A 60,948-nucleotide genomic window follows, 5' to 3' on the forward strand; every position below is an offset into this window, starting at 1 on the left:
ATTGCCAATTAAGCTCCTTTGAAAGAGATTCCCATTGTCTGGAAAGGCTTTCTGCTGAGTCTCTGAAGCGCACGGTTATCACCACACGTCAGAGGGGCTGACCGAATGGGGCAGGAGTGACATATGGCTGGTGAACGAGGCTGGTGAGCTCTGCATAAGCCCTGCTGTCCGTGCCGTGGGAAGCGTTCCACAGGGAAGCTGTGATTTACGGCTGTTCCTTTAGCCTTTGTGCCCTCAAGCCTTCAACATAGTTTATGCCCCTAAATTTAGATGTATAGGACTATATTATGGCCTTCAGATGTGTCATACGTATCCTATATACTGTATGTACATGTATATTCTTGGCCACTGAAATAGAATCATAGATATCAGCAGGCTACATGGTATGTCAATATTTCTTAAATTATGTTCAAAAATGTGTTATTTGGTCAGGAATAATTGAGGAGATGAATCCGCTCAACCTTTCCATGTATGACTTATGCACCAAATGCAGCTCACAAAGACTGAGGTCTGGGACCTGTGGTAGCAGACCTTCCTCAGTCACAGCCTGGCCTGGAATGGACATTTTAAGGTTCACTGAGGCTGACAGGGATGTAAAACTAAACCACAATAGCCCCCATTCTCTCATTGTGTATCCATACCAAATATCACACCTGAAAGCAATTTTGTGTTAGATCCATGGGCTGAATTAATTATGTATTTTATCCAATAGGGTTGGGTATCAGTATAGCCTATCAGCACAAGGTATAAACTGCTTAAGGATTCAACAGAAATCGAGTGGTGACCAGATGGGATGGAGACACACAGTAGTGGTTTAGGTTGTGTGGAAAATATTTTTCGGTGTAATGAAATACAATTCTGCAACCCAGTAGCAAAAGTAAGCCCTGTTATTTACCATCTGTCCTGAGACAGTTAGCTTTTCCATTTTCAGCTCTTGAGTTATTATGTTCTGATGCCTCTCTTAGCACAGAGAATACCTCAGAATTTTCTGAATGCCCCTGATGTCCTTTTGGCCCTACTCCACTCATTCTTTCTCTTTCTTTCTCTTTTAATTGTATTTAATCTTATATAGACAAAATGGTATTATTATATTATTAATATGCCAAAGTAGTAAAAACCAATGGTAATTAATTTTGCCATTGTGAAAGGGTATGTCAAAAGATATGATGTACAAACTGACAGAAAATTTAATGTTAAATGGCATCCAAAAACACTAAAAGAGAAATATGCATCCATAAACCTCTCCTATAAGAACGCCAAGTCTGAGCCTCGGTGTTCTGTTGAATGAAATAGGCTGTGATGAAAGGTGAGAAGTAATTGGAAGAGTAAGAGGGAGGGTTCAATACAGGTGACAGCAGAATAAGTCTTCTCAAACCCCTCGTTTACAGGAATTCTCCACAGCTGTACGGTGATTAGTTTAAATTGGTGAGCTGCTGAATATACATGACAGCTTTACCTATTGTGGGATTCGTGAAGCCGCGGTCTCTCGTCACTAGCCAATACGAATCCCCGCATCGTTTGCTCAGGCTTCGCGGCGGCACCGCCTCCTAATGACAGGTAATAAAGTCGGCCGCCGTGAAGCTCGGCGGCGGCGTCCGAGCCGTTAAAGAGACATCGAGGCGGGGGAACGACGCCATCAGCAGCCCGGCTCGCAGCCATAAACCAATGCATCCAATTTCACAGACTAAGTATCTTATAATGAACACATGTGCACAGCTGACAAATGAGAAAAATTTAAATGGCGAAACAGAAAATGCGCGTGCCCAGGTAGCGCTGCAGAAGGCTGATCCGTGAAATCCAGGGAGAGCCAGGTAGGACGAATTCCACTGTAAACAAAATCACCGATGCAACAGGAGCAGGAGTTCAATTTGCACGTTTTCTTAATCATAAAATGATTTTTAAAATTGCCTTATTTCAGAAACACGTGTCGGGGAGTTTTGCCAAGTGGTCGGCCAGTACTGAGAAAATTCAATTAAATCTTTACTGCCCAACTGTGTGCAGAATCCAAGGTGGGTACAATGCTATTGCAAATCAAATCACAATCATACTGCATTCTCAACACCTGTGATTAAACTCTGGAGATTAGTGTGGAAAGTGTCATGTGTGCCAATGTCAAGGAATGTCAACATACTGTAGGGTTCAGCAGGTATTTTGTATCACATCTTTTAACATGACAATATCTGTTTTGTTCAGTATATGGTTTGTATATAAACATATACATGTGGTCACCATTACAAGAATTGTTATATTAGAAGCTTATGATGGATGTTTTCTTCACAGTTTCAATATGCAAAGCATGCAGTTACTAATAATGTGCATCAATGGTTAACTGAAAGAAAGCAATTGATATCAGCAAACCTCTTCCCCAACCATGCAGCAAGATCTAGTTCTAGGAAAAAAGGGGGGCAGGCAAGTAACAGGAAATTAATGAAGGGAAGAGAGAGAACAGACTTGAGACTGCACAGCGAGAACTGACTGTAAAAAGAAAAGGAAACAGAGAGCAATCAAATCCAAGACTTCAAGGGCTTGTATTTATCAGACATCTTAGAAATACCCCTAAGAACCCTGCTATGGCTCTTTTAGAACTAAAAGAATTCTTAACTCAAAGTGGGCTGTGGAAGTTATTTATGAAGCTTCTTATACCTACTTTCAGCAGGGAGTAAGACCATTACCTACAAGTAATCTCTTGTAGCACTATTCAAAATAGTGTGCTATTCACTGTTGAATTTAGCCTAAATAAAATTATGACCACCATAAATTATGATTGCACAGCAATTACATTTCATTTGTATTATTGTTTATAATTATAAATGTGTTTCTTTTTTTGTTTGTTTGTTTTTTTTTTGCCCTTGGTTAATAGACAGTTCTGCACAAGATCATTACTTCTACATGCAATTGCCTATTTCCATTGCAGGGAAACATGATTTGGGGGTAAAACCTTGGAGGTCTACTCAGCACAACAAACAGTCAGGTCTGTGTTTGTTTTCAATTCAGCATTTATTTGATTATACAGGAAGACACTGACTTGATGCAGGCTTAAAGGGATTCAGGATATGAAGAGACAGTTACTCCAGTCATGTTCTACACCATTCTCAGACGGTTTTAAACATACTTATAATTAGTCTGTGACAAATGGTAAATCATAGCTTTAGATAAGACAGGGAGAGATTGCACTTTTGTCTCCAGCGTGGTGCCTAACAACTTAGCTGTGACCTTGGCCACTACCAGCACATAGGCAGCATCAAATAGTGCCTGGTTCATCCAAACATTTGCTGAAGGTTAATTTATAATAAACAGAAAGGACTATGTGCTGGAAGAATTAAAAATCAATAAATGGATTGTGTGTCTGGTTTTTTTTTAAATCCTTATGGAAGTTGAATGTGTGTAATATGTTCTGTTTCAACTCTATCTCACAACAAGGAATTCTAATTAAAATGCCGTTCTGAGGCTGCTGGGTGGCTCATCCTGTTATGGCATGGTTCTAGTGCAAGGATGGGCCATACAATCTGGTATCACACTGGAACTGTGTCAGTGCCGACTGTAGGCAACAGGCCTGCAGGCAATGCTCAGTTGCCTCTAGCTTCCTCACGGTTGGGTGGGCTTCATTCGGCTGGGATTATAGCGCCTCAATGCTCATTAGCGACCACTACTGGACAATGGGGTACCCCCAAGTCTGCCTGTTGAGCTGCATGTGAAGTGTCTTTCTGCAACTTATGTCTGTGTAAGCCTTCAATTGTGGAGGTTGCTGCAATGTCTATACAATCAGTAATTCCAAATTGGGGAGAAAATGGGGGGAATGCATAAATAAGCAATTCTATCCAAGCTTATTATCATAAATGAATTTTTTTTAATTAAAATTTTTGGAAACGAACACAATTGAAATTAAAATTATTGTCTTTGAAACTAAATCGAAATAGTATTAAAATTGAAGAAAAATTATCCAGACTTTTTTACTCTAAAAAGTGTGAACTTCTAGCCATAACCATAGAACGCCTTTCCCACTGTGCTAGCAGTTGATCACAGTGACCAATAGTTGGCAATATGTGGATTATTTCAGATTAGGTGGCTAAGGAAGATGTTCATTCTGGGCACGTTTCTGCAAAGATACAAACACTTCTCGAGCTCTCGAGCGTCTGGTGGTCATAAAAGAGAAAGTAGCTTTTGGGAACATTTGGGAACACAACAATGCAGTGATAAAAGTTCTGACAAAAGCAAGTGCATAGTCATTACTGCAAACAAAATGTGTGGCACTGAGCTGTTGAGAGGATCTTCTCAGTATGTGGTGAACATAAATGCTTTTTTCAACACAAATTATTATTATTATTTCCACTGTTCAGAAGAGAATAGTCCAAATATCCATCTGTCCATCCATTATCTATACCCGCTTATCCTGTGCAAGGTAACAGGGAGTAGTGGAGCCTATCCCAGTGTGCATTGGGCACGAGGCAGGAATACACCCTGGACAGGTCGCCACTCTATCGCAGGGTACACACACCATTCACTCACATACTCATACCTATGGCCAATTTAGAGTCTCCATTTTGCCCATTTAGCCTTTGGACTGTGGGAAGAAGCCGGAGTACCCGAAGGAAACCCAGTAAGAAATAAAATGACAACAAAACAGGTGTTCAGACTGGAGACAGGACGTGTGTGATGGTTCAAGCTGAGTAACGATGATGAATATATGCTCATCCAACCAGGTGCCAGGCTGAGCGAGCTACATGAACAATCCAGTAAAGCCCAAATACTGAAACTCAATATACACCTTTATTCAACAGCAACGTTTCGACCCTGCGTGGATCTTTGTCAGGTAAAAAGCTGCACATCAAACTGCACATCACTTCTTTTTTTATAATATATACATATTCAGAACTTATGTGATTTTTTTTTTTTTAAAAACATGGTTTTTGCTTGCCATTGCAAATCGAGTTATTTTCATAAATATTTTCCAAAGTAAGGTGAAATATAAACATTCATTTTAGAAAAGCATTTATTTAATTCCAATAAGGCTTCATTACAAATCTGTGGTAAAACTGTTAAGTACTTCAAGTTGTTGTTAAATTCAAAAAATATTTGTTCTGTTCCAGATGTTCAATATCTCTGTCTTGCCAACACGTCTATATGTGGCTGTAAAGCTCATGAGGAGCCCTCAGATATGTGGTCTAAAATATATACTTTTCACTCTTATTGGTTTTATGCATACTGGCAGCGTAGTGCTATCTATCCTTTCACTTCCTCCTCCTTCTTATCCTACACACCCCATAAAACACTCTAAATGAGGGAAATAAATCATATATTTATGTCTGCTAATATAAATTTTTATCTTTGCATAGAACTCTAAATATGCTTTATCACTACCATATTCTGTGGTTCCACCTGATGATGTGCCCCCTCACATTAAACTGAGATTTAGGTATCTGTAGAATCATTGAATTGCTTCAAACAAAAGACAGTTGTTCAAATTTGAAAACATTTTGTTTGTGAAGAAAATCTCTGAAGCAGGTTCAGACAGACATGAACATTCCTTCCAAGCACCTTAATCTATCATCACTCATTTGATATTTTCTTCGTTCAAATTTTGAATTGTTTTGAAAACTGCAGTTTCTTGAATAGGTCAAGAAAGCTTTCTGCACCAAATGTTATCTGTGGGTATGCACGTTTAGATAATACTGCCTGTGCATTTCCAGTCTCCTTTCTGAGATCACATGCAAATTTGGTTGCCTATTTGTTATTTTATTTGTGATGACCTCACAAATGATGACTTATCTGTCAGGGTAGAATTTTCTAGTTATCTACAATTTCTAAGTTAGTACCATGCCATTCTGCCATATTGGTTCCTAGTTGCATTGGCTAAGCAGCCTTGAAGTAATTAAACAGTTGATCACACAATTCTGGTATCTCATGATATGAATTATGCAGTAGCAGATTGGTTCTACCTTTTGGTTCTAACATTTTATTTTTTGGGCAAACCAAATAAAATAGAATTCCCCACATATATTTTTTTCATGGTAAGCATTAAAATATAACATAAGTAGTATGCAAGTGCTGTTGTCATCTGTTTTCTTTTCTGTACAAGCCTGCCGCCCTCCCCGGCCCCAATAAGAGATCCTAAAATGATACCTGGGTTATATTTTGTGTGGGTTAAATTTGATGAGCTGCTATTTTCATTTTCTTTTTTCTTTTTTTTGGTGCAGTCTGGTCCTGCGTCTTCCCTTTGGTGAGGAAAAAGCAAGAAGAATTTCTAGCTGATTCATCAGCTCTCTCACACCCACAAAAACAGGGCACCGGAGTCAAGCACCCATGACAATGTCATTTTCCACACCTCACTCTGCCCAGCCAGCTGAAGGCGCTGCCCCAAGACTTACCTCGTCCATGCCCCGGCATCCGTAATGTAACCTACAAACTGAGACCAGCGGAGTGGAGGCCCTCTCCACCTCTGCACCGAATCAATGTAGCGTTGCTCCAACATCTGCTGTGTGGACTATTAATAAACTCTGTCGTCCCTGGAGCAGAGAGGTCAGACACTCGGGCGTAGCGAAGCCACACACCCGGCCTCCGGTCACAAACTGCACCAGCCCACCGATCCCACGCAGCAACCTTGACCGGCGAAAACCAAGCTATGCTCCAGACTTTTTTTTTTAAGCCTGGAGTACAGCTTGGTTTTCATTGTTTTCATCTGCTTCTTACCTTTTAGTTTTCGTCAGGGGAGGCTAATGCTGTTTTAAGCTGAAAAAAATATTATTGTATATCACATTACACAGAAAAAAAAATCCACATGAAACATTTTAGCATTCAAGAAACATAAAAGGGTTCAGTGATGTAAATTGTGCAATATAAGAATGTAATGCCTCACTGCACAAGTTGGAGGTACCTGACAAGCGCGGGATCATCTGTGATTAGTTTCTCTTCTTTGAGTTGGCTCCCAAGCCACATCTCCTGCTCTATATTTGCATATGTATTTCCTTTCTCAGCACTTGCTAATTGGTAAATGATGCTGCATTCTATTTTGTAAAATAACAAATAACTAATGTACCTGTGCAGTTTAATTACATCAACTCCAGTGGTAAATCATTATCAATTTATATTAAATTTATACCTAAAATTAGTCTAATTTAAAGTGAATTAAGCCAGCTCACAGCCTGACTAAGGCTTATTTATTTAAGGGCAATCCTTGCTTTCTGGGAAACCTGCTTCCACCAAGGGAAACTGCTTCTGCCCTGGGAAATAGTCTGAGGAAATGTACCAAAATATGTGTGCCATGGGATTAAATAAAAATTAAAATATATTTTTCATGACTTTCATGATTTCATGACTTTCACAAATCTTGCTCAGCCTTATTGAACAAAAAAAAATGCAGGTATCTGTTGGCCTGTATTTAAAACCAAAAATGATACATATTAATATGCAATATAAATATGAACTCTTCCCAGCGAGAGCAGACAGTCTCTCAGGGTGGAGGCAGATTTCAGAGTGAGCTGGGAGTGGCCACAGCAGGCAGGCTGTGTTCACAGCACATTGCCAGTGTTCACGGAGAGCAGGCAGTGTTCAAAAAGTGCGGGCAGTTTCCCAGGGCAGTACATTTATTTATTATTAAACGTATTTTCTTGCTGGAAACGTCAACATGCTTTCAGTCCTACCAGAACTTTATCAATTTCAGACACGTTTGGAATGGCTGCTTTTCAGATTCTACCAAAGAGATTTTCCATCTTATGAGCCTCTTATGTGATTCCTCCAAAGTACCTGCAGAGTTAAGTATTATGGAGACATCCCACCAGCATGATGGTAAAAATACCCCGTTATGTCATTTTTCTTCAACAAGGAACAAAGAACTGATGGCAGCAATGGCAGGAAAGAGCTGCAGTGAAGCTGGACTAGTTGGAAAGGGGTGCCGAAGGAACTGGACCAGACTCAAAGGAGGGATGAAAGAGTGAAAGAATGGGAGAACGGGGAGGACAAATCGGTGGCATCGAGCAGTCTCTGATCCTAGTCACTGGCGCTGGAGTAGGTGCTAAGGGATTGCCAAAGTGTCAGATGTGAAACAATCATTCCTGGAAGCTAAAGCTGGTTTCTCCACTCAGGGTCTGCCACAAACAGAGCTCAGGAAAGAGAGGCCCTCTTGAGGCTTCTAGTGATTCTAGACTGAGCTCCATGAACCCTGTTATGGGTGGAGCTACCACATGCTGTCGAAAGGTCACTTGTACTGTCCAATTGAAAGACATGAACAATTGAGAACTTGTGGAGAAAGTATTAAGACATTTACCAAAATTCTCAGTGTAGAGGATTTAAAGTCAATACCTGGCACTGTCTAGCTGTAATAAGGTATAATAGCAAATTGATAATTGAACCAATTGTAGTGTTTTTCTGAAAACAAAAAAGGTTATTGATTAGTTTATAGGAGTCAGTGACAGCACATGGTAGTTTTATCCATAATGGGGTTTATTGTCTGTTGGATTTGATTTGTAGTATATTGTAATTCATTATGGTATATGTATATTGTATATTATTCACTAATATTTTGAAAAGGAATGTCAAGGGCATGTCTACAATAGACCTTCCTTAATCCAGTCATATATTTCAGCATGCATGCATAGCACATCGCTTACAGTATTTTTGTCACATAGCGGCACTGAGAAGTATGATATCATGATGGAGCTCTTTATGTGCTTCAACATTTATTTCAGCTGCTAAATTTTGTCATTCCGTGAAGACTCCTGAAATCGACTTTAAAAAGTTATGATGACATTCACAACTCAATCATGGATTGGAATGATCTATCATTCATTCACCCACATTATCGGACTGATTAATGAATCAAATTATATAAGGTGATCCTGAACACAGAAGAAGCATCCATCACTCACTATCTGTTATCCGTTATAAGTGTGGCTTTGACAGAATAATATGGACACCACTTTGGGTCTACATATCTTTACTTTCAGCTATTATTTTTCATTATACCATTTTATAAAGGCTCTGTTACACGAGCTTCTGGATTCAATCAACGTTTGATTTTAACGTTGACTTGAAATAAAGCACATTTCTGAGATTTTCTTCAAAAATACGCATTTAGCAGGAAGCGAATTAATGTTTTTTAATTAAAATGGTTGGGCATAGATATATTGCAAATTTTTGGCCTTCTCTAGAATTATTGCTGCTCCTGAATGGGACTTTGTTCTGCCATGTTCAAAGCATTGCTTTCTAAAGGCTCTTTACTGCTTTTTTGGATCCATTGCAGAGAAGGTTACTGCAAATGTCACCCATTCTTCCATTCTTAACATCATCCCATTCCTTCTCAATTTCTCTGGGCCCAAGGAACCCATTGTGCAGCCCAGACACGGCTTTACAAACTACTGCAAACAAGGGGTAGACCATTTTCTTTCAACTGAATTGGGGTCCAAATTTCTCCAGCTGTTCCCCCCATCCTCTCATCAAGAAGTTGATGAGTCTTTTTTGGGCTGCTCTTGATCCACCTGCTGCTGGCGATTTTCATGTTCAGTGCTAGTGAAAGCTGCAGCTGAACTAGCATTACCACTGGCACTGCTGTAATAAATTGAATCTTGCAACTGACTTCTCTCTTGTAGTACCCCGGGTAGTTTTGGGTCTCTTTTGCCCGCTTGCTTCAATCCAGAAAGCTTTTTGGCTGTAATTTACTTTCTTACAGTAATTGGAGCCAGCATTAGCTATAGTAATTGTTCAAACAGACAAACAATGTAAACACATCACTGAAACAGTTTTATTGGTTGCGTTGTACAACAATTGATTGTGTGACAATTGATTAGATTAAAATGTGACTAGTCTCTGTTTGCATGCTTTATTTTACCTAATGCCTTAGAGTGGACGGAAATGTATATACCATCTTTTTACCATAAGTATTTCAATTATAAGGGCATTAAGCAGGGATACAGGGATTGAAGAGGAGGTTAAGGGTAAAAGTGTGTGGGGAGGGGGGGTGGTCCTTTGTCCCCTCCCTTTACTGGACTTTCAAGCCTGTGCTCCGGGAAATAATTGTATAGATCCAGTGTCACCAGCGGTGGGAAGTGTTAATTAAGGTGCTACACAGGTTTTACATGGCAGACTGTCATACATATTAAACTAATGTGAAACAGTGTGCTGCGTAAAATGTGTAAGACCTTAATAAAGATTTCCCACCACTGGTCACACTGGATTTGTACAATTATTTCCCGGAACACAGGCTTGACAGTCCTGAGATTTACAGGATCATGTTCTGCAGGATTTGGCGCAAATTAAGCTCTGTGTAAATGCCAGTTTGTGTTCGACCTGGTCCTGCTTCCTTAGGCTACTGACAATGGTAACAGACCACTGATTCATTTGTTGAACATGTTGGGGAGATCATTCGAAAAAATATATATAAATCCCACAATAGTTAGCTTTCCTTTTTATTGCTAGTCAGGATTCCAGATCACTTGACAAATTCATTTGAACGAAGAGACTTAAAATTAATCAATGGAGTCCTAATGATTCATTATAAAAATGAATAAAAATGTCATGCTGAGTCATTCTTCTCACTGATCAAAGCAATCAAAGAAATGAACAGCTGATGGAAGCTAAAAGTTAACACAGCAGTATGAGGCTGAGGAGGCCCTGTCTTTGAATGTTTTCATAAAACAAATATGAGACCAAATGGCACCTTGAAAGCTAGCCTAAGACATTACATGTACTGGGAATTCCTATTTTTTATCTTGTCTGACTTTCACTTAAATCTGGAATCCCAGCTCTTAAATAACCACAGACAGCCTTCACATAAGGTTTATGCCTTTCAGATGCAATATTAAAGTGTGACAAGCCACTGATACTAATATCTGAGGACTTACGGCTCGCCGTGGAAACACGGTGATGACATTGTTTCTGCCGAGTGACTGCCAGCGACGGCAGGGAAATAAATCAGCAATTGCCAATGTCATTCCGCAAGATTAAAATATTCACCTTTTTTACGAGCGAGCGCCATTTCATTTACCGCCACGCTCGGATGGGCATTATGTTCTCATGATACCGCGAGGTTGGGGACTGTTAGCTCGTGCAGGTCTGAGAGGGGAGCGCTGATACTGCGCTTCCGTATGCCAGCTTCCACGCAACCTAGTCCCAGATGCATTATCGCATTTCATGTGCATTATATCTGAAAGCATTTTCTGTCTGCAGCGGGGAAATGCTTTTTTAAAAATTTGCAACCGGGGAAAACCTGGGGTTTGTTGCGTGTAAGAAAAATGTGCATTTCACAGTGTGTCTCAGTTCTGGAGAGTTCTCAGGGGCAGCCCAGTATAACGGTCACAAAGCAACCACGATTCCGTGGTGAGACCTATTAACACCTACATCTGTGTAGCTGTAGTGCAGCTCACAGGTGGAAGCTGACCAAAGCAGCAGGGGAAATTCTATTTATTTTCCTGTGTGAACAACTAGCTCACAGTGCTAAAATACAGAGTGTTTTACTTCACATTAAGCTATCTATGCCACCAGAATACATTGTTCCAGATTTCAATTTTTTCAACAGACTTATGACTTTACATTGTGAAAAATTTTTTACTGGCAGCTCTGCAATAAATACAGCAGATATTCTGAAAGGACAAAGGGGTCAAGTGAACTGGGAACTGGAGCCTGTACACAGATTGATACAAAAACATAATTCAAACCAAGTGATATGTTATCCCCTATGTTAGGAAATTTCAGGTAAATACAAAATACACATAAAAAGGTATTTCTAGATATTGTGGCATGTTTTGGTTAAAATATGCCAATTTAATGGGAATTCAGTTGAATTACGACCTTGCACTTTGCATTGTTACATTTCATGTGCAGTGCACTCTTCCATCACATGCACAGTTAATTGTCAGCATTCCATTTAAATGGAATTCAGTAGAAGTTCAACTCTCTGCATAATTTCCAACCCATCAGGGGGAATATATTTTTCAACATTCCTGTTATTTGTTTTGTTTTGTTTTTTTATTCAGTGAAATAATCCCATGTAAAAATTCAACGTATTTAATTATAGTTCAAGTCAAAACTAAATAGTCAATTTTTTATTTCTATTTTTTGTTTTGCAGTTATGTCTGCTAATGATAAGGTACAAGGTTCATGTTTTTATGTGCATATGACATGGTAAACGCAGCCTGTGCAAATAACCCCCACAATATCAAGGGAATTGTTGCATAAGCTATTTCGTGGACCCTATCCTATTGTATTTGCGTATTTGTATTTGTATTATAGCGTGAAAACTAGCAACCTCAGATACTCTTGGTGACTGTTGTCAGCATCGCCATTCCTTCCTGATTGTCAGGCCCCCAATTCACTCCCATTCATTTTTGTGACCTCGCCAAAATTGATAGTTAATAGCTGCGGGGGCGAGAATTGACAGCTGAAACTCCCAAAAGGTATGACAATTGCATATAGAATAGCTATGTTAACGGTTAATTGATTAAGTGTTAATCGTTAATAAGAACGTAATTTTATTAAATAAACGGCTAAATTCAATACATTTCAGTTAACCATTTCAGTGAATAACGTTGGCATTTAGATTTTACATTTGAGAGATATTTCTCCGTTGTTAGACACAAATCCTCTTGACTGGTGGAAGTTGACGAGTCATTAGCGAAACGTCATTTACCTGTTCTTAGAACATTGGTGCCATCTGGGCGCACCTTCTCGACTGCCAGTCTCACCTTCAGTGGATTGCTCAACAAACTGTCCCCACAACATGTAGACAGACTCATATTCCATAAATACTTAGGTATTAAGTTAGGTAATCACAAATGTGTTGTTCATGTTATAGCTATATGTTACAGCATTCAGGAACATAGCCTATTAGTGGTCTTTTGTTGGGGGGTTTTACAGCACTTCATTCTATTTCACCTTCACTTAGCTTTTTTGTTTGCTGCAGATCAAGAGGCATTTTTTACATAGTGGGGAACTTGCTACTATTTTCTTAAATAAATAACCTACCATTATAGGCTATACACTATAGAATACAATTTAACAATTATTGAATAAATCAACGTGTTCTTTTTATTATAAGACCGTTTTAGTGGCTACAAGTTGCCAGAAAGACAATAAAACAACTAAAGCGGTTAATTTATTACAAAGTTAAGCATTAATAAGCAGCATTAATAAGCAATATCTTTTGTAACCATCGCAGTGGCAGTCAGCCAGCCAGTAATAAAAATGTCAGTAGTCCCTCTTCTTGTGTGCAGATTTCTCAGTCTGTGAATTCATGTTTGTATGATTTAGTTTCTTGCGTTATGTCCTTAATACACAATGCAAATCCTGCATTAATGATTGTTTGATCATGTCTTAATAAAAACCTCTCTGATTTATACAGCTCATTAATTGGTAGGCCTACTTTGAGTCGTTCTTTTTATAGGTCATATGGTAGATTTTTAACGTATTAGTTAATCATTATTAATTGACTGATGGGGAGCCTGACGACCAGGAGGGAGGCGATGTTGATAACAATCAACAGGAGCATTTGATGATGATAGTATTCATGTTATGAAAACACAATGAGTTAGGCTCCAGAAAATTACTTATTTTATACAAGAGTGAAATATCCCTTTCATTTCCATATATTCACATTAATTCCTATATATTCCCATTAATTCTCAGGGAAAGTTTCCACCCCCGAATATTCCCAAATTTTGCATCCCGTGTGGACACATTGCTAGTTTATTTTAGCTAACTGTGTAAAATAGCAAGCAAGGGGATTTTTGCTTTATATAGTGCTGGGCAACCATGAAACCATGTTAGATGTTGTTGCTCATGAAAAATCTGTTGAGTTGTCAGGTCCCCCTGCTTTTTCAAAGTCACTGATGTCACCACTTACACCGATACCAGTCACCCTGTATAAGCAACTAATCCTGTCCAGCATTTCAATATATGGCACTATGCATGCTGGGAGGTCACAGGTTCCCTGGAACCCACATTCCCAGGAACTGACTTGAGACCCCATCTGAGGAGTGTAAGAAGTGATAGCACAATGTGTGAAGAGTAGTTTTAAAACATTAAAGTAGAAAAAAGTCACCGTAAATTTCAAAAAGCAATGCAGAGCCATTGACATGATGCCATGTGCGTGAAGCAACATCAGGATAACACAATACATCTCATTGCTTAGTAAATACAATTTTGATGGGAAACCTCTTGCTATTTAATTACCCACTCAGCCTAAGCACTTCTACTGAGGCAGATCAGCAGTGACCCAGATGAGATTTTGACACACAACATCTCTTTCAGTCACAAGTTAAGTGCCAATGTTCCACAAAGCATCTCCAATGTAATGAGAGCACTTAATTCAGCAGGTAGTGTAAGACTGGGTCACTCCAGCCATGACAAACTGACCTGTGCCCTTCATACTGAAATTTAATTTCCACATGATATCCTGTGGCAGCCATTAATGACAAAAAAAATTAAGATCGGTGCTAAGATTTTTTTTTTTTTTTTTTATGGCCATTGAGGACACTCTCTGTTCTCTTTTGTGTGGTTTATGAATGACCTCAGTGCTGATTCAGAATTAAATGTGAAGCCACGGTGCTAAAGATCATGATAGCGTCCAGAACATCAAGTGGATGGGAACAGTGGAACAGTAGAATAACTCGGACACAGCTAATCCTACGCATGGATCCTCATTGCTGTTGTTTTTTTTATACTGAGAAGAGGATTGCAGGCTTGTGTTTTATAGTGAGAAAAAGGCAAGATGACATTTCAATCCACCTGGGTCTCTCTCAGCTCGGCGAGAACAAAGACGGTTGGGTCTCTTCTTTGTTGTGCCTCTTAAAATGGTATATAATCCTTGTGATTTATTTGCTCAGCTCAAGACCTTCCAAGAAAAAGGAACGCAGTACACTTCTGAGTCCTATCAAACCATCCGTCTCCCAACTCATCTGCTTTCAAAGAGTTAGGATGAATCGCTGCAGGGAGGTGCCGTGAGGTGCTGGGAGGCACTATTACCACCCATGGCAAGCCTCTCTGCCTCCACACCTTGAAGAGCAAAAAAAACTGAGTTGCTCTGATTTGTGAAGCCCAACCTATCTGAGAATAACAGATTGCGCTGTTCTGTTTTCTCTCCTTATACTAGGGACCCTGAGCTGCATAGAAGCATGTAGCACTTGAAGGAAACTTAAGTAAAGCACATGGAGGTTGACAAGGATATTAAAAGACAAGCTTCATTCAACAGAATCCCTTGTGGACAACAGTACCAACATAACTTAATTGCATCAGTTAAGATCCACAAGTCTGACAGACCTGCCATCCTGTGAACTATTGAAATTATGTGCATCATAGATATAGAGAATTTGTCAAGCAACCTTTAAACCAAAGCTTTTATTGAATACAGTGATTGACGAGGGAGGTGGGAAACTTTCTGAAATAGCAATCACCCTAGTGAATCCCAGTACACTGATGACTGCCCCCCTGATTTAGAAAGCCCACACCACATTAGTTACCCAAAGAGGTTCTATAATGATAGCTGTAATATACAAATAAAGAAAGTTTTTCTGAGAGCAATAGAGCCAAATTTGTAGTATACATTCCTTTCAGTTAGTTAATGTGTTAATGTAATGTATTTTAGTCCAAAGCTGTTTTTCTTTATTTTTCATTCAAGGGTACAAGCACTTTTGATTTATGCATTGCTACGCTTGAGTGCAAATATTTAATTTACTGTGAACGTCAGTTTCATTTATTGTCTGGGGAAGTTATTCATCTGTACAACAAATTTACATCTTTCTTGCGTAAATTACATTTTAGTCTCTTCTTAAATAACCAACTCTCAATAATGGCACCGCAGGTAGCCTATTTCAATTTTAACTCCACTGAATGCCTGGAGTTTCTAAATTGACCACAAGGGCAGTCTGAATAATTCCTATTATGGTAAATGAGGGAGAGGTTGAATCAGAGCAGATCTGCTGGGAATAAAATTCTGATCTTCTGTGCCATAGGCAGGTATATTAGCATATAATTAAAAAGCTGTTATGTATTAACAATGTCTGTATTTACACTGCAGTTAGTTTGCTTTCCAGGGGCACAAACTACTGGTCTACAGAATTTTTATTTGTTATTATTCCAGTTATTCCACACTTGACTCGTCCTACAGTTTTACAGATATATGTCAGATTTCACATCAATAAACTTCCCAAAGCCGATTCCTTTTATTTTCTGAGCCACACTTTAAAACTGAAGTCATAGTTTTTGTACTATGAAGCATTAAAAAATGTAAAAGTGCCATTGACTCAGTAATAGTGGAAGATTCCAAGGCTTCAGACCTTGCAACAATAATCACAGTAACTGAGAACTTTGGTGACCTTCTAACCCTAATACACAACAGTTAGCTATTAGCTATCAAGCTAATATCACTCTGTCCTTGCCATCTTGACGACAAGCTATGTTTACTGATCCAAACCACCTCTATTGAATTTTTGTAATTTTGTATTACCTACTCCTCTGCAAGCTGCTTGCCTGAATAAAACAACTGTGGTATTTTATGGAATTCCTTATGTTTCTATGAACATAAGTAAAGGATGTTTTACTTATGTTCATATAAGAGGTAGAGTGTACTGAGAAGAAGGACTGGGACTCACAGGGATGTGGTATGGGGTGGACTGGTCAGTTCTTGGTAACCAAAAAACCTGGTGGGTCAGATATCATATCATCAATAAATTTGTATTAAAGACTTAAATATATACATGTTAGGAGTGATTAATGTCAAATACCATGGTAGTTAATTGTTGTGTGACTAGAAGTCAAATTCTAGTCCCAAGAGGGATTTTTCTGTACACAATCGGCCATCTACCAAGATCTTCTGTATGCTCCAGAAGTGGCACAGAAATATGAAGGCTAATACACATTGGAGAAGAGTTTCTCTTCAGGCTAAAAAAGATGTTTTGTGGAATGTGCCTATTTGATAAGTTTATGTAATCTAGATTACATAATTGATCTTTTCATTGTCTAAAGATGCCCCAAGGTTTAAAATGGTCATTAATACAGAATTTCATAGCTGCACCTTTTGCCAGTGTGTTATGTTAAATTCTGGTATGTAGCAAACCTGCACGGCAAAAGGACAGCATTGTAGCTAGTGTCTCTTTGATGAATTATTACCCTGTAATTTGGTGTCACATGGCACCGAAGGTGTTCACATGCAGCTTTTTGACCCTGCCTGCAGCATCCAAACTTGCCATCTCGTGATCCATGACCTCACTCCAGGTCATGACCTGGCACACATATTATTCCATAATATTCCAAATTTACTAGCACCAGGACATTTTGCCTCTCAAGAGACAAAATGTCATTTGGCAGTGCACTATTGTTGTCACATTGTAGAGCGGGAGAGCAAGGTTTGGTTTCCATGACTGGGAAAAGCTAGCTTTCCTCCCCCTTATGTCAGACACACATACTATATTTGCAATGGTTGTGTAATGTGGGACACAAGTGTTGACAAAGTTTGGCAGTGTGACATGTTGGTTTTGGAATTACTTTTCAAATCAAGCATTTTCAGGCTATATGGATTTCTGTGCCTAGGCATATTTTGTCGCAAAGCACACAGGGGATGTCTGATCGATTCAGCCTGACCAATCAGGTACAACTGTAACTGAAAAAGAGTTTATTGGCTAGTTGTCTTACGCTGACAGAAGCCTCAGCTTCTTTTGGGTGAAAGTGTATGTTCACATTGGTGAACCAGTATAATTACGAAGGTAACTTAATTTAAAGTCACTATTGTAAAGAACAGACCTTTGGAGGGAAAAGGGAAAAAAATTGCATTGGGTAAAAAAAAACAGATTAACTGTCTTCCTTCATTAGGAATAGACACCAAGAATCTGTAACATCTCTAATAATGCATTCTAAGGACGTTTAATTTGGATGTCTGTTTGCAAAAAGATCAAGGAAAAGAGCTCTGCTCTGTTGAGTGCTTTGGTACCTTGTTGTGATTCTGTCCATTGCATTAAACTTAGCCCTTCCAGTCCAATGATTTGGACAGGGAGATTGGTGAAATGGAACAGATTTGAATGCACACAATAAAACCAAGTGTGTTAAAATTGGACACCAACTATTTTTAGGGGGAATTCAAACTAATTACATAATTCTTTACAGTTCTGAAAATACTTTGCATGGATATTTATTCCAGCAGTAGATTCAGGCCTGGCTTTAATTAAAAGTTAGTGTTCATTTTATCTTCACAAAAACAGTTTGTTAATTGACCTATCAAAAAAATAAAAAACATTTTATGTAAGATTATGTAAGTAAAGGCAGAATGTTCAATCAAGGCCTTGGTCACAAATGAGAAATATACCCATAACACTGTGACTTCCAGTCACTGAGACATGTTTAAAGGAAGCTAAGTTAAACCAGGCGTATAATCAGATAGTTGCACCCTCAATACTGAGAAAATAGAAAATCCACAGGCAATGTAAGTTAAAGGGACAGTTCACTTTATGGAGTTCAAAATGGCTAGTACCGGGCTATCGACATGTTTGTGGTTTAAAGCAATAAAATACATGTCAAGTAACTCGAAGCAGCTTGGACAGAGACATGTTATGTCTCCAGAGGCTATACAAATGGACACATTCATTTTATAGTTCTTATTCACAATTATAAACACAGAAGTCTATTTAATTTTGTGTCAGTATTCTTTCCTTCTCAGTTCAAGCTCTCCACTCCCAAGGACTAGAGAGGTGTGGCTCACAGTATATGCAGCTGGCCTGTGATTATGTCTGACTATGAAGCAGAAGAGAGGTTCAGATATGTCACTGAACAAAATTGATTTAAGCCTGAATTGATGGATGAGGAGTTGCAACAGATAGAGGCTGATAGTTTGTTGAAGGAAGGTGAACTGGCATGCTGACATTCCGTTTGAGGACAACAAACCATATTTTCATTAGATATAGGTTGTCTAAAAGTAGTTGGTGAAAGTGGTATTAAGTTTGTGTTTGTTCCTTTGTCCCCCACCCTCTCCCCACCCCACCCCCCACAAGTTGGAATTGTACAAGCAGGAACCATTTTCAGTTGATTTATTGCTGCTTTGAGGCACTTCTCTTATGTGTAGTACTGTGGATACAGGAAGCCGTGAAGCGTCTTTGCTTGAGTGCAGCAGTCTGAGCACAGAACATAGTCCCAAACAAAGATGAGATTAGATGTACTTCTATTTTAAATCAGGTAATATACACATGCAACCTCTGGAGGCATAATGTTGCTGCACAAGCTTCTTTGTAGACATTTGCAGTGTAATTTCTTGCTTTAAACCATAAACCCATTGATGCCCTATACCAGATAAAAAACTATCTGGGCCAAAACATACCCTAAAACTGGAATAATATTAAAATAAAAACACTCCTGAGTGAACTATCCCTTTAACTTACATTGCCTGTGTGAACCTGTATCTGTTGTAAATATGCAATAAAAAGGTGTCTGAGGCACCACAAAGGTTCTTCTCAGGCAAATAAATGTGTTTGTTTATAGTTTAAGTCCACATTATGAGTTGCATCGTGTATTGAAGAGACCTGGGTTCATTTAACATGTCATTAATAATCACATTTCCTCTAGAAAAGCATGACTAATTACACAATAGAGCCTCGTTCAAAGGACTGTCGGCAGGAAAGAAAACATAAGATCCTTCACATAAATATTCATGTGAAAATGGCTGGAAATATAATTAAGGCATACAAGATTAACTTCTTGAGTTGGTGACAATTAAGAAGAAAAATGAATGCATAAGTTTTTATTTTTCCCCTTATAAAAAGTGATGGCATTATTTTCTAAAACTCGAATGTATCTGCCCAACCCATTTGCTCTGTTAAATCCCTCATTACATATCTGTTACCATTCATTGTGTCTTAATCAGTACACTGAGCCAGCCAGCAGAGAATGGACTGCCCATTTATAGTTTAGTTCCTCCTGAGATTTCTTCCCATTGGACAGCCTTTTCTCACACCATTTGAGTGTTTATCTTTTCACTGGGGAGTTTTTTTTTTTTTTAACATCAATTTCTTGTTTTCTGGAGGTTCAGTCTTGGCCTTTTGCCCAATTTTCTTTTGTACTTCCACTGTAAAGTGTCTTTGTGACAGGGACTCTGTAAAAAAACACTATACAAATAAAATTGAAAATGAAATAAAATTGAAATTAAAACATCAATTAAATTGAAAATTGGTCAAATGCCTGCTACCAGGCTTTTGATATAAGCACCATTTGTGCAATGGAAGCTGGCGTCAAAATATGAAGCGCTCTTATTTTGTTGGACTGCCAGTTCACCTGGGAGGAGAAGGCAGTGGAGCTTGCCTGCCACAGGTCCCTCAGGTAATCCTGATATGCTCTGTATTCAACACTCCAGCGAACGGATGCGAGCACACATCTTCAGCAAGGTTTTCCAGAACCAACCAGCCACAACTGTTTAAATACGCACTGAAACGCGTACAAATCCTGTTGCGCTCTACATCCCACAATCATTTACAGTGAGCCAAGAATACATGCACTATGCACACTAAGAGAATAAAATGTTAAAATCTTCATGTTTTCCTCCTCCTTGTGGAACGTTATTATATGTGTGGCATGATCGACAGCATTGTTGATGTTCCGATTGCATGAATATATTTTGCAGTATTATACTTCCATCTCTTATCTACCTGGCCAGTTTGGATGAACAAAACAATTTGGTATTTTGATTATGCTAATAAATTAGATACCAGTTGACACCGACTGCTCTGTGCTCAAGCTTTGAGAATATTAGGTCATAGGTGTAGATCACAGTAGAGCCACATCTGTGAACTTTGGTCGCTTTTTAAAATTGAATGTGAAGGGCTATCTGCAAAGGAAATGTTTCTTTTTGTATTATACCAAAGCAGAATTTTCAGGCTTAATGAAAATGTTTGCTACAATTTGAATACAAAAATGATTGTGCTGAGGCTTTATAGAGCAGATGTGATACATTTCTATATATTAGGGCTGTCAAACGATTACATTTTGAAATCGTGGTTAATCGCAAAAAAATTCTGTGATTAATCATGATTATTATTATTATTATTATTATTAACGTAATTTTAAAATATTAACATACTATCCTCTTCAAATTAATTTCATGAATTAATGTGTTAATTTTGACAACCCTAATATAAATTTTTTTATTTTTTTATAAATTTGGAATAGTTAGAATGTTTATTTGTAATTCAGAAAAGGTGAAGGATGAGCATCTGATGTGGAGCCATGTGTTCAGGGACTGGGTGTAATTTCTTCCACCATGGAATCTTGTTGTTAGTTGGTTTCAGCACCATTCCATTTGTTTCAATCTCAGGAGCAGGCTGCTGTGTGGCTTATCCTATTAAGACACTGTTCTAGTGCATGGATGGTTACCATGGTTTGTTATCGAATCTGGAATGTACATGCAATTGGCTCTAGTGTCACCCAAGGTTGGGAGGGTTTCAGTTGACTAAGATGATGGCGTGTCACCACGCACCAGCGACCTCATTTGTCGAGTTGTACTGTCTTACTCATGTCTGTGTGAGCCAGACTTGCGAACTGCGGTGTGACGAGAAGCAGAGGTTAACGTTGCATTTATGAACATTTTGGCATCACCATTTTGGCATCACCATCACCATTAGACATCTAATCAAGTTCAGTCATGGAGGGTGATATGACACTGATTAGTGGTTATTTTTTGACATTGGAAATTCAATGAGCACAAAACACTGATATATTATAGTTGGAAAAGTATGTTGATCAGCTTTGCGACACCGGTCGACAGATTGTCTGGGGCGAATGCAAGCACGAGCATGATTGGGCATTCCAAAACAGGGGGAAAAGGGGGAAAGCGTTATTTCTGAAAATCCAGGAACCGTGTTTGTGTGTTTGCATGAGCGAATGAGGCCAAGTTTGGAATGAATCATTTTCCAAGCAATCAAGAAATGCCTCTCGGCAGTCTCCTTGCTTCATATGGTAGCGATGCCTAAACCCGGTAAGTTATGCAGCCTCCATGCCCCGGGGCAGCTGCTCTCAGAGCAGGTGTCTGGGAATCAGCACAAACGGATTAGAAGGGATCTTGCCATCAATTCCGCCCCATCTGAGCCCAAGCACTCACGCTAATCTGAACCTAAACACACCGGGAAATTCTGAACCTGCGGTCTAAAGCGCAAACACACCGGGGATCAATTCCTCATCTCCACCTGGCCCCTGGGCTCCAGCCCCCTGGCAAAGAAGCATTGGACCTGCCTTGTCTATTAGCAGGTCTTGGAAGGGGGTGGGGGAGCTTTAATGGGCTAATGTTCCTCCTGGAAAGTGTTTGAGCACTCTTAGCGGCTGACTCTCTTCTAAGCTGCCAACATTGTGTTGGTGTGATTAGAATGAAAGTGTGAAGAAGGTTTAGGGTCTTTAAATCAACTCATCACCCCCCATCCACACTTACCCTGTTAAATCTTACACTGTTTCAATTGGTCGGATTTGTAATTCCACCTGCCACTTATGTACAGCCTCCAAAACTATGCGACATTGTGTGTGCAAGCTCTGATACCATGCAGCACAAAAGAAAGGCAGCTGTGCTCTACAGGGTAAATCAGCTTTGGTTCCATCTTCTGTCGATGTGCTGGGAAAAGTGTTATTATAGTGGTATTACTAAATATGGGATGCAGACCTCAGTTCTTGTTTTCTGTGGAAGATTGGTTTCTCCTTCTTATGGTATTCTGTAATATCCTGTATGTCCACACTAAGGAGTTTCCATTGTGGATGTTATCTTTACTCCATGTCTCTGAATTCAGGTCACTAAAACATCCACAGACTTCATTCCCAAACAACAACATCCACTGTTACTGGGCATGTGACTTGCCTGGGAACATGATTGTTAACTTGCATTTAATGGAGATAATGTATGTGCATCAGGTGAGCAATCTGTGTGGGTGTTTCCACTGCCCAATCATTGCAGAAGGATGATTTCATTGGTTAAGGAAACAGTGAGTATACGCCTTGCCCCTCCTCGCAGTCAGTGCAAACTTATCTCCACTAAAGTGCGCAGCTGGCAGTCACCAGGCTGGCATGAAAGGCTGGCAGCATTAGGTAGGCATGACACATGGCATACGAGTACGGATTCTCTCTACCTTCCCGGGCACTTCGTGGCACCTTACCAGCCTTGCTCCCATGCATGATTGGCAGCTTTGCCTCCGTGTGAGTCCATCTTAACTCCCAGTGCCCCGGCTCGGGGAGCGTGTGTGGGGAGAGTCTTTAAGTCCTCTAACCAAGCAAATGTTATTAAGCCGCCTCCGGGGAGCACGCGTTCACTGGCCGAGGATTAATTACCGCAGACACACATTGGGGCTAAGCTAGTCCATGATCAAACAGAGCCTTGACATTTACATTACCGATGCAAAGGTGCCTTTTCTCTCTCTGGCTAATCTGATTGCTCGGCAGGTTAGGCAAATACACTCACAGAAAGGGGGGTCTCGCCATTGCCCTGATGGCACGGGCTAAAACCTTAATCTCTTGTTACTTCACCCTCACTGATCCACAGAGGGATGAAAAGAAATAAAAGCAGAGGTATTATTCAAAAGGTTGTATGTTAACCTGAAGTTAATTTTATGCTGGTTGTACCTTAATCCCCAAGAGGCCAATATGCTTTTTTCTTTTTGCTCATATCTTTTTGAGAATTATGGGTTATGTTATGCACTCCTTATGTACATACATGTAGAAACTGGGGGTGCTGCAAGTGTCTGGAAAAGTGACCAGCGTTTTGGGGTGCTGGAGAACAGGGAAAGTAACTCTCTCAAACAAAAATACATCCCATCTAAATATAATTTGCAATTCATTGTAGTTTTGTGTCAATGCCACAACAACAACTGTCAGTGTCTAATTAGTTAGCCTTATTAGTTGTTATATATTTATGTAGCCTTTTTTATCATTTCCATTGCCTAATTTGCATCATATCGGCTCAAGGCAAGGCTTTCCATTGTGCTCGTTAAAGGCCACTCAGGCAATACGTGAGATAAGTGACACAATAAAAAATGTAACAGCGTTGGAGCCAAAGCAGCCTAAGACCGCAACATCGTGTCAGTTTATCAATTCAAGCGCAAAATTACATGGCCTACATCGGAGACGTGGGGGCGGCGGGGGCGGGGTGGTTCAGGTTCGAAAGGAAAGTGCATTGGCAGGGAATCGAGCCCCCAGACGCACGGGGCGGATTCGTATACGCGCTGACAGTCAGCCGCCCTTTTCACTCCGCCGCACGCTCTCCCCATTTTTGTTAACGCTGAAGTCGCGTGCGAGTCTGTGCGTGCATCCACGCAGCGTCACATCGGCAGCCATTTGCATTTGTGGGGTGCTCCCCTGGGAGCTGTGTGGAGGGTCACACGTTTGAATCCTGTCCGTTCTTGCACCCTTGAGCGAGATACTCGCTATCATCCGCCTTCCGCAAATTGTCAGTATGTGGAAAACGTAAGCGAGTTGCCTGCAGCAATATTAAATAAATATGTGAAGCAAATAAGGCAGTGCAGTATTTACATGCTCCTCAAATTCATAAGCGATGAGGCGGATAGGTTTCCCTCTGGCTCAACTCAAAACATCCCTGCCCCCCGCTCCCCATATCCATGTACCTGCTGACATTCCCTCTCCTCTGTGCTATTTTCACACAATCCTGGTTCGCAAACTCATCGCTGTGTCAGAACCTGTAAGCTGGCTCTCAGTGACTGCTCAGCCACTAGAGAAATGCGCCCCATCATGTCTCAGTGTGTCAGTGTGACCATCTGCTTTGCGTGCATTTCTGTAGGGCCTTAACTATTGTGTGCAAAGAACGACGACTTAAAGCCCAAGTGTTTGTTTCTCGGGAAAAAAAAACCCGCTCTCAACACTAATTGGATCTGCTCTTGGGATAGAGGGGTATTGTCTACATAACTCTGCATATGACGGCATTCAGTAGCCTGTAATTGTACTGCAGCGCATACAGCAAAGCGTTATTATATTCAGTAAAAGATTGTGGCATTTATTATTTTCACTGGCATAAATCCTTTCTTGCAGTGTTCTGCCTTTGTTTTGTTTACGTTGGAGGTTTCACCATGAGAAGGTGAAATGTTTCGTCTCAGGTAAAGTTATTTTCTTTCACCCCTCCACTTTTGTCATCTTAAAATAAGGAGGATAAATGACAGCAAGGCTCTCTGTTCATCACATTTCACGCAAAGTGGATCCCATTAATCAATGCCATAAACCGCATGATTCACCAATTAGCTGTCTGCCGGTGCCTTGCACATAGCTTATCAATATTCATACCGTATTCAATTCGAGATGCGTGCCGGAGACAAGGAACCCGAGTGAGACCCAGCAGTTCCGCCGCAGCCCAGTCGCGGCGATGTGGACTGCAGCCACGGAATTAAGCAGCCAAATTAAATTTCCGCCGATTGGCGGCAGTGCGCCACGTTGTTTAGCGGCCGGTCCCAGCGCCAGAAGGCTTACCGATTCGAATGCAAGGTGGGAAGCAGCCTTTCCGCAGTGCCCGATGCAGCGTCTCTGTGAATGCGTGAGCGTGTATAACCTCAGAAGATTTAAATGCGACAAACTGCACTACTTACGAAGCTGGCACAGACGGACAGCAGGCGCCAAATTGGCCAGAGGAGACGCGCGTGTGCGCGCGAGGAGGTGGGGAACACCCCACACTGACTGGAGAGCCTCTCTCCCAGCACAACGCCGCAGGCAATTATGCAGAAATGCGGGGCTGCGGGCCACCGTCGGCTCCGCGTTCCATTTCGGAACGTGGAGGGCACTCTGTGAGCGAATAAATTAAAAATACAACAAAAGACTGGTGCTGTTTTCCATAGCAGTGGATGTAGTGTTCCAGGTAGATGACTCCAGTTATATTCTTTCTGGCTAGTGGATGAGTATCTCTCTCTCTCTCTCTCTCATCCTGAAGAGAGCAGCACTAGTGGTGCCAGTGGCACATCGACTCCTGATGCAATTCAACAGCTATTTATGTTTACTTGTCAAGTGCCTGGTACAAAAAAATGCATGCTCAACTGCTACACAGACACACACACAGACACACACACATATATTCATTCAAGGATGGGGAGACTCCTGCATGGGCATCCACTGGTCTACCTTGACATCGTCTGGAATGAGCTCTTAGCCCTGTGCTGAGACAGGAAGTCAATACGGCTCCCTTAACCCCTGACTGAAGAGCTGGCCTATCGCAGGAGGATGCGGTTAGCGGAACACCAGAGAACATCATTCCGGGGTTTGAAAACCAAATGCGGCAACAGCATTCATACCTCTATCTACAGTGCTTCCTCTTTCGAAATACCCTCCTCTGCCCGTGGTAGCACCATGCTAATGTAACGTGATACTTAGATGGGGTGTGAAAAACTGCTGCCGCTATTACGGAACTACATGGACATACTGTGCTGTCTTTGGTTCTGCATGACTGGCAGCATGTGGAAATAAACTTGTTATTGGATACGCAACCCACAGAACGACTCATCTGCTTATAAAAGGGCCATCAAACTGCACACTGTCTGGTGGGTGGGAAGGCAATGTGTCCAGTGTGCCGTGGGGGGGGGGGGGGGGGGGGGGTGGTCGATGGGTGTGCCTTTCTTCCAATATTAAAATGCTAATTATGCACATGCCTTTGTACTTTTCTAAAATGGCATCTTTAGCTAAGTAGGCAGAGGATAAAAAGCCATGCCAACGGGATGCAACGCTGGACTGATTATGGAGACCGGTGAGAAAGGGATGCCTTCAGAATGATTCTGTTTTGCCTGCACAGTGATATAAAAGTGAATATTCTCTTATGGAATATTTCCATAGCAGCAGTGGAGGGGAGCTGGCGGCAGCGGCTTGCCATAATTTTAATACAGAACTCAAGACGCTAATGTGCTTACAGCTGATCCATAGGGACATCATACAGCAAAACTAATTTTGTGCAAATCTCAGGGAATAAAGTGAAATATTTGTGAAGGCACTGGCAGATGATAGTTCCAAGGAACTTCATTTGAATGCGCGGCGCTCGCAGTCACTCGCTTCCACGTGTGTTTACTGCCCTCTTGTTGTCGTCCCGTGAATAACTGCTCTGCGGCGAATTAAGTTATTCCAGAAGGTGAAGGACACCCGCGGAATACTGAATTTTAATTGACACTATGGCCGCAGTTTCTCATAACCTTTTAAAGGCCTTTTAGAATGCACATTATAATTGGTCTTCTAGCCTCCATAATGTTCCACAAAATCCATTAGAGCAGAATCTTAAAAAGTATGTCATCTTTGCACAAAATGGAGAATTAATGAGAGGCACAGATAACAAGACCAGCGATGACTTTTATTGAAAAAGAAGACAAAGGCACACGCAAGGATTTTAGACCAAAAATGACAAAATAATCAGAATAAGACTGGTAAAAGAATAAACTTTTCACATGGCTTCCCGCAGTGCAGTGAGGGCTTAGTATTGGCTGCAGAAGCAGGCTGTCGGATCCCTCGGTATCAGGGAATGGATCACCTGTACCCTGTAGTCCGTCTCGATCTGCAGCTTCTGGATGCGGCTCGAGAGGGCAGGACTGGGACCGGGCTGCGCATCCAGAACCACCAGCTGCTGAAGGTGCCGCAGCTGCGCCAGGCCCACAAACTCCGCCTCCGTCATGTTCCAGTGTCTGAAAGAGCCAATCAGTCAATACCGCAATCTATCCAGGCTTTTGTGTAACGACACGGCTCAACCAGACGGCACAATTGACTATTCAACTTCCGTCTTCCCCATCACGGACTTGGCACCATTAAAAGTCCCAATTCAGACTGGCTGAGGGGGGAAAAAAATAAAACCGATTTAAAGGACTGCGGCAAATATTCCAGCCAGATCTCTGATGTTTACAGTCTGTTCTGAGGGTACCATCTGTTTTTGATTTTGGGAGTGGAGGGATTACTGTCTGATTTAGCCTCAGAGGAGCGACATGCAGCATGAAAACACTATAGCATCTGTGCTAATAATAAGCAGAGGTGGGTAAGTGAGGCATCAGAATACACTTAAATGGCATTGCTGCAAGGCCTTGTCAGCCGCTGGTTGATCTACTCCAAATCAATCACTGATAGAAGATAATGATAGTGCCACTTACACGCAGCAGCTGAAAATTACAGCCAATTTTTTCAAAGCTCATCGCTATTTAAACTTGAAACCATGCTGCGGCAGCTTAAACCTACAGCACGCGTCGCTGCCTCCGTTGTTCTTATATTGATACATATTGTTGCTTATTTATTTGGCAGCTTTTCATTTCCATGGTGACTTATACAGTTTACCAACTTTAATTACTGACCCATGTTTAACGAGCTTTTAATTGAGCAAGACTCGACCGTCATTTGCAGCAATGACCTGAGGAACTTGGTCGGGTAAGGGACCCAACCCAGGTTCAAACCCGCGACCTTCCTTCCAAAGAAACTATTTGCCCTAACTACATCGCGGCACCGGCTTCCCTCAGCAATGATCTTTAATGGAACGAGCACAAAATGGTGGTGGGTGTGGCCTGCAGAAGCCAGGGCGGGTCCGCCTCACCGCAGTTTGAGGGTCTTCAGCTTGGGGAAGAGCACGGGCAGCTCGTGCAGGCCGCTCTGTCGGCCGTAGCTGCACAGGTCCAGGTGGAGGCGCTGGAGGTCCGGCGTCCGCTTTCCTAGGGCGCTCAGGTCCCCCGGGCCAATGATCACCTGGAGCAGGGAGAGGCTCCGGAGGGTCGCCGGCAGGGAACGCACATAGACGCCGAGGGGATACCCGCCTGCAAACGTCAGGGTAATCGGAAGAAGAAGAAGAAGAAGAAGAAGAAGAGATCATCCTGAATTCTGATATACAAGATACCAGCCAGTCACAGGACTGTTATCCATCCCCAGTCCCCAGCTCACCTCTGTTCATTCTGAATGCACCATTCAGAACAATTAATACATACACACTTTGTAACTGTGTCCTTACTCCTGTATTCAACAGCAAGCATGTTTACTGTGACTCATAATAAAATGGAGGCCTTAGAGTCATCTAACCAAAAAGTAAAAGTAAATCTAACCAAAAGTGTAATCAATGTATCTAACATCATAATAAAGAAATTCATTACACTATTTTCTCAGGAAATATAACCACATACTGCAATATGGTTATGGAATTATAGTTTCATTTGAAATGCTTCTGAATTTTACCAATATATTTTGCGCAACAGGTAAGAATACAGCATTTTTTTCCATAACAAATTATGATAAAATTGGGAAACTATGTATAAAAAGGGCTGAAATTCCAGCATGGATCTCCCAGTATGGATGTAAATACCCTCAAATGAAAGCTGACTGTTTGCATTTTCACCTCACATCATTTAATTTCTAATTCAATGTGGTGGAGCACAGAGTCAAAGCAACAAAAATTGTGTCACTATCCACACATACTTACAGACTGCACTGTACATGTTTTTTGCACAAGTTTAATTTAATGTTCACGGTCATGATTTGATATGTGGCAAAACAATAACCTGATAGATTTGTTTGTGCAAACAAAGTCAGGCAGAGCAACCAAAGTCATAAATTGAGATAACCAGAAATTTCAGATACACCGATTGATCAATTAAAATTTGTCTTGAATAATCTAATTGATTTTTTACGCAAAAAATACACCTCATGTGCGTATATGTGTGTATTAAACATAATAAGTACTCATGGTTCTTCAATCAACTAAAAAACTAGGTTAATACCAGGTTAATACCATATGTTAATTTGTGTATGTCAGCTATGGTCATATGCTGTAACCCAGGGTTGTCCAATCTTATCCAGAAAGGGCCGGTGTGGGTGCAGGTCTTTGTTTTAGCCCAGCACTAGGACACCAACACTACGATAAACTACAGTCAAATACGATGGAGGCGTAGGATGCTTTGCAGCCCTCACAGAGGTATAAACTAAAAAAAGAGGCAAGTAACCCATATGACATCTAAAATACATATATTCAAATACACATTTCAAGAACATGTATTTGTAATGCTGGCCATTCCTGAGTGGGACCTGCCAGGAAACTGAACCCGCAAAACTTTCAGAGCTCAGGTGGGAACTCTACCCAGGAGACCACTGACGTTCTGACCATCTGTCACACCACTGAAGTGACATTATAATTCTTCAAACACTCCAAACAGAAGTACACTGTGTCCCCATTTTAAATAAAAAAGTTAATCCATGTAATTACTTGATGTGAGTGCATGGCTGCTTGAAATGAACACACAATAATTATGTACACTATGCCACTTCTGTCAATTTTGTAGCAATACACCCTGTTAAAGCTCAGTTCTAATGTGTGGATGGGCACCACAGTGTGTGTTCAAATCTGGACTATAGCCAGCAGCCATGCAGAGTGGCACACAATTGGCACCAGAGTCACCCAGGGAAGGGAAAGTATCAGTGAGCCAGGATGCACGCTTCTTATCGCTGCGACCCCTGTTGGTTAATCATGTGCATCCCCAGCTGTGCAGGTTGAGGAAATGAGCACTGACGATGAATACGGCATTCCCAATTGGAAGAAGTGGGGGGAAGTGTAAAAATAAACATTTAAAAAATAAATAAAACCAAGGGAGAGGGAGGAGGGCTACACAGAGACTAACACATAGCGCCCCCCCCCCCCCCCCCCCCCCAAAACAAAAAGCTCCGGATCAGACCATACACATTGTGCAAAACTATCAAGTTTCAAACTAGCCTCACGGGACAGTGGGCTGGACTCTGAAGACTATAATGTACGTACGTGCCACTGTGAGTTCGGTCAGACAGGGGAGTTTTCTAAGCCACACACTCAGGTTGCACCTGCTGGGCTCCACAGCACGGTCTCTGTAGCACACGGTCAGACTCTGAAGACGGCACAGCGGCTCCAAGGCCACAGGGGACAGAATTGGATCCATGTAGTTCAGGAGCTCCAGCCTGGTCAAGCCACGATCACTTTGACCTGGATCTTCTCTTCCTACCAAACAGATCAATTATTTTAGAACAGAACTCTATTTAAAAAAAAACAAAAAAAAACAAAAACAATTATCTTAAATCATACTGAAGCTCCCATCTTTGTGTGGCTGAGAGACCAGTGAGCAGGCAGCCATACAAACAAGTGGCCTCTTTTAAACCAAATCAAAACTACAATAAACAGGTTCCTGAGGCCATGTGGTTAACTCCCAAAACTTGGATTCCGTCCTGTATTAGACAAGACAGGAAAAAACAAGACAAAAAAAATCTATATCATTACACTTTGAGATACACATCTCAAACCTGATAATTTTATATGACAACAGTATTGAATTTTTAATAGATGTCCCCATGTTAAATGTCTCCACAAATGCTTGATCATTAACACCTGTGAATACAAGCACAACCAGCCAAGGGACTTGATGAGAGACAGAAAAAGCAGTGCGGATGCAGGCCATAGCTGTCAGTAGCACCATTTCCCATATCTTGTCATAAAATATCTCTATATGTGCAAAATAGGTTTCAGGACAGATCTGCCATCTTCCACAGTGAAATGTGCTATAAGTGAAGTTAAATACCATACATACGCATTCTATTTTGTTCTAATAATTAGAAAACACGTGACATTATAAATCAAGTAAATCACACCTGATATTGATTTATTTGGAACTGTATCCAATGCTGCTACCTCACCGGTTGGATCACCATGTGTTTTGGGCAGATGAAAATAGTCATCAGGAAGGGTGCCATAAACTGCCCCCATTTTTAGAGACAGTTCCGTTAGGTTAGGCAAGCAGACTAGCATGCTCTGTAATGTCCGACTGGAGATGGGTTTGTCGCCTTCGTGATAGAAGAGCGAGGTCAGGCCGGTGAGCTGGGACAGGGCACTGATTAGTTCTGCCCTAGGTGCGCGATGGAGGTCGCACAAGCAAATGTGGGTGAGTTGGCGAAGCGGCGTCAATACAGTGGCGAGGCCAGAGGGACACTGAAAGCTCCGAATTACCAGTCTGTTTAGGTTTTTAAAACGCTGTAGGGTTCCAAGCGCTTTCACGTCCATGAATTTATCTATAGTTATTGCCCGAAGCCATGGGAGCGAAGTAGCAATGAGCTCCCATTCCCGTGTCCCCGCTTTGTGTACCACAACCTTGCTTATCTTCCTCCGCCGCAATGTGGCCCAATACGCGCTGTTATAGGAGCGAGTCTTCTTCAGCACCACCGAGCTGTTCCTCCACATGGATGGGTGGTCTATCAACCTCTTGAAGTACTTGCAGCTCGAACGAACGTTCCCTTTCTCCTCGTCAGAGAGGAACAGACATACCTGAAACCATACTTCTTGCGGGAGGTGGAATGCTGCCCTGGACATCCCCGTTTAAGGCTTTCCCGATGGCAACTTTTTGCACATTCAGTTTACTTTTGCCACGACACAATATCTCGGAAACTATTCACATGTGCATACTGTCATGATGCCCTGCTTAAGTAATAAATAAATAGATTACTGCTCCAGGCCCAGTCTAACAACAGCAGTCCCCTCTAGAAATATTAAAACCTGTACAGGCTGTAGCTAAGACTCCTTTAGCAACACGACCTGAGGTGATTACAAATTAGCTAGCGTTTTGCTAACAGTAATACATTTCGCATAATCTTAGAAATTATGTGTATACTTGTCATATATGCGCAGTGATCGAGCGGTTCATTAAACACCACATGGTTTGATTATTATTCAACTTTAAAAAGCACTGAATCCTTCAGTATGTGAGAAATACCCCCACGCTTGAAAAGTTGAAAAATAAGTGTCGCATCGTGATGACCTCAGAGTATATGACCTTCTGGCAGTGACGTAATCGTGCGTCGACAACCAATCCAACTGCTTGTTTGCGAAATTCAAATTGCGGCGGTGAGTGTCCCGTAACTTGTTCGCTACATTTATAGATAACTAGTTAGGTTGTTATCGTAATTTCACGCAAAATTAAACTATGCTGATGGCAAAATTTACATAAAAAATAAAAAAATGAGATAAGGGACCGAATGCGTGTTTAGACTAACGTTAACTATTGTTGGTACAAATGTCGTCTACGCGTTATCTGTTGTAGTAGTTGTGGGCAGTACCTTATCAGACGTCATTAGCTAACCGTGCGCCTCTTTGTAGAATTAAAGCTAGCAAGATTGTTTTTTTGTTTTTTAATTCTGGAATGGACGAAGTAAAAAACCAGCAGCCTGCTTTCAGTCGCATCCGATACACTTAGAAGACTAAACGCTAACATTGGCTGGAGTCAAAATGTTGCTCTCGCCGTCTAAAAACCTAACAACCAAAACAGAGAGAGCGAATTCTTATAAATCGGTACCTTTACACAAGATCCCTCTAAACGCTATAACACCTGTTAAGGATTTGTTAAAAATTGCCGAGGCACACCAGGTCCGACACTTTGACTTCTCCAATCCTCGTAATTTTGCAAAGGTTTCAACAAGCAGATGTATGAACGCAATGAACTCCACTGTACTGCATGCAGACTGCTACAAGGGAATGCCATGCGAACTTAGTAGCATTGCTGCCGAAGACAGCTCTCCCTTGGGCTGTGATTCCGTCTTTTTTCCACCCCGGCGGACGAAATATGCACCCCTGGTTGTGGGGCACGATCAACAACTCGAATCGCCTGCGAAAATTTTTGCTCGGATGAAAGCGAAAGTGCAGAAGCATAATCACTCGTTAGGACAGAGTGGAGATGGACAATCGTTCACCGACGCTCACTGCCCCAGAGCCAGGCAAGAACAGGACGTGCTGTATTATACCCGGAGGAAAGATGACATCCCTGGCGCAGAAGCTAGGGGAAGCCAGGCCTTTCGCGATACCATTGAAGTAGACGCCCTCACCCTCTCACCCAGTCGGACTCCTTGTAAAGTTCAGAGACTTCGGCTCGGTACATCACCGAGAAAAAACACACCTTGTAACCGGCTTCCGGAACCCTGCAAATTTTTCGGCAGAACTCCACAACAATCAAACAGCAGCACCCAACTCGAAGAGCCAATTCATCCACCCAGCTGTGCTAAGTCTGCCGGAGGAGAGATACGATTTGAAAAAGAAGAATCGTCCACCCATGGGATCTATCAGGACGAGGTTTTTGCCGGTAAGTTGCTTCAGATATATTGCAATAGACTTGTCTGTTTTCCAGTGAGACCCGTGACCTCAGTTTGGAAAATAAATAACAAACTTGGATTGTTTTGTTTTTGTTAGTGCCCGAAATTCCTGTCAAGAGGTCGGACCTTGGCACAACGAGAAAGAACTCTGTGATGAGTTGTTCTCCAGCGAAGATATTTGCCCAGATGAAGGAAAGGGTGCAACTGCAGAGGAGACAGCAGGAGCCCAATCGGGTGACCAGCACAGCCGATGTAAATCCCGGAGGTGCGTCTCTTAGCCTATACATTTAATATTTATTATTAATATTCAGGGCAGGTGAGACTGAAATACACAGTATCAGTGTTTACAGCTGTGTAATTACAGCTGGTCAAATTGACTACTTTTGTTGAGGTTTGTTAAAACAGCAGCATTGTGTTATCCCTGTTTTACTGTATTGTCATTTCTAGTATCAGCTTGTGGGTTCTTACATACATTTAGTTGTAAATGCTGGTTTTTTGACCAGGTCCTTTCTGGAAAAGACATGTCAATCTCAATGTGGGCTTCAGTCCTCGATAAATACATAAGATAGAAAACATGCAAATGGCAAGCTGAAAGTGTCTTTGTAACCACTCTGACACACTACAGGCCCATGATCGGATATATTGCTGTACATAATAATTTTGTTTTAAAGTGCAGTCTATTAATACATCTCAAAGTGCTGTCTGTATACAGAACTGAAAAACTTTATGCATCTAGTTTGGACTCTTGTTCCTAGTGCAGTGTTGTGTGGCCCAGATAGAATCCTCCTGACTATGTAGCGCTTGACTGTAGCTGTGGAGTGATGCTTAAAGAGCCCATAGCACCTCCTGTGAAGGAGGGTTTCAACTGGCGGTTATTTCCATAGTCATAGTCCTATAGGGATTCTATGGTCAAACAGGTTCTTACAATCTGCTTTGCACCAATTGCAGTATTTCCAGGCGCAGTATTTCCAGGAGCAGCAATTGCACACCTAAATCAAGGTATCGCACAGTATAAAGAATCTGTGGCTTGCTGCACTCGTTTTGAAAGTTTATATGCTAGTGTATGCATACTCCCAAAATGGCAGAGAACACTGAAGCTTTGGGGAAGATTTACAATTTTGATTGGCCATACCAGAAAGAGATATGGAGAACGATAAATTCTTTTTTTTTTTAATTGTGTGTTATTTGTTTATTTATGTAGTGCTTTCTCGCTGCAATCTGCTGATTTTGGAGTATTGATTAAGCTCTTAAAACAACTCTACTTGCACAGACTCCTGGAATATTTAATATTAGTTGCTCCATCTAAAAAAATCAACTTTATGATCACAAATTAATATTGAATTATTCATTATCATCTATCTTGGATGGTGCAATGAGAACACAGTTTAAAAGGGACCTCAGTCATATGCAGCAGGTGAAACTACTGATGGGGCTATTGCTGATAGGACTGTGAAAGCTCACAGTACTGTTTCAATCAAAAGTTAAAAAAGGCACTGGGTTTTTTATCACTTGATCCATCATCTGCACTTATTTTTCTGCCTCGCCCAATAATTTCTACTGTTCATGACATATTTCCATGAAATCAAACTTCCTTCATGCATATATAAATGTATACTGTAACCAAATAAATGAGCTAGTGAAATGAGGGAAATTGGTTTGAGCAGCATACCAGGTTTGGATCAATTCAGGAAACTGAAATTGAATTTCTGAATGTAAAAATAGCCAAATGAGGATTTTTCAGTTAATGAATTGATTTCCAGTTAATTTCCTGTATTGACTGAATTGCAATGAAAGTCAGCATGCACCAGGATCTCCAGGTATTGAGTCATCGCAGATATTGATGAAAGGACACTTTTACATTACCCCCCTTCCTGTAGGACTCTTTTACAGATCCGGCAGACCGAGAACATTGCCGATGAGCGGGGATGAGGCGGACGACGAGTTTTCCCGGGACGTCGACTCTAATACGGGCGTGTCCAGCAACGCTGGCACCGTGGTTACCAGCCCAGTAGAGGCCAGCTCCACCACGGGCCACGAAGAGCCCGTGGACAGGCGATGCACCCATGTCCCTCAAAGACCCCTCCCTGAGCCGGAGCCCCTTCCTGACCTTGCCAACGACACCCTGCTCCAGAACTCTCCCCGCATCGCCATCCCCAAGAAGAGGGCAATCTTGTTTCAGGACAGGGAGGAGGCCGAATTAAAGACTTCAGACCAGGAGCAGGGCCCGATGGTAATGCCCTCCTTGTATGTAACTAACTGTAACTGCAATTGGGTCCTGTCATGTACAGATTTTGATTTTAAAAATGCTTGTGTTCATAGGGTCAATGCCTGAAATTCTCATAATGAGCATAGGGCTCCATTTTGGGGGAAAAAAAGTTTTTTTGGTATGTTAACTGACAAAAAAACAATAAATAGCATTATTGAACATGGCACACCTGAAAAGCCTTCAGGTTAATTTTTCTATCAAATGTTCTGTCGTGTATGGGATGACTTGAGTGTATAATAGTTATCCGGTTAAATGGTTTGTCTTTCAAATTATGCTGATGTCGAATTGTTGCATTTTTAAGTGTCTTGCCTAGGCTAAATTAACACGTAGAAGCATACACCCTGAGCTTTAAATTGCAAACCTAAAAGTTGCGGTTTTTTTCCCACAGGCAAAGGGAATTCATTTGATGGAATGGCAGCTTAAGTCCCAGAATTCAAGGCTGTTTGTTGACGGGTTTCGCACGTGAGTATAACTCAAGAATTCAGTTCGATTGATTGTTTGGACTGATGTCTCTGGGCTCAGCAGGAGCATATTGTGAGAGCGTTTTCATCTTGATTACATCATATACTTATATTCTGTGGCTTACAATAGGGACGACAAGGTGCCCTGGCACAGCAACCTAATTGCTGAGCGGCTTTCGAGCAACGTCCTGAAGACAGTCTCAGGCAGCATCTACATCTTGGTCGGCAAGATGGCCCCTGACCCCAACTCAGGTAAGCAGGCCAATAGATTCAACCCACGCATCAGCCCATGTCTTCGCTCACACACCCTCATTGACATTAGTGTTGGCCTTCTTTGCCAGTGTTTCCCGGATGGTTTCTGAAGAAGTTTCTCCACGGCTTTCCAGAAAAGTGGAAGTCTTACTTGTTGAATTATTTGTCCACGTTGAAAAGGTAGGCAACCACTTTTAATCCCAAGTATAAAAGAGCGGTTTTACTTTTACCATTGTAATTGTGCTTAATTTTGGTGTTGTTTCATGGTATATGTTATCTTTACAGCATGGGTGTGTGTATGTAGATGGCAAATGGGTGGTTCATTTTCAAGCCTTTCTGAATGTTCATGCTGCATTGGATAAGTGTATCTTATGAACCCCCAAATAATGTATACCTACCATTGTAAGGCACTGGGCAAAGGTTGGCAGGAACTTCTCTAAATAACCGAAATATTTATCGCACACAATGTCTCGGCCAGTCGAAAATATACACACAAATTTAAATGAAATATATTCTTTAAAACCCATAAAGTGAACGGTCACTAAGTTTGGTCTTCCAGGCTATTTTCAAATCGGTTCACATGAAAAATGTAAGGTTCTGTTGATTTGCAAACTTTAATCAGTTTTTATTACGTCCTTTCATTTTCAGGCAATCCACTTCATCTAAGAGAGAGACTCAGGTGAGAGCAAAGGAGCAGTCCTCCAAAACTCCCAAAGCAAAGATCCGTGAGTACTCTTAGGTTTTTAACCTGCCGGGTTCCGTATTTAAAGCCTATTGCCTAAAGTTGTAATGATACCAAACTTGTAGTTTACAATGTCAGTATCTTGCACATGAAACAATGCTCTCTACAATTACCTTATTTCTACTTTAGCATGGGGGGTATGCCAAGCTAGATGTGGGTAGTACATTGTGATGTTTTTTCTGATTATGTAGCCTCCGGTCCTAAGGCCAATCTCCTAGAGAGCAGCGCAAAGCTTTCCCGTAGTGGGAGACTCATCAAGGCGCCCCTGGAGTACTGGAAAGGGGGAAGGGTTATCTTGGATTCAGACATGAACATCACCATCCATGAGGACTACCAGTCTACTCCCAACACTCATAGGGTGAGTGGTTTCCTGCTCAGGAGGCACTCCCATTCTATGTTATATTGGCACTGCATTATATTGTTTAATACATACCGTTTTTTTATCCGCTGCACGATATGCGGTGTCTTCGAGATTTATAATTTTCTCGTTCATTTGTGTCTATTAGGGACTTGCCTTTGACTTTTGACTAACCACTTGCTTGTGGTTTAAGGGGCCAATTCTGGTCATTGTCAACAGTAATGTGTGATCATTAAATGTGGTCCACATGCAGTCAGTTAATAGCGTTTTGAAAAATATAACCACGCCTTACAATGGCATTGCAGTGTTTTTTGTCCTTAATCATTTTTCCTATCATTTTGCATGTTTATAGTTTTTAAGTTCACTAATAAAAAGGTCCCAAATGTCAATTAGTAATCAGTATGATTTTTTAAAAATTCATCACCTTAGTGTTACTGTAATGCACTTGATTCATATTCTTTATTGTTTTGAAACTAGATTATACATTAATGAATCTGCCCTAAATTTGTATTGGCGCAGTTGTGTTCCTAGTAGTGTTTCTACTTCTTTGGGGAAAGGCTTGAGACTTACATTTTTTTAATTACACAGGGCAACGGTAAAATTGTACTCATTGAATCATCTCAAAGGACAACAAAGACATCATTGAAGGCATCCTCGGCGAATTATAAGGGTATGTATGCATTATTTGAGTTATCACCAAGAAGTGCTTATGAACATAACTTAATGTTAATAGCTTTATGTCACTGACACTCCCAGACGTTAGACGTAAATTACATCAGGAAATTCTTGCACAGAAATGTGTATATTGTAGTAGACTTGGTTTCATCTTGGCTGTATTTATCTTTTATTTATCAGGTCAACGGTATTTGTTGTTTGTATGTGCATTTCCTTAAAACAGTTAGACTATACATAGGCCTACCAATGCTAAGAAAGCCATGGGGATTCCTGAGTTGTGTTCTGTTTGTAGTGCACTACAGGGGAACTGAGAGGACAAAACCAGACATGTCAGACAGTGACACGCCAGGCGGCAGCAGAAAGCTGCGCTCGTCTCAGAAGCAGTTGCCTGAAGATAAGGTCTCGGGCACGGAAGGGCTGTTAAACCAGGGCGCGTTAAATCGGCAGTACGCAGTGGACCTGACACCGCTTAGAACGTCTACTGAATTGCACCAGAGGTGCTCTGAGAACAACCTGAGATATCGCAGAAGCTCTAAGACCAGCGACTCGGCTGACAGTGACAAAGCGGCCCGAGCGGAAAGTCCCACTGGTCAGTCAGTCGGGCCGGACGAATCGTGTGTTGCAGATGAGGGCTCAAGGGCCACCTGGAGCAAGGACGAGGAGGCACCTGCGCCACTGAGGAAGCTGAAGCAGTACACCCGACCCAATAAGGGGTCGGTCAGGGAGGCGAGCTCAAACAGGGTCGTTCCCACCCACCGCGACGTGGAAAAAACGCGCCAATCGGCGAAGCACTCCGAATCCGAGAGTGACGGCCAGAGGGGGCTGCCTCCGACGTCCGTCGCCAAGCGCGTCCTGAGACCTCGGACCAAGTCCCGGAGCAGCAGAACTACGGATTCCTCTCAGGACGACCAGAAAAAAAACGCGAAAGGAAGGGTTTCGTCGAGGCATTCGGAAGGGACTGGGAGCGACGAGGGCCATGCCTCAAAGCCCAATTCTCGACGGCCAGGAAAGAGCCGGACCAACCGCTTGGCGCTGGGCCGCAGGGCTTCTGGGCTGGACACGGAGAGCGACGCGTTTAGCGACCCCCCCAGGCTCTTGAGGTCTTCTTCTCGGAGTCAGCGGAGCGTCCGCGTCATCAGCTCCTCGCTGGACAGTGCCCGAATCGACCGCGGGGGGAGACCCAGCCGGGAGCCGGAACCCACTCAGGAGCCTGACAACAGCTCAAGCTTCTCTGACCCCCCAAAGCTTTTCAGTCTGCCTAAGGCAGGAGGGAGAAAGCAGGGACCGGGGAAAGCCAGCACTGCGAGTTGCGGGCCCACCACTCCGCTGTCTAAGGGCAACCGGGCGCAGCAGGAAGTACTGATCAGCACTGGGAGCGACGGGGAAAGCACACCCGATTCGGGAAGCAGAACCAAGCGGCCGCTGCGGAAAGTCGGGCAGGTGGTCAAAGACGGAGATCAAAAGGCCTCAGAAGACGTCCTCTCGTGCACGGGCAAAAGGGCGGGAAAGAAAACGCTGAACCCCCAGCATGCGCCAGACGCCGGCGAAAACGGACAGCCGTCGGAGTGCGCTAAGCAGCGTCGTTACGTCTCGAGCGAGTCGGAGAGCGAACTGTCCGACTTTGCGCCATCCCCTGAGGACCGTGGGTTCAGCCTGTCAAGGAAAAAACTCAATGTCCCCCAATTGAAAAAGGACGTGTCTTCCAAGCCTTCCCCTGTGAAGAAACGGCAAGAAAAAAACAATACGAAGGGGAAGAATAAAGAGGGCGGCAGAAGCTCCAAGAAGGAAGAGCTGGCAGAGGATGAAGATGACTGGACGGAAAGCGAACTGGAAAAGCTGCACACGTAAGCCTTTTAACGTTACAACCAGAAATACCCAAAAAGTGGTCCCAAAGTGCAATATGGGAGTATATCACTGCACGGGTGTGTGTGGATGTATGAGCCAATGCGTTATTTAGGGAAAGTGCAACTTGAAGCACGCTAGCATGATTAAGGATGTGGAGGGACAACCCGCTCAGCAGAAAGAATTAAAGGTGTTAAATTGAATGGTGCTCAATGATTGAATACTTGGCTCAAATTAGAATGTTCACAGATGTTACATTAAGCTTTATCGGCAAGGTTTCATTTTGCACTCCGTTCAAGGTGTCAGAAAGGCTGATTGTCTCCAATTAAAAGTTAATTGCGGAAAATTACATCTCCTGTAAGTTAATTGAACAGACAGCGATGTTGGGTAATTGGGGCAGAGAAACCTTGTTAGAAGCACATTTCATTGTCAGAATTTTAACACTGTTCCTGCATCAAAAAATGAACACAAAGGTAGTGATTGATAAACACCAAGCATTTACCTGGTCAGCCTTACAGCTATCCAACTGGCATTCGTTTGTGCACCCAACCTGTCCCTAGGCTTATGGTTTAAATACCGCTTTTACCTTTTCCCTGAAAGTAAATGAGTGCATATCAGATGGTAATTGTAAGGTTAAATCTTGATGAAAGCAAAAAAAAAAACCCTAGGTGCCTTTGAAGTGATTCAGTAGCATGTCATTAAATGCATGACCTATATTAGATGTGTGTGTGTGTGTACAGTACACTTCTGTTTTAAATGCCAGTATCTTCTGACTCTGTTTGTGCGTCAGGGCTGTGTCCTCATTCCCCAAGCACAAGAGCGGCTTCTGGATAAACGTGGCGATGGCGGTGGGCACGCGCTCAGCCGAGGAGTGCCAGGAGCAGTACACCCAACAGCAGAGTGTGCTGCTCCGAGCCAAGGCCAGGAAGAAAAACACTCGCCACGAAAAGGAGGAGCCTGGTATGTCATTCCAGCCGGTTAGAGGAAATGACTCAGTTTGACTCAGAACAGTTTGGCTTTGTGGCCCCTCCCAATCTAATCCAACAAATTAATCTCAACTGTAACATTTTGTAACCCCAAAGTTCAAACTGGAAAATAATTTTTGAGACCTTGCAACAGTTTTAAGATTTGCCTAAGTACTTGGTACATTTTATTTAATTAATTTCTAATTGAGTTAAAGTTATGACCAGAGCCATTGCGTGAGGGTTGAAAGCTGCCCGTTTCCCTGGCTTGTAGTTAAGGAGTCACCGCAGATAACGGCAAAGGCAGGCACTCTGAAGCGGAAGCAACAAATGAGGAATTTCCTGGACCACATGCCCAAAGATGACCATGACGATATCTTCTCCTCCTCTCCTCTGCAAAACAAACGTGTGAAGGTGGGTGATGCTGTCTATAGTAGAATACAGGTTGGCACAGCTTCTCCCATAGTCTTGCAGTATTCATAACTTGTTGCCTGCTCCAGGAGCATATCATTACATAATACACAACTGACCATTGCCAGGATCTCGTAAATATAATTGTTCTGTGGAAGAATATGAGTAAATGGACCAAGAGGCGAAATCTAAACAAAGCTCCCTTCTAATCTTATCCTTCTAATTTGTAAATTATAAATGGACAAATTATTGGCAAAATAAAAAATAGTAGGCCAAAGGAAAGGTGCAGTTTGTGTTAGCAAGAGCTCCTTTCATTTTGTTCGAGCATAATGTGTTCACTTGGGGGTGTCGTGACCATTAAAAGAGCTGGGCAGTGTGTAAATGTCCATGTGTTGGTACACCATGTGTGTGCGCAGATTGAGTCTCCATACATTGCAGATTTTGTACTGACTCCATCACCTCCCTTGTGAAACAGCTGCCCACCTTGTCTACGAATGGGGAAGAGAATGTGTTCCAGCACTTGCAGCAGAACCCCCAAACGCCTAGTTCCAGTGCATTCCCTTCAGTGCAGACCCCCCATTGTCTTCACATCAGCCCTGGCATGTTGGGCTCTGTCAACAGGTAAAGATCCTAATATCCTTAAACAGGCTCAGCTCAAGTGCCTGTCCTTTGGAGGTTTTGAGTGCAATGAACTGTTGATTAATCCATTTTTTGCATTGCCCATTTAAGGTTATTGGCACTTTTAAAGGCAATTCATTTTTATCTCAGGTTTTTTAATCCATGATTTAGAAATATATTGCTTGCTGCTGGCTGGCTTACTCCTTAAAAGCGCCGCTTGCGGCAGATGTGGGAGCACCACGGTCTCGGATCAGTGCCGACTGTGGCTGGCAGCACCGCAGGGGTGGCATAATTGGCATCATGTCACTTGGCAATGGGCTTGGTACAGTCAGTAAGGATATAGCGTTGTCCATTGCTTGAGCTACTGCTGCTGGCCGTCCGGGCACCCGGGGCTGGCTCTCTCTGCTCATGTGTATATTGGGTCTCCTCCGCCCCTACCCTGTGCGTGCACAGCGTGCAGCTGCAGTGTGAAAAGAAGCAGTTGGTTGGCAGGCGTGCAGTTTTTGGAGGATAACCGCAGATTGCCTACACTCTCCCATTCTGGCAACAGGGGCCATATATGAGCCTGCTCGTACATCATTGGAATTAGACATTCCAAATTCAGGTGGGATTGGAGATGCAAAATTGCTTAAGAAAAAAAAATGTGTTCCTTATAAAATAGGCAAATCCCAATTGGAACTGCCATCACTACAATATCCCGTAAAATCAGGTGCCTCACACTTCTGTGCATGTCTGAAAAGCATAGTCATAGTCTGTTTATTTTCACTTCACAATCTTCCAGCTGTGCTGAACAGGTGTTGTGCAGTGGACTGTGCACAACATACACAGACGCCATGGTCTGAATGTGGAAATAATTTGATTTACATGGTACTCCCTACTGAGCTGAGACAACATAAATTTGTAATGTAAAAATTAATTGAATTTTAAATCTATGGTTGAGTGTCTGTCAAAGAAGTCAGACCAACAATCTCTATTGTAGGTTATAGTAAAAGTGTAAAAAATGTGAATAGCAGACATTGTTTTTACAGTACTAAATTTTACATGGACGCCATCCTCTTGGGAAGATGTACAATTTTGAATGACGCAACTTTATTTTTGTTTTTAAGAAACAACAACGACAAGTATGTATACCAGCTGCAGAAGAAAATGGGTAAAGGACAAGCCAATGTCCGTGGACAGGACAGCTGCCTTCAGGTTGGTCCATCCTGTTCATTTTGATCATTTTTATTTAAACTAATAAATGCTTTTAGCGCCATATTATAAGGGTGATTAAGGCTGTTAGCGCTGTGATAGTTAAGGAACTGCAATGGGAATTGGTTTCATGTGCATAGAGATGCTGCTGCTTTATTAGCCAGTTACTCCATCAAAAAGCAGTTTAAGAATTACCACGCCATGAATGAAATGGAAAGTTGGAAGAAACCACTGCGGAACACAAAATCTATTTTTTTTTAACCCTCCAGAAACTGAAGGATAGCCCCATGTCATCCATAAAATCTACAAAGAGGAGACCTGATGGTAAGTTTTCCCACGTGTTCTCTTTCACTTCAGTCTTGCTTTTAGACTTGTTGGTTTATAATTAAATGTCCTTGGGGAGGTGAAATAAAGGATTCAATTGCCGTCTCAGGTGACACAGCCTATAAATATTTATGTTGTTCAGCTTGTCTTTTTTGTGTCCTGTGTCTGTTTGTATACATGTACTTCATATGCCTATATTTTGTTCAGCACTTTGTTTCAGCAGTTTTGTTAAATGTGCTTAATGTCTTTTTTACTTTCAGCTGAAAATGAATCTTTTGTTGTCTGGAAAATGTTCTCCGACAAGGAACCCCTTCCACCTCCCTCAGATGAAAGTGGAGTAGAGGATTATTATTTTATGGATGATGACTGAATCACAGAATCTGGATCTTCAAATCTGGACATTTTTGGGGGAGCGGAACTTTCAGTGATTATTTTTAATATGAGATGAAAATATTGTTCCAACAAGTAAAAATGAAAACGTGGAATTTTAAATGTGGAAAATGGGTGCCTAACATTTTTCTTGAAATGTTTCCTAAAGTGTATTGCTAATGTCTTGTTTTATAATTTAACAGTTGCAAAAGTGCCCCATATTTTCTTATCTTGGATGTATCCTATTTGATTTCAAATGTATGGCAGTGCATTTCTGTAAAAGATGAAACACGTGCGCCAATTATGTCTGTAAATATAAAAAGTATATTGTCCACTTGATTTTCTGACTCACCATTGTGCATTCCCTCAGTCAATGTGTAACGTTACATGTCTTTGTAGAACCCTTGTAGTCGTCTTTTGGAGTCAGTCTTTTTGTTTCAACGTGTTTTCTATGAAAAGTTTGCATTACAAATTAGTGGTAAGTGAAACGAAGCCGCTCTTTAACGAGTTTAAATAAATTGACAGGCATTTTAATACTTGGGGGACTGTTCAGTTCTTGTCCAGATGAGTTTACCAGTTTATTTGTCCAGGCTTCAGCTTCAAGTTCAAATGCGAACAATGAATTATATCTTGACTTCAGAAAACATTATAGTGAAAGCAACTCTTACCAATTGTCTTTAACTTGTTTTCAATACGTTAGTATGTCTCTGAAAACACTAAGCATTGCCAGTCTTGCGGTTCTTTATTCTTTAACAAACGAGGTGGGTTGTGGCCACTTCCGCATTGGAATCAGCTGACAGCCACGTGATCATTAGGGGCACAGCTTCATTTTGGAGTTTAGTGTTGCATACAGATTATGCCTTCAGACTCGCTCGTCAACAGTTAGTCGTCCTTGCCACAATGCAGATACTGTAAGTTGAGTTTTTCCCCGTTCGTACAGGATTTGCAAACTTCATAATTGTCTAGTTTTGTTTTTAAGTTTATCGTAGGACAAGTATTGCCCATTTCTGATCATGAGTGTCATGTGAAGTTGACTTGTAGCTAGGAAGCTAGCGAGCAAGCTTGCTATACTATTTGGCCAACGAGCTTGTAACCTGCTAGCATTGTTTTCCGGTTGACAAATGTAAAAGAAAATTGGTCTTAGTTATTTTTGTAATTTATTCACAATTACGCCTGTTCCATATATATATTAGCATACTAAAATACATGTGCGTAGTAGGCTGGACTATAATTGCGCTGTATGACCTCGATGCAACGCCCTTGTCTATATAATAAATGGCTTGAGAATAAGCGGCAAATTTGTACTCTGATGGTTCGTACAAATAGGTTCCTGTTTTGGCTGATAGCACCGGCATTGTGAGTGGCACGAGAGAAAATGAAACGGAAGATTAGGCTTTAAAACGTCTGACCGATCACGTCCCCATGTGTCCATGTATTCAGTCTGTGCGGACACAAAATACAGCTTAACTTGCATTTTTAATTGAACACGTCGTGTTTCATTTCATAGCAACAGATCTCGCTCATGTCTGTCCTTGTATGTTTTACCTGTCCTATCTCAGGGTTCCAGTTTTTGCTGTACTTTGCAGCTGTCCCGTTTGGAGTACGCACCTGGAGCCTGACCAGGACACTTCGTAAGAACAACGAAATGTCCTAAATGCTCCTGCCTTTGTCACAATGAACCTGCTTAACGGAAGTTTATTTACTTGCTACTTCCTTATGTGTGTTCGGTGGTAGTGACTTTTGTCAATGATGTAATATCAGTTTTAAATTGTGCTAGTTGTTCTAACACGGCAAGCGATTATGGTTACAACGTGAAAATTTGTTTCGGTGGTAATAATAGGCTAGATATAAATTATTATAATAATGGAGAGGGGAGGACTTAAGACGAATTTAGCTACTGTAGGCTACTATTGACAGTTTTGGTGAAAATTGCAGTTTACCATGTGTTTGAATGACCGCAATAAATACAATTAAAGCAGAAACGTTAGTGCTAATGTAAAATGTTGCGTCGGTACCAGACTATGGTAGGATTACACCCAAGATCCAAGTATTTTGTTTGGTATACATTCAGCGCTGTTAACTGCAACAATATGTTGTATTGTTGAATCTCAGAGACTGGTGTGAGTCAAATTAACCAAATGGTGTGAACTGGTATGAGAAGTAGCATACACAATTATGCCTTGTGCAGCTCCTCATTATCTATTCTCTTTGAAGCAAAAACGAGAGCAGGTTGGAAATTAGTGATGCATTCTCCTAATTAAAAAAAAAAAAACAGGAAATGCACCCTCTGCTCTCTATAGCTGAAGAAATGTTTTAACGAGATCCCTTACGTTTTTTTAAATATTGGTTATACATTTCAGCGTTCCAAACAACCCCAATCCTAAGGTGTTCTTGATAGTGAGGTTATATTGTAGCTGATACCATTTCCTGGTAGAACCGTGGTGATGTATCACCAACCTTGCGGTAGAAGAAGCAATATAATACCATCAGCCGTGCTTGATCTATGAAAAGAATGTCCCAATGCAACAGTAAAATCTATGACCTTTTGGTTTTGGTGTAGGTTATTGTATGATTGAGTCGATTTAAACATGTTCATCTGATGCACACAGTTCATACATAGCATTACAAGTTAAGTTTTGCATGTATTCCGAACGTGTTGTCCTCCAGAATAGAGCGTATCCCTTTTGCTGTACATTTGTGTTGCATGTAATAATTAGTGTTTGTCCATCCCCTTGTATGAAGGGTACCTGAGGAGTGGAGCCATGCTGGTCGAGTTGCACCCTCAGACCGGGTGGAGCTGACTTTCGCTCTGAAGCAACAGAATGTGGATCGGCTGAGAGCGCTTCTGGACCAGGTGTCAGACCCAGACTCGCCGCAATACGGTACTGAAGCTGTCCACAATCCCCCCAGCTCCATCTCTGGTTGCGGTTTCACACTTCTGCAAACACAAATTCTACCGTTAAGACTGAGCCTGGGATGTAGAATGTCAGTATATGTTTCCTCTTCTTTTTTTTCTGGGAAAATAGCCAAATCAGGAAATGCTCCCTTGACTCAGTGTTAACAGTTCAAGAAAGACAACAGCAATGGCTACTCCAGTGTCAAAATATGGTGTTTTTTATTTTACTTTTTAAAAGTACCAAAGGTAATTATGCACCTGAAAGTTAGATGGTCTTTCACAAGCCTTCCATTTGATTTTAATGTTCTGCTGCATTTTGATTAAATGAATAAACAAATGTTTCTTATAACACCAGCAATGTAGTTAGCTAAAGGGGAAGATTAATTGGGTTGTTAAACAACTGGCTGCCTTCCAATCAAGAGAATGTCATGTCCTCTCTAAATTTCAGGAAAACGGGTGAAGATGGTGATCTGCACTTTCTGAGAATGACAGCATATTTTCTTGTTGTTTCTAGCTGCTTTAAAAATTCAGTAATCTACCAGACCCTTGCTGAATAGCTTCTAAGTGATCAAACAGAACATAGCTAAATTTTATTTAAGCTAACCAATATTTAGTTGAACTAATATTTGGCTACATGTCCATATTAAACTGACTGAAAAAATATATTTTAATAAAAACATTTTTTTTAATTAAAACTGATCAATGGACAGGCTTGACTCTTGCTCTCAGTAAAATATTTTGATTTAATTTAATCCATATCTGTTAAAAACCATCTGATGAAGGCCTGACAGTACGACCAAAACATCAGTGGTTTTTATAGAGAAGGATTAAATGAAATCCAAATATTTTTACTGAGAGCAAGAGTCAAGCTTGTCCATTGATCAAGTTTTGATATTTTCTGGCTGCACCTGCTCACAGCCGGTTTGAGCACGGTTTCTTCCTCTGTGAATTAAATCTGACAAGAAAAGACTTGGCTAAAAATGTGGAAGCTGTATTTGGCCATTAGGTGCAGCTTCAGCTGCTGGATGTAGACCAGCAAATGACGATCCATGCTCATGTACGCTATAAATAAGTGTGTGGCAGCACTGGTGGGTTTAGTGTGGCTACAAAACAGTGTTTTAGATGGTACGATTGTTTGGAAATCACTGTTGGTTTCATGATAAGATGACACTGGGATTGATAAATACAGTATCCCTTGGAATTAATTAGGGTTTATTTAATAAACACTAGCTAGCTTTACTAGCACTGTAAGTGCTAAAGTTTCACAGATCCTTTGAAAATTTGTGGTGCAGAACTGGATAAAGTAGTTGTCCCCAAGAATTTTTCTGCAGCTGGAGTTGAATTCCAGTTTTGTCTGATTCAGGGAGGTGACCATCTGACAGTGAAATGAATCACCATTTTCTGTGATAGACTTAAATTTTCAGTTCTTCTTTTTCTAGTTCCCAAAGACGTCTGCACCTCGTGATTGTTCTTTCTCTTGACATGCCGAGTAATGTGATTTGTTTTTCCTCTAAAGTCTGAGAACTATGTGGGTCAATTGGCACGTTTGTCATTTATCTCTGTTCTTATGAACTCTGACAGCCAAGAAGCACATGACCTGTTGGTATCTCTCGTCACCTAAGCATGCCTATCTGCTTTTAACTTGCCAAGCTGAATGTGGTTTGTCTGGATGGTTGTAATCAGAAACCCTTGGAGCACGGCACATTGTTTTTGTTTGTTTTTTGTGGAGTTCAAAAATGGTGTCCTCAATTTTTGTTTGCTGTAACCTGCGTTGTGCCTCCAGTTACCAGCCACTGACACAAGAACCAACATTTCGACAAGATTTGTTACTCCTATTTCAGTTCCGCTGATATGCACAGAATCATGAAGGCAGCTCTAAGCTAAAGTCTGACTCAAATAGGACATACTGTATATTCAAACTATTATCTATCTAGAGTCCCTGGCCTGGCTGTTGCTGCAGGCTGAACATATCTCAACAGTACATTAAAGCTGACCTGTGCAAACATAATGTGTACTATTACCTCTCAGCTGGGATTTGCCATCAAACCTGACTACATTTTTGGGCTGCAGCAGTGGGGTCATTTCAAAGATCAAAGCGTTAGCATCAGCACAGTTTGCTATAGCACTTTCCGAAATAAGGTGAAGTTTGTGATCCGTCGTAAAGGGTCAGCATTCTAAGCCATGTCTGCATGTGTGCAGGACCCCTTTGCTCAAAGAGATGCTTGTGTGGGGAAACTGGCTACTGTTAGGTTAGTTTTCTGATCAATGAAATAACAGCTGGGAGCCATTCATTTTAAGGTAATGTAGGCTAGAGCATCCTACACCAACACCTCAAAAAGAACAGAAAAATGTTGGTACTAACATTCTAAAATATACATCAGTGTTTAAGATCTGTTAATGACCATCTGGTTTTTTGGCATTGTATTGTGTGTAGTAGGTGTACTCCTTTGGCCATGGAAGATTGTATGTCTCCATTGATATAGGTAGAACAGGCAAGTTAGCTAGCTAATCAGCTCGGTTAATATACTTAAGGCTCTAAATTCTTAGGTTAATCTGTTATCTCTGATGGAGAAATCGTGGGGTTCTGTGGACACTGTATGAACTTTGACCCCCTGTTATGTGTGCTCCCCAGGGAAGTTCCTGTCTCTGGAGGAAGTGGCATCTCTGGTACGCCCATCTCAGTTGACTCATAAAGTGGTGAGGAGTTGGCTACAGAGTCATGGGGTGAAGGACTGCCAGTCCGTCGCTACAGAGGACTTCCTGCATTGTGAAATGACAGCCCAGTAAGAGCCACAGCATTTGAAAACTGAATGCAAAACCACATCATACACCACATTTCAAGAGCTCTAAGATGTTCAGCATAGACTGATTGTCAGGTCACCACGAGGCACCATATTGGTAAACTACTTTTCCGTCTGGGTAGAATTGAAACCACACCAGTAAAAACCTTGTACCATAAATGGTACCATTATGTATGTCAAGTACACTCGAGACTTGATAAGCTGCCACCTGTTAATCAAATTAATAAAATGCATTATGACATTACATTGGCGTGTGTGCCCTGCGATAGATTGGCGACCTGTCCAGGGTGTATTCCTGCCTCTCACCCAATGCACGATGGGATAGGCTTTAGCACCCCCCGTGGTCCTGACCAGAAATAAGCGGACATAGATAATGGATGGACATATGGATGCCATTATATTCGTTTACAGTTTCATCCATTGAACAACGATTATGGGTATACATGCTTAACAATAGAGTGGCCATCTATAAAGTGCCCACAGGTCTCCAGTCCACCATCTTAAGAACTACTCCACACTCCTGCCAATTCCACGGGCAGTTCCTGTCGTGGTTAGAGTGGGTGCTAACAGGAAAGCTGTGCTCTCTTTCTCAGCGTGGCGGAGAGACTGCTCCCCGGCAGCCAGTTTCACCGATACTGGAACGGTCAGCGCTCCCTGGTGAGGTCACCGTCCCTGTATTCTGTTCACGAGGACGTGTCCAAGCACCTGGACTTCGGTAAGCATTTATTAAAGAGACCAGAAAAAAGCGTGGGGGGGCGTACGAATACATTTTTGGGGGATCGCCTGCTATTGCTGGCCTATTTGCTTCAGCTTTGCACTTTGTGTATTAGTTACTGACATGGGTTTAGTATTGCCGTCACTCAAAACGATTTCCTTTCCCCGCCTGTTTCCATGGCAACATTTATCAGGCCATGTCAGCTCGGCACCACAGTAAGCTGGTGCAAATAGTAAATGTTAGATGTGCCTTTCCTTTATGAAGCGCATCTCCATATCATATTATATTACTGTTTTGTGTATCAATTAGAAGAATTCTAAAATCAAGAAACGTAATTTCTATTACTGATCATGGAATTATCTTTGAGTCATTGGATGTTATATTCCCCAGTGCTGTCAGTCGTTTGCACAGTGCTGATGCTGAAGCACTTGCCTTTTCTAACACAAGAAAAGATGTTTGTGAATATATTGCAGAGCCGAGCCTCTGTTGATCTGATATTATTTGTCATGCATGTCCTTCATGTTACTGCAGTTGCACAAGTCATAAATAACTTTTCTTGACTGCAAACTGGGCATTTTAGCAAACTTAAACCATTAAAGCTGGATGGAGTGATGGTGTGATGTGCAGTAACTGCACGTAAATGGAGGACCGAAATTGAAGTTTACGCTACATGTTTGCGTTGTACATAAAACCGAGTCATTTGATCGTGGACTAGACGACAACAGCTCCAGGGCGAAATTTAAATAGCTGTCATTTATCTGGCGGAATGAGCTTGCCTTGCGTTAACAAGATCGCATCAATCATGAACTGCATTTGTAAGACCCATTACCCTAGACGGATCTTGCTGTAAAAATGGATGATCGTCAGTTATCCTGATATTTTTTAAAACTGCCTACATAAGCTAGAACCCAAGGATCTCTTTGTCACGTCAACCGAACGTATATTTAATCCGTGCGACTCTTTAACGGTATGTTTTTTAAAAAATGTCCCTTTCTGCCTGCTTATAGTGGGAGGTGTACACCGGTTCCCGCCTAAGATGCAGGCTGTCAGCCGAGGCTGGACCAATGGGAAGCCGCGGGAGGCGGATTTCCACCTGGGAGTCACGCCCACGGTCCTGAGGAGTCGCTACAACCTGACGGAGGCGGACGTGGGCTCTGCAGAGAATAACAGCCAGGCGGTGGCACAGGTACGGAGAACCATGGTTCCACACGTGCTGAGAAACGGTACTTTAAATCAAACGGGGGGCGATCAGTTTATATTACAATAATAAAAAGAAAATGGTGGGGGGGGGGGACCCTGCACAAAATGTTTTCTCATTGATTGCTTAGGGAAGCGAGAAGTGGTTACATTTAATGACTGTGAGATCTTGTGCCTTCAGAAACACATTGGAGGAGTTTCCCTGCTCTCACGAGGTTTTAGAACTCAAAAAACATTGCAAAACTCCCCCGGGCTAAAAGAAAATTGAAGGAAATGTTCAGATTCCTTGCATAAATAATGTTCGCACGTTGTATGGCTACTTCATTTTAGAGGGCTTCTTTATCCCTGAGAGTCTGTAACGTGAGCTGTATGAGTGAAATAAATCTTTGCTGGTAGAGTTTTTAATTGGCCGATGCGTGAAGATATTTCAGAACGTGTTCAGAGCTTTTCCCCTGCTCTCCGTGCAGTTCCTGGAGCAGTTCTACCACCCCGCGGACCTGGCGATGTTCATGTTCCTCTTGGGCCGGGGGTTCAAGCACATGTCCGAGGTGACGCGGGTGGTGGGCACCCAGGGCGGGGGTAAGGCGGGGCTGGAGGCCAGCCTGGACATAGAGTACATCATGAGCACTGGAGCCAACATCTCCACCTGGGTCTTCACCAATCCGGGTAAGAGCTGGGCTGCGGTATGTGGGCCAGGCCTATGAGCTGTGGGTTTATTGTCAGTACTGAGCAGATACCCTCACAGGGATTCTTAAAACGGCTTTCATTTTATGCACTTGTGTTGCATCACTGCACCAACATTGACGTTAGTTAAATTCACTGTAATAGAGTTCCTCTTGACAAGAAGAGCCTGTTAATTGTTTGTGTGTATGCGTTTGGCATTTGTGCAATTTTGCCAATTTGAAATGTGCTACGTGAGCAATATTTTAGATAAATCACAAAGTATTGCATGTTATCCTTATTTTAGTATCCATCTTGTTTGAGGAAGGCCATACATAAAGTGGTTAGTACAGAGCATTTAGTCCCATGAAGTGAAGAAAGTTTGATGTTACGGAACTGTCTCAAAGTTTTGCATTTGTGGCGCTACATAGTGTTGCTTCTGTCAATTGCAGTCAGGTTACTTTCATATTAATATTGACATTGTTTGGATGTACGGTGTACCATTGTTTATAGTAACTGCTTCTATTTACTGAAAGATGATGTTATGGATCAACAATCTTCAAACTCAAGAGCTCATTTATTTGTAATCCCGCGTGTGATGCGATTCTCGAGTCTCGACCTTCCGTGCGACATTTTAAGTTTTATGTTTTTGTTTGACTGGAAAATTCTGCTCGGTGTGAGAGATCATTCTCGCCGACACGGGTCCGGGGTCATAGGTTCTCAGCGCTCTTGCTTGGAGGATTGCTCGAATTTGCTTCAACCAAACTGTTCATCAAGAATCCCTTAACAAGCTTTAAGTTCCGGCTGAAAGACTGTAGCGCATTTCTTGCCGATCGGCCGAACCGTACTGCCCCGTTGTGCATCGCGTTTATTCGACCGGAAAAGAAAAAAGGGGCCGATGACGCCTTGGCGAGCCGAAACGTTTGTCAGGCCCGCTCACGCGGAGCCGTTTCGCCGAAGAAAGCAGGCCCTCTGAGCGTCGCGTTTGTTTCCTTTTTAGCGCGAACCTGTCATCGTGTCTCGCGTTATACTGGTGTGCCTCACCTGAATCTGCTTCCTTTTGATCCGCTTCCCCGTGCTCCGGCTGCCTGCCAGACTCTGTAATTAAAGCTGAAAGTAAAGCGATCAAAGTTTTGACTGAAACGTAAACCCGACAGATGGATTGCAGGTAGTATCAAGATGGCGATGGTGCAAGTTGCCCGTGACTCAAACGGTCCTCCCTTCACTCTTATTTCCGTACCGCAGTTTGTGTACGTGTGTGATTTGCAGATAAATTTGCATATCCGAAGGCTGGCCAAGACGTATTAACAGACACCTCCGGAATTGTTTATTAATTTGACTGGCTGCCTAAATCCTGCTAAAAGCGTGACTTCCAGTAGGGGCGGGGGTGTCGTCTTACCCAGGGGGTGTCGTCTTACCCTTACCCAGAGGGTGGCTGGTTTTGAGTGCATCTTCATGTGAAGCTGACTTTATAGGGTAGCAGTGCGGTTTACCATTGTTAAAGTGAAATTGCATCACCGCATAACCCATCGATTGATGTGAAACTGAAGGACCCTAAGGCTGACAGGCCATCAGGTCAACTCTGCTGCGTATCTAAAAAAAGGACCGCTAAGGCTAAAAGGCTCGTTTTTGGGGTGCGTTCCAGGTCGCCATGAGTCGCAGGAGCCCTTCCTGCAGTGGATCGTGTTGCTTAGCAACATGTCCGCTGTGCCCTGGGTCCACACCATCAGCTACGGCGACGACGAGGACAGCCTGGCGACCGCTTACATGACGCGCATCAACACCGAGTTCATGAAGGCCGGAGTCCGGGGCATCTCCATGCTGTTTGCCTCCGGTGAGCCAGATCCAAGTTTTCTCCTCTCCGTACAGTTCCGCTTGACTGAGATTTGACCCATACACACAGGAGTTATGAGAAAAGGGGGGGGGGGGTTACCTGTGTCTGCAAATGGATGCTTTGCAGAGCAAACATAAAGCTTGAGGTGGTGCGAGTGATGGATTCATTTATTGAACTAAACTAAAAACTAGTTTTTTTCATGGCTGTTGTAACGTTGGTCCAGTTGGACAACAGTAAAACATCATTATAGAACACTGAATAAATTCTCCATCCAAGGGCATAATTCACAGGGGGATGAGGGGGATAGAATCCCCCCAGTATTACAAAATAGGCCAACTAACCACGTAGAAACATTAATTTCACAGCTGTTCTTTTAAAAAAGTTCTTTGGGGAGGCATGCCCTCGAACCCCCCCTTGTATTCAAACTACAGCTAAGCTCTTGGCTGCATCGGACCAAAGCAGAATTACATTTGCACAATTTCTTTATTAATCACTGTGTTTTCACGTAATCTTACATTCCTTTTTTAACAGTGAGGAGCTTGGTCAGCAGGACCTGTAATTGATATATCAGTTTTATTAAGACGGCAGTTTAATGACTTGATCAGGGAGAAGGGGTGAATTGTTAGAACCATATTTTTGTGAGAAAATGGAGATGAAGTGATGTGAGTTTTTCAAATTTCCCGGTGGGCAAGCATTGTTTTTGATCTTGAGATGCTGAAAGTGAATATCAGAACCAAAAGCAGCTTGCAGGCTGGTGTGATTCTGAAGTGCAGTGCATTACCTCCCTCTCCTTGGGGAGATGTCAGCAAAGAGTAAGCAGCGTGTACTGGTCTGTATTTATTTTTTCATTTTTTACAAGCAATGTTCTAAGGAGACGGTCCACATATTTTCCTAGCTGCAGCTTCAAAAGCTCACTTTCAATAAAGGCATAAAAATGAATGCATGGCTTTTGTTGCCATGGTAATGGATGCAGTTACCTTGGAGGCGTTGACTGAGCATCATGTTCAGATCGGTTGTGTCAACGGTCCGACTGTTAGTCACAGCAGAGTTGTGAATGTGCGGCCTTCTGAAGTGTCCTTTTTTGTGGTCCAGTTTGTATGTTTTCAGAGCATGCATTTCCACAAGTGTGGGTGTGTGTGTGAGTGTGAGTGAGAGAGGGAGGGAGAAACTAACTGCTTCCCTCATTCAGGGGACAGTGGAGCTGGCTGTAGACACTTGACCAAAAGCAACGTGTTCAGGCCAAGCTTTCCTGCATCTAGGTGAGTAATCCTCCACAGAAGCGTTCAGTCTTACAGTCACAGTCATTCCAGTGCACCGCATTTTGTCCTGTAGTTCTACTTTAAAACTCCAACATAGGTAATGCCATTAGAACTGCCAATTTTTTTTTTGACCATTTGTGCCATGAACCCCATCTGCCAATCTTATGCTCTCATCCAATCTTAGTCCCTACGTGACCACAGTGGGTGGGACGGCCCTCAAGAACCCTTTCGCAATGTCCTACGAGGTTACGGACTACATCAGTGGGGGCGGGTTCAGCAACGTATTCGCAATGCCCAACTACCAGGTAAATGTGTCTCACAAAGAGCATGAACACCAGATTATTTCAAGTAGTTAGTAGTCGTACTCTCGTACCTGCTGTGGTTTGGATAATCTCCACAGGCCTGTTTAGTGCTGCGTAGTGGTCATGCAGGGTATGTTATGGGCACACTAGGGCTGTGTGTTGTTGATTGGATCTCGGTGGAACTTTACTGTTCAGTGCGGACACGATATTTAGAAACACTTTTGATTATGTGCTGTCACACGTCAGTAATTGTGTGCAATGATTTTTTGTTATTTTTTATTTTCCTTCTGGAAGATTTTTTTTTACCTCAAATCATACAGTGTACATGTCTGATTACAACACAGAATGTACGTAAATGCAAGTATACATCTGTAATTCACACATTTGTTCAATAGGTTCACACACACCCACCCAGTGAACAAAAAGGTGGTTGGTCTTCTGTAGGTTGGGGACCACAGCCCCTGCTATTTCCATTAACACGTCACAATAGCAGCACATCCAGCTCTCCAGCTAAGGGATCCAATCTGTGCTTGACTGGGGCGGTCGCAGGTGGAGAGCACAGCTCAGCCAAAAGTAGTTATTTGGGATTTTTTAGTGTCAACTCTTCCGAAAAGTATTCAAATAAATTTGCTCAACTGTAAAATTAAATGCTGTATTTGTTTCAGTGTTCAAGAAGGTGTCTCACAAAAAACCGAATGTTATTTGAAAGTATTAAAAACAAATCTCACAAACAGGGGCGCCTCTAAGTATTTTGGGCCCTATGATCTGACATTGGGCCCCACTGCCCCATGGTCTAATATTTTTTGAGGGCCCCTGTCAGTCAGGACCCTTCAGTTCCCTTGCTCCCAAAACAAATTTGACTACAGGCATTTATATTTGGATAAGCTGAAACAAAGATGTGTATTTGATTGTTCCACATTCTTATTGAATACAAGTACTATATGATGCTTGAGGAGCAGGAAGGTTAACAAGGGCAACCTCTTTAGAATTCAAGGTAATTAAGCAGTTAATTGATAAAAATAATTTTATAGTTGTCAAGTGTATTATAACTACTTTAGAAATATTTAAATACTAAATACTGCATTCAGATATTTTTAAATGGTCCTTTTCAGGAAATTGTATTTAAATTGTTTTGAAAAATTAATTTTCTGGGACTGGTGCTGAGAATCCATTTAGTGTCATTTAATTATTTTTGCATAATGGCTCCTTTTCCATATATGCAAATTTCAATTTTAAAAAATTATATTTTCTTTTTACAAAGAATATTTAAAATGATATTTATTCAAGGTCTTGAGGGTGTACATCAAGGTACATCGCTCTTGTACTCTTGAACTCTGCTACATTTGGATGTTTGCATCAGGACATGTGAATTGATGTGCCGGTTCTCATGGTTGAAGTTTGCCGCAGTGTGTGAACTTGCTGTGTCAGTAGGTCAGCGCTGTGAATGGCTATCTGAAGACTATGCAGGCCCTTCCCCCCAGCACCTACTTCAACACCAGCGGCAGGGCCTACCCAGACATAGCTGCTCTTTCCGACAACTACTGGGTAGTCAGCAATAGAGTGCCCATCCCCTGGGTGTCTGGCACCTCTGTGAGTAAAAGCTTGTGTTTGTGTGTGTGTTTGTGTGTGTGTCTGTGTGTCCGTGTGTCTGTGTGTGTGTGTCAACCTGACTGCAACATTCTTGTTTTATGGGCTGTATCTGTCAAAATGGAGTTGCGTAATCCATCTGTAATTATAGCCTAAAAAACCATAAAGAAAAAACAGTGCTTGTTCTTCCACTGTTTTGCTTAAGTTTACTCATGATGTATGTTCAAAATGGATTGGACGGGTCTTCTGCATTGGATTCTCCAATATTTTGAAACATCTCATCAGCCACTTGATCGATGTTCACAAGACATGGTGCAGAAGGTCATTTTTTCTAGTTTGTGAAAGAAAAATTCAAATGTCACAACCATAGCAATACCGACTGTCGGTTAGCTGCAAATAGCAACCTGTCATTCCTGTTTATATGTCACTGTCGGGTGTGAATCTGTGTCAGTGGCATGCAGGAGCATTGCGTCGCTCACTGTACGGTCTGCACTGGTTTCTAGGCCTCCACTCCAGTTGTGGGAGGGATGCTCTCGCTGATAAACGACCAGCGCTTCCTTAAAGGCCTGCCCTCCCTCGGCTTCCTCAACCCCCGTCTGTACAAGCTGCTGGGCCAGGGCCTCTACGACGTAAGTGGACATGTATCCAGGTCTAGTGTACCATGTCTCTGCAGTTTCATTCCATACTTTACTTGGAATGGGGTAAAGGTGGGATTCTTGGACTGCGGTGTCCATAGAAGGGTTGGTGCAACTCAACTGTTTGTCTTACCAGTTCATGTTAAGGCACTGGGTGACTTAATTTACTTAAAAGCTGAAGTAGAGCCCAGCCAAAGACTGAATATCGGCAACCGCTGCGTTTCCCAGAGCCTCCGTAGCGCTACGTGCGTCGTAAGGTATACCTTAAGGTCTTCCTTTAGTTGCCAAGCTGTTTCCCAGCGCCTCCTTAAGCGTGGTCTGAGGCACTCGTAGCTGTCCCTTAGCAATGCACTCCGCTCATCCTGTCACAGTTTTAGCCTTATTAGGCCAACAACCACAACATTTATTTTGCCTTTTTGTATAGCAATTTCCGTGGATAAAATCGCATTTATTATTATTTTCTGTTATAACCTACTGTTTTACTATATAAAAAGATTTTCCCCCTCACCATTTTTAACTGCCCCCTCAGTCACTTCATCCGAGTGCCGGGCCTGGTTCCCTGGTTTTTGCTTCTTCGGGGGAGGGGGAGGGGCATAGCTGTTGTAAGATGTTAAGCCTGTATATTGGCCAAATAATTGTCACATACCTTACTGTAATTGTCGCTCCACATGTCAGTGGTCATCCCCGCATTGATATCAGACATAATGCCTGATATTTACCTGACCACATCCTGCCAGATTGTCAGGTCCCGTCAGGCTGTGGTCGGGGAGCAGTCCTCTAGTTGTTGGAACTCTTAGCCTAGCCGGAGTTTGGTAAACTCCAATTACAGATTCACTACTAGGTTGTGGCAAAGTTCTGCATAAGACCTCAATACATTAGCTTGGCACTTTCTCCTTTGACTATTGAGACTTGCTCTGTAAATGTTGATTGGGTTTAGCGGGTGGAGTGATGCTTTCAGCGCCGTCACTAGTAAATGTCCCCCTTTGCATTCAGGTGACCGACGGATGCCACCTGGGGTGCCTGGATGAGCAGGTGGAGGGGAAGGGTTTCTGCGCGTCACCGTCATGGGACCCTGTCACTGGCTGGGGAACACCCAATTATCCTGCACTACTGGCAGCTCTCCTGGATTAGCAATTCCCTGAGCTGCACATGGGCACACCATTGCTCCTTCCATCTTTCTGCAATACCCAATCATATCACTTCTCTCACTGACCCATGCAACTCACTTGGCTTTAATCCTTTAACATGAGATCATATTTCGTGGAAATCTACAGGTAAATTATGTGTATAAGAACTAAAACATCACCTACACGTTTTACTGCATTCCTTAATTTAATATCAGACTATAAATGTGTACAGTTACTCCGGCAGTCCATTGCATTATATTGAGAATGAGCCATTTAAAATTAGCCAGTGAGCAAAATCAACATTTGTGCCTGTTTGTTAGTCCGTCAGGATGGAGTCTATACTGTAAAGCTGTGGCTGCCCTTGGGTAATCGGCATGCAGGGATTGTGCTATATTTTAAAGAAATTCTATTTTAATGGTTTCATTGATTGGTAGAAATTGGCAGGAATGCCACAAAATATGGTTTTCAACTTTTAAAGGTGTCACTTTATATTCTGTAATGCCATCTGTCAATTAGCCCAATTTAGATGTGAGGAAATGCTGTGTTTTTTATGTCGTGTTGGCATTAAGCACTGCCTTTGAAAGGCTTTGCTTCAGTGCTCCCTCCCTGCAGAATATCGATTATCTCCTTGTAGTTTTTGCGAGACAATTTTTACTCTAACCAGCACCTCTTACTTGAAAAAAGTGATTTAAGAAATCACTTTTGAAAGTGTTTTGTGCTTGTTATGAAATGCACTGAATTCTTTCAAATGACAGATTAATCTACTACATGATTTGAAGTGTATGGAATGATAGTGTTTGTGACGGAACGTGTGATGAAGACTGTAAGGCTGATGGGACGTGTGATGGAGGCTGTATAATTTTAATCAGGAACGCTACAGTGACCTATTTCAGCGCCAGCAACACATTTTTAAAATTGTTTTCTAACTGAAAACACACCACATAATATTTTTTGTAACAGCATTTCGCGGAATTGTCCCAATAAACACATTTGTTGGGTCAGTATGTTATTGCTTTGAGTTCTGATAATTGGTAATATGCAATCAGTCGTGTACAGTAAAAACTGCTTGCCTGCAAATGTTTGTTGTGTAATGTGTGTGATTTTCAGTTTCATTCTTTTTGCAGATGTGTACAGGTGGAAGTATGAGCACTGTTTCTATGTCTACAATGCTGCATTGAATTTCAAGAAAATAAAATTGATTTAAATTTTTTAACAAGGCTTCATATCTGTGTGCCTCTAGTCCTGACTGCACCTACAGTGAGAAGTGCAGAAAGGGTCCATAAACGCAGCACAGAAATTTAGGTGTATGTGCGAAAGATTTGTGTGCACGTTTCATTTTCGTGTTGCAGGCATAATTATCCCATTACCATGTTTATATTTGTATTCTATTTGCAACGTAAAATGTGCATTCTAGATGTGCTACATACACACCAGCAGAGACTACACC

The 60,948-nt window shown here is 41.9% G+C and overlaps 3 protein-coding genes and 1 long non-coding RNA gene across 7 annotated transcripts; 2 read left to right on the forward strand and 2 right to left on the reverse strand.

Moving 5' to 3' along the window:
• Window positions 1–27,235: 27,235 nt before the first annotated feature.
• im:7136021 lies at window positions 27,236–32,784 on the reverse strand. Of its 3 annotated transcripts, none has more exons than XM_035415415.1 (4): window positions 32,204–32,784; window positions 30,677–30,889; window positions 28,475–28,691; window positions 27,236–27,584 (listed from the first exon to the last, which is right to left on the reverse strand). In XM_035415415.1, the coding sequence occupies exons 1-4, from the start codon at window positions 32,211–32,213 to the stop codon at window positions 27,377–27,379; spliced, it is 648 nt and encodes a 215-aa protein (XP_035271306.1). In that variant the 5' UTR covers window positions 32,214–32,784; the 3' UTR covers window positions 27,236–27,376. The 3 variants fall into 3 exon arrangements, with proteins under 3 accessions (XP_035271306.1, XP_035271297.1, XP_035271316.1); XM_035415406.1 differs by having other exon boundaries at window positions 31,534–32,784; XM_035415425.1 differs by having other exon boundaries at window positions 32,030–32,781.
• On the forward strand, window positions 32,734–45,022 carry mis18bp1 (MIS18 binding protein 1). 2 transcript variants are annotated; one of them, XM_035415378.1, is made up of 16 exons: window positions 32,734–34,007; window positions 34,115–34,282; window positions 35,895–36,247; window positions 36,678–36,745; window positions 36,875–36,996; window positions 37,086–37,176; window positions 37,645–37,721; window positions 37,930–38,096; window positions 38,685–38,766; window positions 39,064–40,615; window positions 41,404–41,573; window positions 41,850–41,989; window positions 42,462–42,607; window positions 43,711–43,798; window positions 44,065–44,119; window positions 44,380–45,022. In XM_035415378.1, the coding sequence occupies exons 1-16, from the start codon at window positions 33,161–33,163 to the stop codon at window positions 44,487–44,489; spliced, it is 4,236 nt and encodes a 1,411-aa protein (XP_035271269.1). In that variant the 5' UTR covers window positions 32,734–33,160; the 3' UTR covers window positions 44,490–45,022. The 2 variants fall into 2 exon arrangements, with proteins under 2 accessions (XP_035271269.1, XP_035271259.1); XM_035415368.1 differs by having other exon boundaries at window positions 32,735–34,007; window positions 36,672–36,745.
• On the reverse strand, window positions 41,733–44,920 carry LOC118226111. The gene is made up of 2 exons (XR_004764963.1): window positions 44,841–44,920; window positions 41,733–41,968 (listed from the first exon to the last, which is right to left on the reverse strand). It is a non-coding gene; the product is annotated as an uncharacterized LOC118226111 (long non-coding RNA).
• A 247-nt stretch (window positions 45,023–45,269) lies between the features above and the next one.
• tpp1 (tripeptidyl peptidase I) lies at window positions 45,270–60,714 on the forward strand. The gene is made up of 13 exons (XM_035415392.1): window positions 45,270–45,399; window positions 46,048–46,119; window positions 47,231–47,370; window positions 50,017–50,167; window positions 50,779–50,900; window positions 51,908–52,086; window positions 52,565–52,763; window positions 54,403–54,591; window positions 55,781–55,850; window positions 56,035–56,155; window positions 57,584–57,742; window positions 58,243–58,368; window positions 59,368–60,714. The coding sequence occupies exons 1-13, from the start codon at window positions 45,389–45,391 to the stop codon at window positions 59,503–59,505; spliced, it is 1,677 nt and encodes a 558-aa protein (XP_035271283.1). The 5' UTR covers window positions 45,270–45,388; the 3' UTR covers window positions 59,506–60,714.
• The last annotated feature ends 234 nt before the right edge of the window (window positions 60,715–60,948 follow it).

The sequence above is a fragment of the Anguilla anguilla genome, chromosome 1 (assembly GCF_013347855.1).
Source record: "Anguilla anguilla isolate fAngAng1 chromosome 1, fAngAng1.pri, whole genome shotgun sequence".
Taxonomy (NCBI): domain Eukaryota; kingdom Metazoa; phylum Chordata; class Actinopteri; order Anguilliformes; family Anguillidae; genus Anguilla; species Anguilla anguilla.

Coding starts and splice junctions, on each gene's coding strand:
- tpp1 (XM_035415392.1), top strand. Junction 46,120..47,230: donor GAGCCTGACCAGGACACTTC/GTAAGAACAACG, acceptor CCTTGTATGAAG/GGTACCTGAGGAGTGGAGCC. Junction 58,369..59,367: donor TGGGCCAGGGCCTCTACGAC/GTAAGTGGACAT, acceptor CTTTGCATTCAG/GTGACCGACGGATGCCACCT.
- mis18bp1 (XM_035415368.1), top strand. CDS start 33,161: ATGTTGCTCTCGCCGTCTAAAAACCTAACAACCAAAACAGAGAGAGCG. Junction 37,177..37,644: donor TATTTGTCCACGTTGAAAAG/GTAGGCAACCAC, acceptor TTTCATTTTCAG/GCAATCCACTTCATCTAAGA. Junction 41,990..42,461: donor TGCAAAACAAACGTGTGAAG/GTGGGTGATGCT, acceptor CTTGTGAAACAG/CTGCCCACCTTGTCTACGAA.
- im:7136021 (XM_035415406.1), bottom strand. CDS start 32,248: ATGTCCAGGGCAGCATTCCACCTCCCGCAAGAAGTATGGTTTCAGGTA. Junction 28,692..30,676: donor GACCGAACTCACAGTGGCAC/GTACGTACATTA, acceptor TGACGTTTGCAG/GCGGGTATCCCCTCGGCGTC. Junction 27,585..28,474: donor CTGAAGACCCTCAAACTGCG/GTGAGGCGGACC, acceptor TGGCTCTTTCAG/ACACTGGAACATGACGGAGG.